This window comes from Hydra vulgaris, chromosome 10 (assembly GCF_038396675.1).
Source record: "Hydra vulgaris chromosome 10, alternate assembly HydraT2T_AEP".
NCBI classification, from domain to species: domain Eukaryota; kingdom Metazoa; phylum Cnidaria; class Hydrozoa; order Anthoathecata; family Hydridae; genus Hydra; species Hydra vulgaris.
The window spans coordinates 26,288,254-26,360,342 of record NC_088929.1 but is presented as its reverse complement, the minus strand read 5'-3'; the positions used below and the strand labels follow the sequence as shown (position 1 = coordinate 26,360,342).

At 27.4% G+C, this 72,089-nt stretch overlaps 1 protein-coding gene and 1 long non-coding RNA gene across 2 annotated transcripts; one reads left to right on the top strand and one right to left on the bottom strand.

The window, feature by feature from the left end:
* Nucleotides 1-2,568: 2,568 nt before the first annotated feature.
* Nucleotides 2,569-3,694, top strand: LOC136086537 (uncharacterized). The gene is made up of 2 exons (XR_010641403.1): nt 2,569-2,667; nt 2,782-3,694. It is a non-coding gene; the product is annotated as an uncharacterized LOC136086537 (long non-coding RNA).
* A 26,465-nt stretch (nt 3,695-30,159) lies between these two features.
* On the bottom strand, nt 30,160-61,862 carry LOC101235132 (polycystin-1-related protein). Its single transcript, XM_065807637.1, has 12 exons — nt 61,744-61,862; nt 61,497-61,592; nt 59,097-59,205; nt 54,344-54,578; nt 53,134-53,235; nt 52,856-52,999; nt 52,309-52,443; nt 45,666-45,896; nt 39,432-39,520; nt 36,074-36,197; nt 31,049-31,289; nt 30,160-30,956 (listed from the first exon to the last, which is right to left on the bottom strand). Exons 3-12 carry the CDS (start codon nt 59,120-59,122, stop codon nt 30,202-30,204), a joined length of 2,082 nt encoding a protein of 693 aa, XP_065663709.1. The 5' UTR covers nt 59,123-59,205; nt 61,497-61,592; nt 61,744-61,862; the 3' UTR covers nt 30,160-30,201.
* Nucleotides 61,863-72,089: the final 10,227 nt, after the last annotated feature.

The window sequence follows — 72,089 nt, the reverse complement described above, 5'->3', positions numbered from 1 at the left end:
TTTTTGTGACCCACCCAATTTTTAACTTTTTTAAACACTGAAATTAAAACGATTGATTTAAAAATTGAAAAAGTTAGAGTATTTTTAATGGTTTTTAACGACTAAATAGCATGGATTGAATTGTCGATTCATTTAAACAATTTTGTGGTCGAACCAGAAAATATCTTTGTTAAATTTTAACAAAGATATTTCTGGTTCGACCACAAAGTTGTTTAAATGAATTGGTTATTTAATTTATGTTGCCGTGGTTATTTCTGTGTATACTTGAATATATTATAAATAAGATAAACAATTTCTTTTTTGAAAAAAAAGAACAAACATTAATAATATTTTATGATTTGCTACTTTAATATTAATACTAATAATAAAGTAAAAAACATAAGGTTCTGGTAATATTAGTAATGAAGCAAATTATTATTAGAGGTTATTGAAACCGATTTGTAATATATTACAAATAAGTTTCAATTATCTCTCTTAACTCAATTATCATTTAATAACAAAAAACTGTTTTAGTTATCTCTCTTAACTCAATTATCTTATAGTAACAACTTGGCTTCATGTCTTAGTCGCATTTTTTTTTCTTTTGTTTTGTCACACTGCGTAATACAGTACATGATCATTTCAGAAATAAATAAATAAATAAAGAGAACTCTATCCGAGTATTGGAGTCTGCCAATATATATATTGGATCTTATACTAGATATAACCCTATTTGAAAAAGAGTTTTGAAAATCAGATTGACATATAACCCATCAAACACAAGACGTTTAAAAATCGTCATTCAGTCGTCTCTTTAAAAGTCATGCGTCAATTGAATTTGGTAATGAGCTAAAATAGAAAATTTAATAATAAAACTACTATAGTATATAGAGATGACAATTTGAATCTAAATATTTTTTCCTTTATTAATATATATTACACAGAACCAAGTGGTGTCTTTTATTGCAGTATCTGGACGTATATTTTATTATATGCATTAACTCAAACGCGCTTTCACACATGTACATGGCTACACTCGCGTACACTCAAGCATTAGTCACTCAAGTACACTCCCGCAAGTGTATGAGTGCGCCTTTGAGATTGAAATAAAGAATAATTAAGATTTTGTCCTTATTAACTGTGCATATGTACACCCGCCTATAAATGATGAACATACGCTCAAAACACGCGTAATCATGCACAATCACGCATACACTCATACATACGTGTGCATTGACGCGTAAACTCTCAAGAACTTCTTATGATATCCTTTATTTAGAAAATCAATAAAGTCACGCTAGTATTTTTCTTTAAAAATAATGTCAATTTTTAACGTAGGTTGTTTGTAGATTCGCTGTTGCTCAATAGAATATATTTTTAAAATAATGAGAAAAATACTGAAAGAAGAAATTGAATACTGATATATAATTGAAAAATGAATAGTTAAGAATTTTTCAACTTTAAAGTTAAATTGCAGTCAATTTTATTGGAGTTAAATAAAATAAAGATGAGATTAATGGAAAAGGTCTAATGCAAAGGATAAACATTATTTACAAACAACTTTTTTTTATTGGGTATGTGTTTTTAATTCTCTACAACTTTGACTTACAAGAATACAGAGTGTTATATAAGCAGCTATTATTTTAACAACAGTCATTATTTCTCGCTTTAAAATCAAAAATAATTTGAATATTTAAAAAAAAATTTGCTTAATGAACGAAAATATGTTTTACAAATAATATGCTTTTTCCGTACCATGGTACAGTAAAGCAACGAAATACAACGCAAAAATTACAACAGTACAAAGTATGGCAGGTTAAAAGAGTCGACTAATACCAGTTAAATTTAACGTCGTAACACCAGATAATGTGTGTAATCTATACATAATACCAGTTATTTTGTACTAGAGATGTCAATAACCCAGTTTTTACGAAGCGCTAAACTAATGCAAATTATAATAGAATTCTCCTGCGCAATAACTGGGACATAGTGTGAACGCAATACTACAATAACATATAGATTTACATAATGCTGGTCTTTGAAAATACCTTTTATAACTTTTTATTAATGAATCCAGTAATCTTTTTTATTCACAGAATTATAATTAAATTTTATTTTATACACAGTTGTGATAACATTCTTTTGAATATACTTACATATTATGTGACTTTGATGTCTGGAGAATGTTATTTTGTTGAAGGTTTTTTTCTATTTTGTTATTTATATAATTAAAAGTTCTGTTTTGTTATTTACCTTGAAACATAAATCGCTGAATCTCTTATTCAAAAATTGCGAAAATTCTTTTTTTGAGAATTTAAAGATAAAGTGTCTTGTTATTTATTAGTTAAATAATAACTATTGATATGCTATATTTAGCAGTTAGAATATTTTTTAAAAAGACTCTAAAGATTTTAATCTTTTTTTTTAACCTTATTATTTATTGGCAATTAATGAGCAATTTTTTATTGAGAAGTTTTCCGGTTTATTTTTAAAATCATTTTAAGCTTTTTCTACCATAGTTGACCAGTTACTTAAAAAAAATCTCTTCAACAAAGTTTTTTATTTTAAACTAATTTGTTTAGCAAAACGTTTTTTTTTCTGTTTTTTTAATTTTGTCGTTGCTTGGATTTAGTAGAAATTTTTTACTTATTTGTATTTATTAAAATAAAAATTAAAAGTGTTTAAAAAGTAAGTATAAAAGCAAATTTTACAATACAAAACTAATTATGAACAATTAAGAAAAAACTAATTATGAACAATTAAGGAAGTAAACGTAATTAATTAAATTTCACTTTTATTTAGAACCAGAACCAGCTATTACATGACTTTAGGCTAAATCAAATATGATTCTATGGAAGCGCTTTTATTTACTTTTGATAATCGAAGGGTTGCGAACAACTTGTAATAGGAATGCCTTTTTGCGGCAAAAAATAAACAAAATGCTGGATAAAATTATTGAAAATAAGTTGAATACAAGTACTACATTCATGAACTCAACAATCGCACGTTCTACCAGTTCTATCAAAATTTCAGATTTAAACGAAAATAAAAACAGCGAAGAAATACATAAAGAAATCAAAAACTTCAAAAAAGATTCACTTCAAGAAAAAATAAATAACAAAGTTCAAAATTTAAACTTCCAAACATTCTACTACGTCCCCTACCATTCAAGATGTAGATTTTCAAGACCGGTTATTAACTACTTATACAATTAGATTCAATTAGTATTAAAATAAAATGAATATTGAAAATGAAGTTGCATTTGCTTAAGTTATATCTTCATTCCATACAATAATATCAAATCATTATAAATAACGATTTGTGTATTTGACGAGTAATGAGCAATTATTTTATATTGGTGTTTGATGAGAATAAGTTTTTGATGATCAGTTATTTGATCAGAGATGCCGACAAAAAGAAGAATTAATTTGCCATGTAATTTAATTTGTTGCGCCATTATTAAAGAAAAAAATTGTTTAAGACCATACTGCGTGCTTTAAGACATTTGGATTATATATATTATTACGATATATTTATTTTTTACATAAACAAAGTAATGTTTGTTTAAATAAATGATTAAAACTATTTGACTTTTTTAATGAACTTTTTTAATCTATGTAGATATAAATGTTGGGCAAAAATATTATGATATTATGTAATTTATTCAAATATAGCAATTTTAATAGACTTGATAAGAGATATGTATTTTGTTTTATATGATTTTTTAAATATTTATGGATATTTTAACTCAGGACTGTCCCAAAAATGTCTCACAAGGATAAGAGGGGGGGGGGGGGAGGGAGGGAAGGAGGTACTTATGTATTTTTTACCGACTTTAAAAAAATAGGTACTGCTGTTTGACATTTACCGACTTAACATCTCTTTGCTATACTCAATATGCCATACTAAAATTGTATATACTCAATAGTTTACTATTTTAGTTCTTTTAACATGGGTTTTAAGAAAAAAAAATTTTATAAAATTAAAAATTACAAGTTGTAATTAAAATTTAAAGCCAGCATGGTATGTTTCTCTATGTTCTCTAAAGCTTTTTTGAATTTTTTCGAATGCAATACGATGTTTTCATGTAATGTTGTTTTATGGCCTGTAAATGAATTAATTTTCAGGTCAAAAAGTGGTATTGACACAAGTATTTTTACTCATATTTAATTTACAAAATGTGAGATGTAAATTGTTAAGAACAAATTATGAAAAACAAAGATATAAAACTTTGTTGTTCAAACTTCAATTTGTTATTTCAAAACTGTGTAAAATGTTAACTGTTAACGACTTGAAAAAAAGCCTAATGAAAAAAGAGGAAAATTTAAAATTAAATTATAAAAAAGAAGAACATTCAAAACGTGACGCATTTGTGTCATATTTATGTCATACATATGACACATATGTATGACATAAATATGACACATATGCATATGATATACATATCACATACATATACATATCTGTGATATGTATATGTATGTGATATGTATATCATATGCATGTGATATTATATGCATATGGCATCATATGTGATATCTGTGGTATGTATGTGATATCATAGGTGCATATTTTAAATCATAAATATGATAGGTGCATATTTTAAATCATACATACAAGTTGTCCATATCTATGTACATAGATATGGAACTGAGAAAAAGAAACATGATTTTAACCAATTTAAAAAACGTTTATAAGTTATAATAAAAATAAAGAATAAAACTAATTCTACTGAATAAAATTATTATTCTCTCCAAAAAAATGTTTTGGATTGAAAACACGATGTAATATCGCATTTAAATTGTATCTTATACATATTTCTTACAATGCTTTAAGTTTTAGGTTATTTAGTATTATGTTTAAACTAAAAAAGAAACATTAAAAATATACTTAATTTTAAAATAAAAATATACTTAATTTTAGTTTCACAATTAGATAAATTAGTACAACTTAAATGGCTTTTTTTATTTTTTCCTCTATTTTTTTAAATTTTTTTACCTTTGAAATATATTCTAATTTTATATGTTAAGAGCAGTCGTGAAAAGATTTTAAAGGAGGAGGAAGGCAGTGAGGGAGTGGTCAAAAAAAGGGGTTTTAATAGCTATGGTTAAAAGAAAATTTTTACAGACTGAAGCCTTTAAAGAAAACAAGGTCCTCTTTAGCTAATATTTGTCGACTGCCAACTAATGATTCAAATTTGCCAACTTCAGTGTCCCAATTAGTCGACTAATTTTTGAATAAAATTTTCCTAGAGTAGTTAGGCAACCTACGCCCCTTTCGGGATGGCCCTGAATACGTCCCACCTTAGTTACTTCTATAAAAAATCTCTTGAAAACTGGCATTCTCTTAGAACAAACTTTTATGAATTAATTAACTTTGTATAAATGCTCTGACAAGACAACTTTCTTGCTACATTTTGATTTAGGTCTATTTTGCTTAACTCTTCACTCAATAATAAATAAACCGACACGATCTTTAGCAAGTTTTTCCTGGAGTTACTTTTAGAAAAGAAAGTTGTTCGTTTTGAGGTTACAAAGGTGAATCGTGTCAAAACTACTAAGTCTTTAATACTTATTCTTTTTGGCAAAAAGTCTTTTTTCCACCAGAAATGCGTTTCTTACAACTACCACTCTTTCCCACATGCACATCTTCAATTATTTCACCCTTTCAGAGAACAAATTTAGAAAAAATCAATAACTAAATTTTTATACTTTAAAATATTCTTTTTATTAGTTTTTCTAAAGCAATTTGGGTTTTTTAAATCAATATTATTTAAATTAATTAGTAAAGACTTATTAGTAATGATATGAGGTGCACGATAAGTCATTTTGAATGGCTCAATCTTATTTTTGCATGAAGGCTCTAACAGGGTACTATTTGTATGCTATAAATATTTGTACTCTGGATTTTGTTTATAAAGACGATAGAAAAATGAAGGACTTTTTTGAATTTTGCTAGTATACATAAGAACATTATTTACATTTAGTTCAAACAATGTTAATAATGAAATTTGTTCAAGACGAGGTTTCAAGTGTCCTTTTTTATTTTTAAAATTATTCATACGCATTGCATGCTTCTGTTTACAATAAAGTGGTTCTAGTTTTGTTTTAAAAGTCCTACCCCATGCTATATTACCTTAGTTTAGGTAATTTTGAACAAAGCTATAATAGATTTGTTTGAGTATTGCTTTTTTTAACTTAATTGCAAGATAAAAATCTGCATCACATAACCCTGTCAACTTGCAATAGCAACTTGATAAGGAACTTGTTCATTAATTTAAAATGTGCTTAGTCAAATATTAAAATGGCGTCCAAATGTGTATGATTAGTTATTCGAATAAAATTTTTTATGACATTATCCTGACGTAGAACAGAATGCGCTTTGCTTTTAAAACCACTTGTTCAAATTACTTAGACAAAACAAAATTTTGTCTAATTTTTTTTTCTGCAAATTATGCATACCATAGAAAAGAAGATGTAAAAAATTCAAAACCATTTTTCTGTTGTTACAAATCACGATTATTAGCTTCTCAAATATAAAAGTTTTCTCTTTTACGACTTTAAAAACTTATTAAATCAAATAATATTTAGAAAAACCAATAAAAAAAAGTTTATGGAACAAAACACTAAAATTTTTTAAAAGTTCTACTCTCCTAATCTCGGCACAACAGCAGTCGGCTAAAGAAATAATCAAATATTTCAACCAAGAAATAATTTAAGCAATCATTTGATAAATTATTCCATTGAAAAACAAACTTGATTTTAATTTCCTAAATGTTAGAAGTTGGTGCGCTCAAATGGGACAGTAGTAAATATTAAATACAAACTGATTCTAGTTACAGATTCTGATTACAAACGTATGATAAAAACTTTTAAGAGTATACAACCAGCATAACTATCTCCTTTAAACTACAATGTACGAAGTATACCAATATTGCAGGGGCAAAAAGGGAAAGTGGGCAGATTAACCGCCACTCCTAAGATTTTTTCATTATAATTTTTTTTTGTATTTCTATATATTTACCAAAGCATGCTGTTTTGAGAAAGAATGAAGAAAGTCTAATAGGCAGGCTGTTTAAAAGCGAAATGAAAATGGAAATTTTAAATTGGGCTGCTGAAATATTAACTTATTACGTCATTTCATAGTTACATAAATTACGACAATAAAAGACAGATACTCAAAGAAAAATTTACTAAAATGTATTATGATTTGTGGGCAAGGCTCCCACAAATCATATAACCTAAAAATCTCCCTTCTTACTTGTGTTTATTTATTTATTTATTTTTTATTTTTTTTTTTGTGCATAAAATTTCTTAAGCATTCTTTATTTCAGCATTTTAATTTCAAATATTTCAAATAAATATCTAACTATCTATATATATGTATATATATATATATATATATATATATATATATATATATATATATATATATATATATATATACATACATATATATATATATACATACATATATATATATATATATATATATATATATATATATATATACATATATATACATATACATATATTTATGTATATATGTACATATATATATATATATATATATATATATATATATATGTACATGTATATATATATGTACATATATATATATATATATATATATATATATGTACATATATATGTATATATACATATATGCATGTATATATGTATATAGGTATACATAAATACATACATAATGTGTATATGTAAATATATATATGTATATATATATATTTATATATTTATACATATATACATATATATGTATATATATACATATACATATTTTATTTACACTTTTTTTTTGCCGATAAAAAAAAATTTACAGTCGTAACTTATAAAAAAATAATTACATGACCGGGGCTAGAAGAAGACAAATTTAGTCTTATCATTAAGCCCCAAAAAATGCGTCATTACTAGACAAAATATAGTTTGACAATAAAATATAGTTTCAATGTATATATCTCTGATATATATTATGAAAAGAAAATTTAAATATATTGCATATCGTTTAAAATTTATAGTTTTTCAAAAAATAAGATATAACAGTTGCCTTGTAAAATAAAAGAAACAAAATTTATTAAAATATTAAATGACAAAAATAACATTTAAGAATTGGTTTGAAAAATAAGAAGATATGATTTTATATAAAAACATTTTATTGGTAGAGCATTTTATAGTTTAACTTATTTAATTATATTTATAATACTTTTCATTGCCAATTAAGTAAAAGCAAATAAACAGTATAAAATAAAAGTAAAAGATTAATAAATAACGCAAAATAAAAAATAAATTTCTCAAAAAGAAGATTATCATTTAAAATGATAAAAATATATGTACAATTATTGATTAATTATGTATTAATAATCTAAAGTAATTAATTAATTAACTATTAATTATTGATTTCTAATATAAAGAAGTTTTATTAGTAAAAATTTAATTCATTTTCAGTTAACAAAAGTAATTGCTTAAGTTTTGTTTTGAATTGGTTTAGAGAATAATTAGTTTTCATTTCATTATTTAATATTATGTTCCACAACTTTGGTCCTCTGTTTACAATAGAGAATTTAGTAGCGGAATAATAAGTTTTGGATTGAATGTAGTTGTATTTTGAAAATCTGGTAGGGTATATGTGATTTATTTTTTCAAAAATTGAATAAAATAAGATTGGTAATATATTTCTATCAAGTTTGAACATGAAAATAAGAACTTGATAGAGGTTTAGTTTATATACATTTAGGATATTGAGTTCATTAAATAGTGTTTGTGTGTGTGAGAAGCGATCTACGTTTGAAATTATATTAACATATGCATATTATACTAACATATGCATATTGAAATTATACTAACATATGCATATTAGGGTGGAGTAAATTTTAGTTTTTTTTACAATTCGTTTAGCCTGGGTGTGCAAAAGTTGTCTATTCATTTCAGAAATACTCTGTAAAAATATCAACGCTCTTGGATATAATCTTGAAGTGCCTCAAGACCTTTAAAATTTTAATGGGTCCCTAATATTATGTAAAAAAAAGTTTTTCAAAAGTATGTCATGTTGGGTCTCAAAAGAAGCAAAATTTTAAAAAAATTTCAAAAATAATAATTATTTTAAAAAAAAATTGTTATTTTCTAGTTTATGGCAGAAAAAATGACCTTTTAAACTAAAAGTTAAAAAGTTTATTTTTTTTAATTATAATTTCAAAAAAATCTTAAATAATAATTTTTTTATAAATTATTGTTATTTTTGAAATTTTTATAAAATTTTGCTTCTTTTGAGACCCAACATGACATACTTTTGAAAAAAATTTTTTTACGTAATATTAGGGATCCATAAAAATTTTAAAGGTCTTGAGGCACCTCAAGATAATTTCCTAGAGCATTGATATTTTTCCAGAGTATTTCTGAAACGAATAGACAACTTTTGCACACCCAGGCTAAACGAATTGTAAAAAACACTAAAATTCACTCCACCCTAATGCATATATATGTGTATATATATATATATATATATATATATATATGTGTGTGTGTGTGTGTGTGTGTGTGTGTGTGTGTGTGTGTGTGTGTGTGTGTGTGTGTGTGTGTGTGTGTGTGTGTGTGTGTGTAAATTATGTTAGTGTATTTTACAAATAGAGTGCTCAATGTTCTTAAAGAACAGAGCAATAATAAATTAGTAAAAAACACTTACCTAACTTTTATCTTCTACTTTAAGTTTCCCATTACTGGATCATCAGGAAGAGTTCACACTTCCTGTTGATCCAGCAATGGTGAAACTTAAAGTAGTAGATAAAAGTTAGATAAGTTTTTTTTACTAATTTATATATATATATATATATATATATATATATATATATATATATATATATATATATATATATATATATATATATATATATATATATATATGTACATATATATACATATATATATATATATATATATATATATATGTATATATATATACATATATATATATATATATATATATATATATATATATATATATATATATATATATATATATATATATATATATATATATATATATATATATATACATATTCATTAGGGTTATGACTTTTTTCAACCCCATGCTTCCTGTACTGTAGTTTGATGAACTTTTACCTAAAAAGCACCAAATGAACTATTATTTACATATCTTTTGAAAAAAGTTCACCTCGCCATTGAAAAATTGATTTTGGCATAAATAATACTATGTATTTAAATGTATTTAGAATGTCACAGTCATGTGATACAATAAACTTGCAATCCAACAATGACTCAATCTTGCTCTTGCTTGTTGCATAGAAGGAATAGAAGGTGCATTTTGTCTCTATTTTTGTATGACGAATACACTTCCTTCATTACTTTGATTGAGCGCTCTGCGCATTTATTATTTCTGTGCATCTGTAGTATAGATGGGTCTCGCTTCAAGTAATTTTTCAAATAGCTTAAACCCTTTTTGCATGGATTCAGTTCTTCAGCTAAGTTATTAAAGTCGTTTTCCTTATACAGTTGGTCTGTAAACTAATGTTCTGCCCAGCCATACGATATAAATCGACTCTCTGCAGAACTGTTCTTGTTGAAGGAGTTAAAATGAAGGCCAGAATCGCTAGTAGAGCTCTGGAGTTCGGCTTTGCATTGCTGATGTTGGGTAATTTCTGAAACCTGATCAATGGAAAATATCCCTTTTCATCAAAAAATTGGAATACTTGACTAAAATGAAATAAAAATTTTATGTCATCGCTACAGCCTGATGTTTCGAGAATAACTTCTATTCCGTTATCAAACTGTGTTTTCAGTTGTTCGTACTCCTTCAACAGTTGAGATACAAATGAATACTCGATGTTCGGCAATTGTATTTTACTTCCAAGTTTTTCATCCATCACCAATGGGAGAATTCTGTCTAATACATGGTATTGAGAACTGATAAACTGAGGTTTATTGATGCATTTCTCCGTGAACATTCGTTGCGTTATTACAACAACACCATTCTTTTTTCCAGTGTTAATGCTGGTGGTATCTACAACAATCATCTGTATTGAATTCCATAGGTGAAATTCATCAACTTTAGAAATTTCTTGAGCAATAGTTTTCCTCCTGCCATCTACCAAGCCCAGGACATCCAATTTGATTTCTCTTCTTTCATTTTTAAGGAAGACCTTATATTGACATAAACAATTCCATTTAATTGACATAATCAATTTCATTGATGTGCTTGCCATCAAAGTGTAAGAAACAACTTTCCATATGCAACTTTTCAATCATTTATTTTTTCAGCTTGATTGCCTCTTTGATTGTTGACTTGTAAATAGCTGATTGACATGGAGTTAGGATGCCAATACCTTCCCAAGCCAATTGCTTGCATATGTTAGCAGCTTTGTTTGTTGATACTCTTTTGCAGGCCACCAAGTTGACTGCAATTTTGTTTTTATGATGTTTCTGCTTGGAGAAGTAGCCTCATTTTGAACTTTATCGTTTTCATATTCATTGTAGTCAGCCTCAGTCAGAATCACTAAAACCAGGATAGTAAGATGATGAGTTGGATGACCTATTAGAAAGTTTTTGTCTTTTTGAGGGATGGATCGTTTCTTTACTGACCGCTTGGCCTGTAGAGTATTCCACTGTTCCTTTGCTTTCCAGGTGGAGATGGTACAACTGCTTGTCCTTGGAAGATAAACATGTACCATCCACTTAGTAATATCCAAAATTTCATCATTTTTGGTCCAAGGAAATGGGTGCATCTGATAATTTGCTTTTGGAGAGGCATTCTGCACTTTTCTTCCAGTGAATATTCTTCCAAACGGACCATTCTTCTTCTTTTATGAGAGTCTTCAAACTTTACCAGATTATTGGTCCAGACATCCTTGTTCTTCTGAATGCTACTATCGCTAGGCTTTTAAGTCGCTTTGTGTTGCTTCTGTAAAACTATAAAATTAGATAAGCAGCTATATATATACACAGTATAAATTGTTTTAAATTATTTTAAGTTGTTCCAGAATGTTCTAAATTGTTCTAGAATATTCTAAATTGTAATAGAATACTCTTAGTTGTTTCAGAATGTTCTGAAGTCGTCTAAAATTTTCTGGAATTTTCCGAAATGTTCTAAAGTTTTAAACACTTCTAATCTATACAATTTTAAAGGATTTTCAGCAAAGTCACAGCTATTAGTAGTAGCAGTAATAAAATTAAATAAATGACGATTTGTAATTTTAATTGCGGTTGACCTTTTTTACAACCTAGAGGAATTGAACATGTTTTCAATGTTTTTTAACAAAAGTTCGGTTTAAGTCACAGGAATTTTTTTTTCTTCAAATGTCAAAAAGTCATAACCTTAATATATATATATAATATATATATATATATATATATATATATATATATATATATATATATATATATATATATATATATATATACATATATATATATATATATATATATATATATATATATATATATATATATATATATATATATATATATATATATATATATATATATATATATCTATATATATATATATATATATATATAGGTATATATATATATATTGGTTTGAGGAATAATTCATGAGCGTTTTTTTCAAATTTAAAAATGCACGCAGAAATAAAATGCATTGGCAAAATGTTTTATGTTGTTTGAAAGAGAATGTTTTGCTCTACAAGATAGTGTGTTTTGATTTGTTAGTTTTTTTTATTTTTGTGTATTTTCAGATCATTCAAATGGAATGTCAAGTGGACAAAACTGAGCATTTTCGAAACAATTTGCTTTTTGCATTTAATCGAGGTGTTAAGGCCGCCGAAGCTGCTCGTGAGATTTGTGCTGTGTATGGAGAAGGAGCAATGCCTGAAAGTACCGCCCGCCGTTGGTTTTCGCGCTTCAAAAATGGGAATTTTGACCTCAAGGACGGATCACACACCGGTTGACCAATTGAGTTCGACGAAGAGCGATTGAATCAACTTCTTCACGAAAATCCACGTCAAGCGACAAGAGAATTGGCGGAGCAGATGGATTGTGATCAAAAAACTGTGGTGAACCACCTTCACTCAATGGGCAAGGTTCAGAAACTCGGCGTTTGGATGCCACACACTTTGAGCGAAAATAACAAAAATCAACGTTTTACAATTGCCGCCGGTTTGCTCGCTCGACATCGCTCAACACATGGTCACAAACACCGTTTTCTTTACCGCATTGTCACTAGCGATGAAAAATGGTGCCTTTACGTCAATATGAAGCAGCGAAAAGAATGGCTCAGCCCCAAAAAACAAGCGACTCCGCGAGCAAAAAAAGACCTTCATCCTCGAAAGATCATGTTGTGTGTATAGTGGGATTGGGAAGGCATAATTCATTACGAACTGCTTGAGCGCAACCAAACAGTCAATGCGGAGCTCTACGTTCAACAACTGCACCGACTCAACGAAGCAATTCAGCAAAAAAGACCAAATAGGCGAAATGGCGTTCTTCTGCAACACGACAACGCCCGTCCTCACATCTCCAATATGACCAAAGCCGCGATTCAAGAACTCGAATGGGAAGTGCTGCCTCATCCTTCATACTCTCCAGACTTGGCGCTGTTAGATTTTCATCTGTTTCGATCGCTTTCGAACGCTTTGCGCGGTGTATCGTTTAATAATGACGTGGAATTGAGGGCTTGATTGGACGAATTCTTTGAGTCAAGACCGGGAGATTTCTATCGCCGAGGCATCGAAAAACTTATTGAACGATGGGAGGAAGTCGTAAACAACAACGGAGAGTATATTATTGATTAAATCGTTGTAGTTTTTTTGTATAAAATAAATTTGAAAAAAACGCTCATGAATTATTCCTCAACCCAATATATATATATATAATATATATATATATATATATATATATATATATATATATATATATATATATATATATATATATATATATATATATATATATATATATATATATATATATATATATATATATATAAGTTTTGAATAGATTGTTTTGATGAAAAATAATATTTCTTGCGATGATTAAATCGCTTCAAAGAAAAAAGTTTTTACTGATGATTTTTTTATCTTTGTTTACAGTAATAATCAACTGCTTTTACTATTTCTTATATAAAATTCAACGAACTTCTTATTAATTCTCTTAATATTATGTATCTTGGAATGCTTTTCAAAAAAGGTTTTTGCACTTCAATCGTAGCACCAAGTTTGTTCTAAATAAACAGCACTCTTATTTATTTTAGTAACCTTAGGATATTACAAGGTTCTATACAATTTCATCTGTATTGTTTCTGATTTACATTCAAACAATCTTACAACTAAAGTGGCTATATTTGCTGATATAGCTACCCCACTAACTTCGTGGGGCCCTGCGAAGTTAGGGACTCCTTTTGAAAATTTAGGTATGTAATGTAATTTAATTTTTTTTTTGACCAATTGGGGCCTTAATAATAGGTTTTATGGAGAAGGGGGCCTTTAACACACTAGCCACGGCACTGCATACATATATACACATATGTAATATATATACACATATGCATATATATATATATATATATTCATATATATATATATATATATATATATATATATATATATATATATATATATATATATGTATATATATATATATATATATATATATATATATATATATATATATATATATATATATATTATATATAAAAATTCATTTTTTGAAATTACTTCACAAATTGTTTTTAAGGATTACCGTAAAATCACCTATGTTCAGTGACTATGTAACTTTGGTCAATTACAAAATAACGAAAAAATTATTAAAATTAACGAAAGTCCTTACGTATTTCAATTTTTATAAACTTTTTTTTCCAATAACATTTGTTGTCACTTCGTGCATAAAAATCATTAAAATATGATCACATTTATATGAAATATGCGCATATATTTCGTTTGCAAAGCAAACTTTGAAATTATGCATTCGGTTGAAATCTAAAATAAGCTAAGTATTGAACAAAATGATCATATTTTGCACTAAAATTATTAAAAGACACCGAGTTAACAATATTTAAAAACTTTATATCTGATTTTTAGATATTAAATACTCTTTTTTTCAAATTCAGTGAAATTTTAGAATACTATAACTTCGGTCACTTACGTAACAACGCGTCGCTAAACGATAAAAACAACTTTTTGCAGAAATGTCGTAAAGCGTTAGTTGCAAAAATTGTAAGTGAACTTATTACAAAAAAAAATTAGTTTAACTGCACAGCGCTGATAAAATTCGTTTGCGCTTAAAAAACTTCAAAATCGTGAAACTTTAAATAAGCAAACTCTGAAAGTAATATAGTTAAAGCTAAAATTTAGCATCAGTATATTTAAGAGTCATATAAATAAATTTGTTTGCAAAAATTAATGCTGACTTTTTAATAAATTTTTATTATCAAAAATTTAATAAATTTTTAAGTAAAAAACTATTTTTCATAACTTTTGATGTTAAACTTGTGATATTACTTCATGTTATTGCAATGTATTATTTAGATGTTAAGTTTGTGATATTGTGATGTGTTATTGGGATGTTAAATTTGTAATACTGCGACGTGTTGATAAGAATGTATAAAGTGACCGAACTTTTTTTTTCATTTATTTTCTAATTTTTTTTTTTTTAGGTGCTCCCAAAAGTCCATAAGATCTTATCACGGAGCAAAGCGGGAGAGCATTCAACTAAAAGTTCACGCCTCCTTCATTACCAATGTCGCTTATTGAGCTAGAATCGACGTCGAACCCAGGACCTCTGGGTTCTGAGCCAGAACTCTAACCACTGCGCCACGGCTGCTCAGCTCATCTTACGATATGGTATTTAAAGTTCGGTGAAACTACCTGTTCTCATTTGAAACGAAATATCAAATGTCAGTTTTTATTTATATCATTTTATTTTTGCAATATAAATTTACGTTACAGTTGTCTGTATTTTACGTTTATTTATACCTAAGATATAAATGTTCTGAACTTAAGTCACCGAACTCAGGCAAATTTACGGTATACTTTTTGATATATTACCGTCTGTAATCTAAATACGTTAATATATATATATATATATATATATATATATATATATATATATATATAACTAACAATTAAAGATTTTTTAGAAAAAAAAAGCATGATAATTTTAAATCTTTAGGAAATATTATGCTTATTAATTATGAAATTCATTGGGTATGGACAAAGGACTGCAATTATATTTCTTTATAGTTTTTAACCCTTTCGTGACGAGTGACCCGTATGGCGGTTCATAAAATTTATTTCTAAATGACGAGTGACCCGGATGGCGGCTCATAAACAATTTTGAATATTTCAAATCATCTATAGCAATTGGGGAAAACTTCAAAATTATCTTTGAAAAGTGAATAATTTCTTAAATTAATACTTCAAACCGTTTGTTAATTGCATTTATAGATCGTTCAAAAATCAATTTTAAAAAATGACAAAAATAGATAAAAAATGTAGTGTCATAAATGAGATCCTTGATATTTTTTTCAATGATAGTGGTGAAGCTTTTTTTTGTTTGATCACCACTATAAATGTCTCATTTATTTAATATCAAAAACGATATGTGTATGTATTTTTTCTTTATTTAACGTTACATAAAGAAACTATATATTTTTGTTAGTTTCAACATGATATATTTTGATCACGTTACTAAGATAATAAAAAAATTTTTTAAGTTTTTTAATTTTCTGAAAGCCAATTCTTTGACAAAAAAAACAAGGTCTTATTTGTAAAATTCTGACTAGTAGTTTTTATTTTATACTCTTTTAAATAATCATGATCCTAGATCCTTATTTTACGCGCAGTCATTTAGCTGTTTTTTACTCAGTCGCGAAAGGGTTAAAATAAATATGATCAGTTATTTGTTATAATATATTTAAAGATCAGTTTAAAAAACTTTAATAAGTAACATTTTACTCACATGCTTCGTAACATTTAGGATTTGTTTAAAGTTTTGAAAAACTTTTATAATAAATATTTTTTATATGTGTTAATAATATATTTTTTGTATGTGCGACATTAAAGATGGTAGACATATTTTTGTGTAAATAAAACAAAACAGTATTATTACGCTGCATAGAAATTATATTACGTTGTTATATCAAATAAACTAAACACAAATTACTTAAAATTTTATTTCTGTGTAAAGACTGTAAAATGGTTACCCAAAAGCAGTTAGAAGAATTAACAAACAGATTAGTTGATTTTTTTAGAGGAAGGATACTGATCACTTGGACAGAAAAAAAAAACTGGAAAACGAAAATGAATTGTTATCGGAAAGAATTAGAACATTTGGAAAACCAGAAAAATAGTAAAAGTTTGGATCGGAGCAAGTCATTTGATAAAAAAAATGTACTAAATCAAGTGATGAAATCAATATCATCAACTCTGTAACAAATGAAACAAAAGAGAGAGATAATGTTATTACTTTTGGGCTAACTGCAGCCACAAAAGCAGATCCTAAAATGGAAAAATAAGAAAATTAAGTTAATAATAAGGTAATAAACAAACTTAATGTGAATGTTACCATACAAAATGTTGAAGCCTAACAATGGTAACAATGCTCCATTTGTAGTAGGATAAAGCTGAAAGAAATACAATATTAAAATCTAAAAAACTAAGAGACTCAAAACATACAATAAAGAATATGAAAAAGTATACATCAACCCTGATCAAACCCAAACTGAAAGATTTAGTTCAAAACAATTCATCAATCGATGCAAGGTGTTCACAAATGGCAGATGTGTCTGTCTAACGATTGATAAAAGGAAAAAAAAAAAAAAAGAAAGAAAGAAAAGAAGAAAGAAATTATTTGAATAAAAAGAATAACATTTATCAATAAAAAGCAAATTATGTAAAAAAGTCAATAAGTCAACTTCTTGTTGTTTGTTTAAAAAAAAATCACTCAACTTATAAATTATTCAATAAATTATTCGATTCAATAAATAAGTAACTAATTAAAAAAAGTGTTTGAATTAAATGCGGCAGAAAATACCTGCTTACAGTTTAAAAAAGAAAAGAAAAAAAGAAAAAACGTCAAAGAAATTCGATTTTAAAAAAATAAATTTTGACCATTTGCCATTAATCAGCAAGTAAGAAGAATAGTAAGCAAAGAAGTTTAATCATTTACCGTTATATTTGAAGTTGTCTTAACTTTTTTACTGTTTTTTTCTTTCCTTTTTTTATATCATTCAATTTCTTTTCTCTTTTACAAATCTATTTTATTATATTATCAATTTAATATCGTATTACTATTAGCAATATAATTGCATATTTTATTATTAAGCGTTAGCCATATTTATAGTATTTATATTTTTATTAAATATTACTACTACTACTTTTATTATTACTGTAACCATTGTTATTATTATTTTTGTGATATTATTATTATTGCTGTTGTTACTATTATTTGTTATTATTGTTATTTTGTTAATATTTTTATCATAAACTTCATCTTTGTTATATTATCATATAGTTTCTACTATTTTTACATTGTTTCTGTTCTAATAATCTTATTAATACCAATATCTTTATTTCTAAACAAATTTATATTTATTATGTCTAAACTATGCAAAATTTGTGTTAAGATATTCGTGCTAATCATCCAACAACTTAATGGGACCATTGTCTAAGTTCAATCCACAAGAAATGTAGTTCTTTAAATAATAATGACTTTAGTTTATTAAAAAACTCTTCCATGAGTTATTGGCTCTGTATTACATACTGCAATATACTTTTTCTTTTAGTTCTATATCAGATAATAAACTACATCTTCAAACTTTAATTGACATCTCAATGATCTACCAAATAACCTTTCCCTCTTTCCTTGCTCCCAAGAATCTAATAACTTTCAACTTAATAGTTACTTTACTTATCAGCTAAATAACAACGACAATGATGATACGAACATAGTTAAAAACACAATCAATTGTAAATACATAGGCATTGAAAAATTTAACTCATCAAGCATCAATATTAATTGTTTTTTCTCTATTTTATTTAAATATCGCTTCATTAGTTAAACATTTTGACGAATAATTTCTCTTTTATCTCTAATAAATAATGAATTTAGTTTAATCAGAATTACAGAAACTAAACTGAAACCTGATTTACTCCCAACAACTCCAATAAATCTTAGTGGATATATTTATAAACATACTCCAACAAAAACCGTATTTGGAGGTGCACTACTTTATATTTCTAATAAATAATTCATAAATCTAGAAATGATTTACTTATGTATAAGCCCAAATTCTTGAAGTTTGTGTTTGTTGAAATCATTTTCCTTAAAATTATTAATATCATAGTTGGCTGTGTTTATCGCCATCCTAACATGGATGTTAATGAATTTCATGTTTCATACCTAGCTTTTTCTATTTGAAAAACTTGCTGTTGAAAAAAATAAAACTATCTTTATAATGGGTGGTTTTAATATAGATCTTATAAAAGCAAACTCAGATAGTTCAATCTCGGAGAATTTGAGCATCATTGCTTCAAACAACTTTCTTTCTTTGATATCTTTACCGACAAGAATTACCAATCAATCACTCAAGTACTTTAATTGATAATATATTTTCTAATTCAACTTTTAAAGATATTTTTTCCTAACTATTAGAATATCAGATTATTTGCCACAGTTTCTAATTTATTTATCTTTTAAATAAAGAAATATTAATTCTCGTAGAAGCAATATTTTCCTTCGAAACTTCAAAAAATTCAATAGTGAAGAATTCAGGAATCATTAATTTTGCACGAAGTGCTTTATTATCTTTTCTTTCCTTTTTTTATCTCTTTATTTTATTTTAAATTCTTTCTACGTTTTATTTAGAGTTTTTTTTTGTTTTGTTTGTTTGTTTGTTTGTTTGTTTTTTAGGTGTCACTCCACTTACTAGTTTTTAACTATATGAGTGACACCTAACTACAATTATAGGAGTTTATAATATATTGCTGTAAACTTTTCATATTTTATAAATAAATGAATAAAAAAAAAATTAAGAGAACAAAGAGAAAAACAATACTTATTCAGATGGAGATTTTTACTATTAGATATTAGGTATTAGAAATAATAAGTTAAACTCAAGAAATAGCAACTACCACTTCAGTTAACAATCGGTATCCACCAAATTAACTTTAACAGCAACACGAATTGTTTACCAACCATATTACAAAACTAACATTCTAAAACCAACAAATGTGCCTACTTCAATGCTAGATATCAATAAACAATAAACTACAGAATACTACCTACACAATCTTCTTGAAAACAGCAATTTTGACATCATACTCACTAAACTTGGCTAAATAAAAAAACACCTGATTCATTATTGTTAAATGGAAATAATTTTAAAATATTTTGATATGATCAGTAAAGGCGGTGGTTCATTTATACTAGTTAACAATAATATCCACTTAGTTCAATATAATCTTGAAATACCAGAAGAACTACAAAATACTAAAATTATGCCTTAACATTTTTATCTCATCTATTGACCAAAAAATTCGACCTTCATGTGTTTATCACTCTCCATGTGCTGCCACCAGTATTTTAAGTGCAAGTTAATTCATAAAATTACTTCTAAGTGCAACTCTACATGTATCATTGCAGGTGACTTTAACCTACCACTCACTAACTGATCATTTCCAATTAGTTTCGGAGATCTGTACCATGACCTATTTGTAGAAACGTATTTGGAAAATGCTATAGACCAGCTTGAATTTGATAATACTTAACATAATAACCTCCTAGATCTAATACTAACCAACTATTCAAAAAATGTTTTTAATGAAGAAGCTGTTACCCCATTGACAAGCACTAGCGACCACTGTTTGATCGTTTTCGATTGTAATTTGGAGAAATCTAAATCGACTAAAAACAATATTCACAAAGGTGATTACAACGCTATACAATCAGATTTACAAAGTATAAACTGGTATAGGCTTGCCAAGCAAAAACAAGATTTTGAAGTATTCTGGCAAATTATTTGTAAATATTTAAACTCACCTATTTCCGCACATGTGCATTGCAATAGAAAAAATAACTTCCAACCTCTAGCCATTCGGAAATTAGCCTCTAAAAAAAGCATTATCTGTTGAGAGTATCAATTAACTGGTAATACATCCATTCATATCAAATATAAGTTTTGTTTTTGTTTATACGATGCAGAAATAAACAAATATTGTATTTTTAGAGAGAAAGATTTAGTCGATGAAGCTAATATTGCCCAGTTTTATTCTTTTGTAAAGGCAAAAACCAAATGATGTAGCACTGCTGTACCACTATTACGACTAGATGGTTCTCTTAACACAGATGGTAGTGAAAAATCACATCTTTTAAACAATTTTTTCAGTTCTGTTTTTATTACAGCTAATGGTATTGCACATGTCTTAGATTTGCCAACATTCTAAAACTTTTTAAATAATGTAATGTTTCCATACAGCGCTGTAGTTTCATTCCTAAAAAACCTTAAATCAAAGTCCTCTAAATCACCTGATGGATAATTAGCAATACTTCTAAAATTAATCGCAAATGCCGCTGCTATTCCTCTTTCCACACTGTTCAAATTGTCAATCTCAAAAAATGCCATACCTTTAATCTGGAAAACCACTTTAGTGTGCTCCATCTATAAGAAAGGAAACCCGTCATTGGCCACAAACTATAAACCTATTTCTATGAAGTGCATTATTTGTAAATTTATGAAGTCAATCATTGCAGAATGCATTACAAACTATTTACTAATCAATAGCTTTATTACCGCTCATCAATTTGGCTTTTTAAAGCGTAGGTTTAAAAAGCCAAATTGATTGAAGCGTAGTTGCCAACATCTGTGTGTACGCTACACACAGATGTTGGCAACCTTAAGTGAGTGGACCACTGCTGCTGATAACAAAAAGATAGTTGATGTTGTATATATAGACTTTGTGAAAGCCGTTGATTCTGTGACTTATTCTAAGTTACTGTTCAAACCGCACTGTTATAGTATCTAATATGAATCGCTAAACTGAGTTACCACTTTTTTAACAAATTGTTCTCAATGTGTCTATGTTAGAAACTCGTATTAAAACAAAATTCTTGTAAAGAGCGGAATACCTCAAGGAATTGTTTTGGGACCGATCTTATTTTTAGTTTTTATAAACTATGTAACTTCATGTATTGATGGTAGTTGCAGCATTAATTTTTTTGCTGATGACAGCAAGTTATTTTAAGCAAGCAATGATGGAAACAACATACACCTCACCAAGACCTTAAAAATTATTTCGGAATGGTCAAAAGTTTGGCAACTTAATATAGCAACCAAAAAATGTTTTCATCTACGCAATAGAAACAGTCTTTTACATTAAATTTATACTCAATGAATATTGATACACCTATTGAATTTATTAATTCAATTCAAGACATCGGTATAGTCGTATCTTCAGATATGAAGTTTTCTATTCACTGTTCTATCATTGCAAGCAATGCACATTCTCGTTCCTACTTACTTTTAAAATCCTTCATCAGTAACAATTTCAAGCTTCTGATCAAAGCCTATAAAGTTTATAATCAACCTATCATAGAATCTTGTACCTCTGTGTGGAATCCCCATCTTTTAAAAGCTATACGATCTACCTTTTTCTGAGTTTTTACATTTGCTCCTTCTTACTATCCTACAAGATGTCATGCAAGAAAAACTTTATTCACGTATTAAACATAAAAATGATTTATGAAGATTTTCCTACTGTGAAAGAATTTTCAAGATACGGAATTCTGTACCTGATTATATTGTTTACTCGTCCTTTGCCTTTGTTCAAATCAAATTTAAAAAAGTACAATGTTCATCACTATTGCACACTATTTTAAATAGTTTTTTTTTTTTTTTCGGTGTTAGTTACGAGTTATTTTGATGTTACCTGTTTTGATGTTACCTGTCACATTTTTGTATTTCTTATTTTTAAATGCAAATAATCAGAAAATAATAATATTATACTAAAAATGTATTATTACAACATATCCTATCTATTTATCAATATATCATATCATATTTTATTACAACATATCTCCAACAAAATAAAATCAAGCTGTGCACTATTTGCCGACGATATGAAAATCCTTAGGGCAATAAAAAACGCTAATGATATTATTGAACTACAACAAGATATTGACTTATTAATGGAATAGTCGAATGAGTGGTTGATGAAATTCAACCAGCAAAAATGTAAGGTTATGATAATTGGAAATAACCCGCACAAATTTTTAATTAATAATACAGCTTTAGCCTACACAAGCATGGAAAAGGATTTAGGAGTGTAGATATCAGATGATTTGGAATGGAAACACCATGCAAATAAAGCAGTAAATAAAGCAAACCAAAATGTCAGATCAAACACACTTTTAAATTTTTAGATAAAAAAATGTTAAAACTCTTGTTTATAGCCTTAGTACGCCCACATTTGGAGTACGCAGCTCCCATCTAGAATTCTTATCGGCAGTATGATAGAGATAAGTTAGAGAGTGTCCAACAAAGAGCTTCTGGAATTAAAAGTTTGAAAGGATACAGTTATGAAGAGAAAATAAAAAAATTGGATTTACTATTGTTGGAGAACAAAAGAAGAAGGGGTAATTTGATACAAATGTTCAAATATTTGAAAGGGTACGATATCATAAATTTTTACACAAAACCCGAAATGCTAGATAATGGATATAAAACTAGAGGTCACAATTGTAAACTGAGAAGGCAATATACAGGAAATATAAAACGACATAATTTTTTCATTAATAGAGTAGTAAATGACTGGAACAATCTTAAACAAGAAACAATAGACGCAGTCAGTATCAACCAATTAAAAAACAAATTGGATGAACATTTTAAATACTAACTTTTATTATGCTTGTGTGTTTGTGTGTTACAGCTGTTACAGTTACAAACTCTACGTAGTTTGGACTCATCACTCTTCAAGTGCACTATTATATTATATATCCATGCAATCTTATGACTTAATTTTAACAAGGCAAAGTATTTAACGTTTTCTTGAGAGGGGGAAGGACTACCTTGAAATAAAATTTTTCAGAAAATTTTTTCAAACTCAGCGATTGAGCTACATTAAAATTTGGTAAACTAATTTTAATGTACAAGAATGAATGAATGAATAAACAATTACGAACACCTAAAACCTATTTCAGTTGGTGCGCGTAATTCTGTGCCACGAGTTTAACTTTTAGTTAATGTTGTACTAGTGTGTTTTGTAGTTTTATTAAAAAAAATTTTATTTCAACTTAAATATTGTAAGGTGGGGAAATTTAACTTCTATTCTATATATATTCTATATATATCTGTTCTGTTCTTTTTTGTAGTTATTAACTTTATTGACTTGCACGTTTTTAAAAACTTTATTGTTGATTTAGCCTCACGTTTTAAACCAAGAAATATCGGTTCATTTTTTAAAGTTTCTTACAATTGTTTATTAAACTATTTTCTTATCCTCAGCTATATTTTGTTTGAAAATATGAATCCTTGAATACCTATTACGTTCAAAACAAGCTAAAATTATACTAAGCGAATGTAAATTAGAAAAAAAAAAAATATTAAGAGAAAAATGTTGTTTAAAAAAATATAATTATATTTTAAAAAGCGCAATATTTTATGTAAATGTTATTTATTTCCATCGATTTTTTAAACAACATTTTTCTCTTAATATTAATATTATAACTCTTTATACTATCTGGATTTTAAAAGTTGTTTGAATAAAATTGGTAACTAATTAATATATTTGCAGCAACTTTAAATACGCTTATTATGTTTTATCTTATCTTATTTTTTCTTATATTTAACAAAATATTTTTTTTATTGCTACATCTTGCTTTTATACTTGGATATTTTGAAGTTTATATATGTTTTCTTTAATAATTTCATAAATCTGGTTGCCATATATATATATATATATATATATATATATATATATATATATATATATATATATATATATATATATATATATATATATATATATATATATATATATATATATATATATATATATATATATATATATATATGTGTGTGTATATATATCGTAATTCAAATTTAGTTCTTATTAATTTAGCGCTTGTCAAACCAAATGGATTTAATAATCTATTTTAATTGGTTTGGTTGGGGTTACTCATTTTAGATGTTGAACTGCTGTTTTTATTTAGGCTTAATGAGTGTCACAAGAAACGAAATTCACCTGTTTATTAGTTTCAAAAGTCTGTCAATACATAAAAAAGAAGACAGTATACTTGTATACAACTTTATTAAAGAACAAGATTTGGAGTTTCAAAGCGAAAAGTTTGAGAGTAAATTTCGTTTATTTATTTTGATTATGGTAAGAGATGAATTTAAAGTAAACTAACCGGTGCAAAGTTTATTAGGGAAGAATTCAGCTTGGCTTAAAAATGATTCTAATACCACATTAATGAAGGAGAGTAAAAATAAACAACTCGGCCTACATTAACATTTGGAGATTCATCTTCAAAAACAAAGAAAAGAAAAGTTGCAACTTTGTCAGCTTCAAATTCTTGTGAGCTGCTGTTTGGCTCACATGTGGATATAAGGTAGAATAAAAGATGCCTAGATAGAAATAAAGTTGGCTAATAACAAAGATACTAAACTAGATCATTTTGATAATACATCTGAAGAAGCGTCGGCTCTTTAGTTAGATAATGAGATGAGCAAATCTTAATATCAGTGCTTAAGAAACAACGCAAAAAGCAAAAAAAGTAACTTATTTCCACCATGCAATGTTGTACGTGAGGCAAAAGAGAGGTGTTTGCCTAGTCGTGAATCATGGACAGCAACAGGTTACTCTGCAGGCATCAATTTCCAAGCATTGGTAGATCATACTGTGCTGCAGCTGTTGGAAGTACAACATGATTTAAGTTATAAATTCGTTTGTTTTTGATAGGCTAATTCTGCGCTCAGAGGTAGGTTTTAATGGGTCAACTGGGTAAAACATTTATACACAAGTTACTGACGAAATGGAAAACATAAGCTTTGTCCAAATAGCAAGTTTTCTTTTTATCTGCTTTGTACCACTTGTATTGACAGGATTCTCTGGTCGATTAGAGAAGATTGTTTGGAGAAATCCACATCCATTATCAACATTGTACTTCCGAATTGTGCGGTTTAGGTTTGTAAATGAGACAACTGATGTAATGAATGCAAAGCATCAATTTCTTGAAAATGCTATTGGAAATTTGACTACAACTGATGTACCTAAGTATAATAACTTAACTGTTCTTCACATAGTTGATGTTACAATGATAAATAGAAAAGTAGCCACTGCGTTATCTACAGCTACTAATCTAATTCAGTGCTGCTCAGTTTGTGGTTCAATATCAAGTCAATTGAACCCACTTAATATCGTTTTCAGTTTGCCATTAACTCCAACCGAATTAAAGTACGGCTTGTCAACACTTCAAGCATGGATTCGTAGCATGGAGTGTTTGTTAAAAGTTAGCTACAAAACTGAAGTGAAGAAATGGGCATTAAGGTCAGATGCAGACAAAGAAAAAGTTAAAGCTGTAAAGAATTTAATTCAATCTAGGTTCAGAAATGAAGTTGGGCTAGTGATTGATATCCCTAGGTCTAGTGGTTCTGGATCATCAAATAATGGCAGTACTGCCAGAAATTTCTTCAGAAATGCTGAACAAACAGCAGCAATTATCAATATTGATGTGCGTTAATTTAAAAGGATATATGTTGTGCTGATAAATTAAAGGACTATTGCTTAGAAACAGCACAGCTATTTATACAACTTTATCCCTGGTACTACATGCCACAGAGTTTGCACAAAATCTTGATACATGGGTGGCAGGTTGTTGATCAGATGGTGTTGCCAATCGGGATGATGAGTGAAGAGGCCTTAGAAGCACAAATTAAAGACATTAAAAAATTTCGCGAAATTTTTTTAAGGAAGTGTTCGCGTTCAAAGACAAACGAAGACCTTTCACGGCGTTTTATGTGCTCGTCCTATCCAGTAATCAGTGCTTTACGATCACCTAAGCACCCTCAAAAAGAAAACTTTCCAGATGGTTTTGTGCAGCTCTTAAAAGAAAGACCTTCTTTTATTTTGTAATTTTGCCTGAATTATATTCTACATAAGTATTTTATAATCCTAAATATATAGACCTACAACTTACTAAGCTTGTACTACTTGAAAAATATATTGTCAAAGATTTTTGGTGATTGTGAATGCATGGGAACAATAACACCCATACATAAATAAAATGATCTGTAGACGCTTGTAAAATCTGCTAATTAGAAAAACTAATTAACTAAGCTAGAATATTTTTTTTTTTTTACAGGAAACCAAGTTTATCTAGCATCGTGTAAAAGCGGGTATAATACCACTAGTTAATCACGTTAAACTGAAAAGAGTTTTGCTTTACGTGAGCGAGAATCTAAGCGAGGATTCCATAATAAAACACGCAACTAAATAAACAATATATTTACTTTTTTAAAAAGCGCGACCTCATATTTGCACTTATATAAAATTTGGTGAACATAGCACTCGTAAAAACATCTGCAAAAAAAAAACTAGGTTTTTGCTACCCAAAATTAGGTATCCATAGCAACGAATTAAAAAAATAACACCATCATAAGAAACGCTGACATCATATTATTAATCATACTAGTTTTAGTCAATAAAGCCCTAATGTTAAATTAGTTATGAATTTTATCCAGTAAAAATGAATTCTGGCCCATTGTATTCTCATCTCTCCGTTAAGCTTAACGGAGCGTTAGTCAAAAATTTCTTTTAAATTACATTAATAAAAAATTTATTTAAAATTATAATTTTTTAAACCTAAATGTTTTATTTTAATATAAGTTTTATTTTAACGAATTTATATAAATTTTCGTCATTTCTTCACTTAGAAATATTGTAATGAAATTTCAGACAAAAGCTACGTTAAGCTTAACGGAGAGATGAGAATACGGCCCCTGGTTATCCATAAATTGTCACGTTTAAGGAGGGGGGGGGGGGGTGAGGAGGCGATTACGTGACGATTTGTTACAAGGGGGAGGGGGTCTCCAAATTTGTGAATGCAATATTTTTTTGTTTAGTTTTAAATCTTAAAGATTTTTTTTTAATTGAAAGAGTAGACAGGGCGAATAAAATCTAGAAGATTTTCTTTTAATTAAAAGAGTAGGCCGGGTGAATAAAAAAAGCAATTGGTCGGCTTTACGTGAAAATAAAGTATCAGCAATTTTAGTTCAATTTTTATACATGTAAAGCTGAGCAATTACTCAGGGTTTTTGGAGTAAATTGCATAACTTTACGTGAATAAAATTTGATGGATTTTGCTTAAATTTTTATTCACGTAAAGCTGAACAATTAATCTAAAAACGCTGAGTAAAAGCAAATGCTTTTTTTTATTCACCAGGCCTGGTATCGGACCAATTTATCATGTTGATTAGAAATTCAACTGCGCCTAAATCTTACTTAGTCGATGTATTCACTCTGTTAACGGAGTAGTTACAGCCTGTTACAGCCGTAATCGCAACGCGTTGCGCCTACGGCTGTAACAGCCTATGTGAAGTGCACGTTCTGCGCTTTGACTTTATATGGTCCAAGTGCAGAACTTTATTTAGTTGGTGCACAAAAGCGTGCAGCAACAAAAAAACAACCTATGTGCACTAACTAAAAAAATTTCGATACCGAGAGGCAAACCTCGAATCCTTGCTATACTACCCTGAAACGGAATCAACTCGGCGACGCTGACGGTTGTGGAAAACGTAAAGTGTAAACTTCTGAGAAAATTATATTTATAAAATAATGTTTTTGCATGTATATATCGAAAGAATAGCAAATAAAATGTCTAAAATTGCGTGTCGCAATTCATGAACTTATTGCGTGTCGTCATGAACGACCCCTTATTAAAGAAAACTTTCAAATTAAATAAAATGTTTTCAAATACATGAGACATTCTTAATTACATAAAATACATGAGACATTCTTAATTACATAAAATACATGAGACATTCTTAATTACATAAAATACATGAGACATTCTTAATTACATGAAATACATGAGACATTCTTAATTACATAAAATGCATTTATATTTCAAAAAAATAGTGTTTTACGAGTAATAATACATTAACTGAAAAATATTAGCAAATAAAAAATGTCGGTTTAGGGTCGGTTTATTTTGTAAAAAATATTTCAAAAAGTGACGCTAAAAATCACAACCGCATGGAATTTCAATAATTGGCGGCGCCTTAGATCTATAACAATGCGCTAAACATCCATCTATTTATACGTCCTTGATTCGACCAATAAGTATCTTTATTCCGCTTTCAAAGTCAAATTGGTCAAAGGTACAACACGTACGTTGTACCTTTGAAAGATGCGTGTTGTTCTTTTGACCAAAATATCATTATTAAAAAATCATGCACCTTTTTAATATTTTAATTTGCTATAAATTATAAAAAAAACTTTTGGCCTGCTTCATGTCAATAACAAAAGCATATCTGTTTTGTAAGCAATCCTAATTGTCTAAAAAAATCAGTATTACTAATAGTATTACTGTTTTTTTAATGAAATCAGTTATTATAACTAATTTGCTATAGTCATTTATTTTCTTTAGTTAAATGCCACGTGTGATGATAATACGGGTTAATGTTCAAAACTTTTAATGCTATTTGAGCCCCTGAGATGCATAGTGGTATAAGTCACTCATATCTAGTTTTGAGAAGTCTGACTAATACCACTATGGCTGTGAACAAAAACAGCTGTTTAGTGAGGAGCATAACAAAAAACAGTTCCAGCATCATTATCAATATCATTAGACTTATACCACTCTGCCATGTAATAGAATAAACAAAAAGCTAACCATTAGTGGCAATAACTCAAAATATTGAAAAAAGTGACTTATACCACTATGCATCTCATGGGCTCATTTAATTGTACAAAATATGTTTTCTAAAATATATAGAACACTGTAAAAATCTTTATCTTTAAAAGTTTGGCATTGTATTCCCCAACGTAAAAGCCGGACCATAAACCATAAAAATAAAATAGTTTTTTGAGAAAAATTGAAAATTTGAAAATTGGTTGAGAGTGATTTTTAAAAATTTTTATAACTAGTTTTACAACACAGGTCACATGACCTGTGTTGTAAAACATAAAAAAATAATAAATTATAACTATGATTATATATTATAAGTATAAATTATAACAAATTATACTGATCCTAAACCACTGTCTAAATTTCCGCAGTGTCTTTTTTTACCTAACAACAAGCTAGATAAAGACATCCACTTATCTAAATATTCTTGTGGTCTTTTTTCAACGTTTGTTTGAATAATATCTTTTTCTAAATCTTTCAACCTTAATAACGATTCCTCTTTAGATAATGATTTCATCGTATTGCTAAAACAATTTAAAGCAAAGCGAATATCATCTAAAGTCATTTGATTGTTGGTATCGCTTTGCATTGAATGTAACAAAAAACGATTAAAATTTGATTCTTCGTTTGTTCCATTATTAGCAGGGTTTTGTGTTTGCGTCATATTTCTCCTGAACTTTTGACTTTCAAGGTCGCCTTTACTAGACCACATAAATTTACTTAAATATATTTCGGACTTCATAGTGGCTTTTGTGTGATCTTCTTCAATAAAAGTACAGTCTGCTTTTGGATATGTCATTTCTGGCACAATTTTTTTAAAACCAGTTAACGAATCTTTTAACCCATCGACTTGACAATACGAATCAAATTCTTTACTATCCTTAATCAAAAAACGATTAAATTTTTCTCTCGTCTTACTTTTATCTGTAACACATGTTTGTTCAACTTTACTATCATTTTTCACTTCGCTGTCCAAAAGAAAGCGTTTAAATAGGCTATTAAAATTCTCAACAACTTCACGAAAGTTTGAAGATTCTCTTAAATTCATTAAACCATCGCTTGAGATTTCTTTCTGGAACTGAGGAATTTCTAAATCAAAACAAAACAGTTCATTGATATTTTATAAAAAGAGTTTTTGAAAATATTTTTTAAAATTATTTTAGCAGGGATTAAAACCTCACCATAACAATCGTCAAACATCGAATTGCAGTAAGTGCCATTATTTAGAGTATCAATTGAATGTTTTTCTGATGCAACCTTTTTTGTAAAAGACTCATAGACACACTTATGTTCAAAAACGTGTTCGGATTCTATTGAACTTTCAATTGTTTCTTGGGAAAGTTCGATTTCGCTTTCAGTAAAAAGACTAATTCGATAAATGATTTCTTCAAGTTGATAGTTTATCTCTTGATAGATGCATTCCTAAAAAATGCATATATATATATATATATATATATATATATATATATATATATATATATATATATATATATATGTACTAAATAAATTTTACAAATATTACTTAAAGTAAAATATTCTTTAGATAATTATGAGATATTCTTTAATATCATAATAATAATAACACTACAATTATAAAATAATCTTGTCATAAAACAAATTAAACTTTTTAATAACGTTTGTATTATTAGGGGAATTCAAAAAATAAAACTTTGAATACTCGAGTACACAAAAGGCCAAATTTGAGATAAATATAAAAAAAGATAAGACTATACGAAAATTTTTTCAAATATATTGAAATTTACCTTGCGTTCAAGCGTCAAGGTAGGTAGCAGATAACTTTGACATTATAAATGCTAAAGTCATGATACTTTAGCGTTTCTAATGCTAAAGTAGCTTGACTTTTCATTTTTTTTTTTATTGCAGCATCATTATCCAGCTTGTTTCTGAGTTTTGAACCGCACTTTTCTTTACAGAAGTACGTGGTTCTGAACTCAGAAACATGATGCCTGCAAGCTAAGGGAATTAGATACTTATCTGAAACAGTAGATATTCTAATCTTACTTTTATGAGTTTTTTTTGTATGACCGTATTGAAGTTGCATGAAAACAAAGTAATCTATTCTTTGAATCAACTCTATAAGGAATACTCTTTTGGGCGTTTGATTACTTCATTTTACTGATGAAAACATGTAACGGCATAACACTATGTATATATCTCTTGGAATTTCATTTTTTATTATACTATCAGACTCCATAGAACGCCAACTTCCTGGATCAAAACTTCAATCAAAAGATAATAAATTCCGACTTTGAATCCAATGAGTTTGCAGAATGTTTTTAAATGGATTCCTTTTTCTTGTTATCTCCGAAATCTAAACACAGGCTTTGCATAATACTGACTCCAACATTATTAATTATCTCTTTTAATTTCTTGATATAATGTTTATCTTAATATAATGTTTGATAAAAAATAATAGTGTAAAAAATAAGATAGCAAAAATGAAAGCCAAAAATGAAGAGGTGAGAAAAGTGACAATGGTTTTTAAATCCAGAAAAAATAAATTATCATCTAAATTACCTTCTCGCTGTATTTCTCTTGTGTTTTTGATCGTATATAAATTCTTGGTGCTTGTTCCTATCTAGGTATAAAAAAAGACAAACTAAATCATAGTTTGTCTTTTTTTATTCAGTTTTGTAAGTCAGCTATACCTGCTCAAAAGATGTTTTTCCAATTCTTTTCCAAAGTGATTTTGTTTATTTCTGACGACGGCATTTTTAGCTAATTTTAAAAAGATAAATGTATTTTTTTTTTAATAAATTAATTTTTGTTTAATTAAATTAGCTTTTGAATCAAGCTATTATTTCATTGAGATAATTAATTGTTTTGAGCTTAACACCATAAACCATTAATTTTCTAAGAATTCACTTGAAATGACATTTATTTCACCTTTAATACTTGCTGCATTTTTTAATTAAACAAGTATTAAATATTTTTTTGGATGTTATGAGCATGATTTGATGTTTGATTTTCTCAATAATAAAGTTCTTTTTATTTTCTATTCTATTTATAATACTTGCTAATATAGCTTTTATTTAACACTTCTATAAAAAAATAAATGCTATCACATGTGTGTTTTATATTCTATTTATAATACTTGCTAATATAGCTTTTAATTAACACTTCTAAAAAAAAAAAAAATGCTATCACATTTATAATACTTGCTAACTTGTTTTTATTTAACACTTCTATAAAAAAATGGAACTAAAATGTTTATTTCAGAGTTTTGCTATATACATTGATGTTAATTTACAGTCATCAATATATATTCTACTAAAAGTTAAAATAAAACGTGTTTATGATATGAGAAAAATAAAAACTATAGAAAAATGCAAAAAAGCAAACAAAACAAATAAAACTATGTAAAATGAAAGTGTTTTTTAACATTAAATGAAAATTTGTTGTTAAATTAAAATTTGCTTTGTTTTGTTAAATGAGCATTAACTTTTTTTGTTTGCTTTAAACTTTAGCCTTTTTAAACTTAAAGCCTTTTTAAACTTAAACAACATTTATGAAAAAACCAGGTTACACAACAAGAAAGAAAAAAATTCAAACTTTTATGAGCACAATTTTTTTTGTTGTTGTTGCAAATTATTTATATTGCACTCAAAGTCATATTACTCGAAAACTATTCATGGTAATTTTTTTTTGGTATTTTGACGCTTAAGCACAAAGTAAATCCTTATGTATTTGGAAAATTTTCTTGTAATCCTAGTTTTTAAATTGGCACTAAATTTGACCTTCTGCCTATTTTCATTTTAATATTTGCACTAGAGATAATAAATAAAAACAAATCTTTTTTTATTTATCAACCTTGTCCATGTCACCATAAGTTGAGAAATTATATGTTTAAACAAAAAGTGTTAAATAAAAAAGGTAATCCTCACGATAAAAACTGTTAACTGATTTTGTTATAGATTTGCTTTATCTAATTAAGCGTAAGTTTAGATGTTATTTGTTTTTAATATCTCGCTATGCTTTTTATAAAATAATTCATACTACACAATATATTTGCGATTACCACCTAACCTTTTTGACTTTTTCATATAAAAACGATTTGATTTTTATATGTTGCAATGATGATGGAAGCACTTTTAAATCAAATTATAATATAATAGCCAATATGTCTTTTATCAGAGTTAAATGGAAATGGGAGCAATGAGAATTTAAAGAATTTTGAAATAGCAAAAAATGTAAAAAAGGATACAAAGGTTGTTGGAAGTCTTGATCAAAAAACCAAAATACCAACAGAACAGTGTACCGTAGATATGATAAACTATAACAAACCTAATTGCTGAACACCTACCCAATGCCAAGGGGTCACTACTATGGAGTACAGCTATGTACTATGGAGTACAGCATTTATTTTTACTGTATTATTATTTTTTTAGTAATTCAATGTAATTATCATATATATAACAAATTATCATAAACTTTTTAGCGTAAATCTGTAATTTTAATGTTATTTATATATGGTTTTTTTATTTTGAATAATTAATTTTGCTTTAGATAGTTTTTCACATTTTTTATTTTTGTTTATTCTTTTCTTTAAATTGTATAACTTTGATCAGTTTGTAAATCAATAATTATACAAAAGGATGCAATTATAAAAGCTTAATTGATCAAAAATATTTTTTTATTTAAACAGTTGTAAAGTTACATTTTCTCTTTTTTCAAATTTTAACATAAAAATTATCTATATTGTATAAAGTTATGTTTATTTGAAACCAAAACTGATTACAAGTAAATCGAACATTAAAAACTGCTAGTATCAAAAAAATTTGGTATTATATTTTGTAATTCAGTGATTTTGTTATTCGGTAATTTTGCAACTCCGGTAATTTTGTAATTCCAAAATATAAAAAATTACATTAAAACAATAGTAACAATAAATAAGTATTATATACAAACTATTATCACTAAAAAGATGGATCTAGCGTTGTGTTCTAGTTGTTTGACTAGAAGCACATAGTTTATTAAGTATTGGGTACTTAAACAAGAAATAGTAAATATAACCAAACCAAAATGAACTACTAATCTATGGTTTGCAAGCTAACATATATAAAAAATGATATATATATATATATATATATATATATATATATATATATATATATATATATATATATATATATATATATATATAAAAGATATATAAACCAATGGGCAAAACCTGCAGAAATGTTGCAAAAATTAAAAACAATTACTGACCATGAAATTAAAATAAAATTGTTTTTTCTTTCTTATAATATCGCTTACAATATAAAAAATATTTGAATAGAACATTTTGACATTAAAGTTGGGTGACTTCAAGATAAGTTTTAAACTCCTAACTTTTGGATTTATGTCATATAAGTATGTACTGCTGATAATTGCGCTGATAATAGCCTAGGAACATAAATAACTAAAAAATTTGGCACCACTAGCTAAAGTGTGAAGGGATTGTTTCTTTCCGAATATAGTTATTATTTCCTTAAATGAAACTAGTATTTACACATTTATTTAAAAGTTCATAAAAAAATCAACTAAGATTCAAAAAATGTTAAACTTATAATATATAGATTTAAAACATATTAATATATTTTAATAAAATTTTAAATCCTTCTATTTGAAATTTTAAATCCTTGCAAAAACTTCCAAATAGTCTTAGATGTATTAATATTTCATTTTAAAAGAGTGATCAGATATACACACACATACATATTATGCAGTAAAATCTTAAAAAAATGAATACTTTAATAATGCATCAGCATCATGCAACTGTAATACAGATTGAAATAATGCATCAGCATCTTGTAACTGCAATATGGATTAAAAAAAATAAAGATTTGTAGTAATGATTAAATTAGAGTAAAAAAAACTTTTAAATATAATTATATATAAATTTAAATTTAAAGTATATTTAAATTTACTGAATGTTAAAACTCTGAGTAACATTCTAGTACTCATTAACATTATTTATGCATATTTATGCATAATTATGCATAATTTTGTTAAAAAAAATTTAATAATATTAACTACATGTCAATTTATTTGAGTCTTCGAAAGAATTTACTTTATATACAAAATAGTTTATAAATTTACCAGTTTATCTAAAACTTATTTTCATATATATTACTTAGATTATTCATAACATGAATATAAACAACCTTTCCTTAAAAAAAAGAAGATATTTGGGGTTTTCATACCTGAGGTGCATAAACTGTCCAATCATTATTATCTTCTACTTTTTTGATAAATAATTTTTGAAACCTATCTTTAAAGCATGCCCAACTGAATAAACTTTGCAATTGTCTATTGTAATAGATCCAACTAAATAAAAATTAAAATAAATAATAAAATTATTATTTTTATACAAACAGAAAAATATCAATGGCAGAAACATGATACAAGCAAAAAGAATAAATGCTATAGGTATGCAACTAACACATTTTTTACATTAAAAAATTACATTTGAAATTTCAACACATATAAGTGAATCTACAAAAACAAAGTTATTAAAAATTAAGAAATTTTACATTTTCATCTAGGACTAAATGCTTTGAACTTTTATACACTTGAGGCAAAATTACTTTAACTCTTCTTGACACTCTTGAACAACCTCTCTTTTATAATGTCATTTAAATAAAAAAACATTTTTTATAGAAACAATAGAAATGGTATCTGGTTGTGAAAAAATGCTTCAACTCTTCTCGTCACTCTTCAATCATTTCTTTTCCATTATGTCATTTAAATGAAAAAACAATTTCTATAGAAATGCTAGAAATGGTATCTGGTTGTCAAAATGTTAATGGTATTATAAAAACCTGCCACTATTTCTAATCATATAAAAATAAGAACATTAAACTTAAAAAAAAATTTCAGAAGTGTATCGAAAAACCAAAAAAACTTTTTGTCTTATTACAAATGCGTTTTTTTTAGATTAACATCTGCCCTGTAGACATTGCACAAGTTTTGACAGATATTTTTTTCTTTTTGCATCTAGTACTATCCTTGACATATCCTGGAGTGACTAGAACTACATCTAGTCACTCCAGGATATGTCAAGGATATTGCAACCTATATTTTAAATAATTATTGTTTAAACACCTTTTTTAGATTTCTTTTTTAAAACTAGTGATACATTTAATTTAGAATAAATGTTTAAAATTTTTATAGGCGTGTCACAAAACATGTGTGTCACATAACACTGACACACAGGTATTTGTAACACACCTATAAAAAGGTGTAACATGTGTGTAACATAAACATGTATGTCAAATAACAGGAATGTCACATGACATGCAAATCACATAATTTTATGTAACATGCATGTAACAAGATTTTTTAGTGCATTACATTAATTTAACACATTTTTTTCAAAAATGGAACAATGATGTTTTTACTTTAAATGCATTATTTTAATACAACATAATTAGTGATGCATTGTAGTGATGCATAAGTGATTTCATTCCTAGATTTAAAAATATTTCAGTCAAAATTATTCTTATGAACATTTTTTAAATATCTAATTATATTAAACTAAAAATATCTTTAATGTTTGTTTTTAATTGAAAAATGAAGAAACAATAAACCAAAAAAGTTATTAAAAACAAAAAAAGTAATAAAATAGAATAAAACTGAAATAAAATGTTAGTGAAAATAAACTTGAATTTTAGTTTATACTTTGATGATACCCTAAATGCTATTTTTTTATTTTTTTATTTTTTGTTATTGCAACCCTCCTTCAACCCTTTAACTCCAAACATGACAAACTGCACATTAGGTCAGAATAGCCAATTTTGAAAGAAAATAAATAACTTAATTTTAGTGCTATATACACTAATTTGGCATGAGCAGAAATATGAGGTCTGCACTTCTTATGAAGGTGTTACTTTTTTCATTTAGTTGCTATGAACACCCAATTTTGCATTGCAGTGCAGTTTTTATGTGTGCCATATAAACTAAATTTAGCACATGTACCAATAAATGGTCAAAATATAAACATAGGTTGACTTTTTATTTTTAGAATAAATTGTAATATAACACTCTCTTGGCTGGTCCTCTACAATAACAACAACAACAACAACAACAACAACAATAACAACAACAACAACAACAACAACAACAACAATAAAAAGCTGTTTATTTTAATCATTTTTACAAAAGTTTTAATAATAACAAAAATAATAATTATAACAATAATATATAATAATAATATAAGATAACAAAATTAATACAAATTATAGTAATAGTAATAACAAGTATGTTTACATTACATACAATGAAAATATAATAATAATAAATATTATAATGGTAGTTATAAGCATAAAATTATTTATAATAATAAGTTAATAATTTATTAGGATGGTGTCACTCATACAAAAATCTGATGGTGTCACTCATACAAAAATCTGAAGGAGTGACACCAATTTTTATTTTTAATATAAGTAATAATAAGTAAAGACATACATTGAAACACATGGATCATAAACACATAGATTAAAGCACATAGAACATACATTAAAAATAAACATGCAGAAAACATAATTTTCTGGTTATAATAATAAAAAAAAGAAAGAAAAAAAAAAGATGATAATTGTAGCAATAATGAAAAGAAAATTAAAAGAATATGTTAATAATAAGGATAATAATGTATAAAAGTTAGAATAAGGATAATAATGTATAAAAGTTAGAATAAAGATAATAATGTATAAAAGTTAGAATAAAATGTTTTTCAGAATTTTTTTGAAAATGATTTTGTTTAAGACGAAGTGAAGGTATTTTAGAATGTAGTTTTTTGAACTCGTTCAAAATGCATACAAGGCTTCTATTCCATTCACAGATGCACTGATAAACAATAGAGTGTTTGCCATATTTCTGGGTGTTAAAAAAAATGATTAAAAAAAGGGTTGTTTATTTAAAATAGTAATTTTTAATTATTTTATGTTCTGATTAATTAGTCAAGTTATTCAGAATTTAAAGTAACTTGAAAAATTATGTTTCAAAAGATTTTTAGAAAGACATGGAAAATTAGTTTCAAAAGCTTAAATTTATCATAAAAAGTACATAAAAAATTTTTATATATAACTTTATTAGTTAGTTTACACAAAATTTATCTTAAATTATCACTAAAATTATTTTTTTATTTTATTAAAAGCCTTCCCGTAAAATAAAAAATTTAAAAAAGATTAATGATAAAAAGTTATTCATAATGTAACATCTGACCCATTGTGCGCTGTATGGCATTGGCTCATGTTTTGGAAAATTAGCAGAATTTATTTTTGTACAAACTTAACTCTTTTTTTTAAACAACTTATTTTACAAATTATTAGTCTCAAAATAAAAAAGAAAACATTTAGCATAAAAATTTTAAATAAATTGTTTATATCCAAATAAATTTTACTTTAAAAAGTTTACAGTTCATTTTTTAATAGTTTTTTAACTGTTTACTATTTTTTATAAAACATTTATACACAATGTTTAATACTCATAGTATCTTTAATAATTATATATAAAAAATAAATTTATAGGGTATAAATATCAAACAAAAATGATTAAACAAACCTGTCATATAATAAGCATAGAGAAGAAAAATTATTTGGCATTTGTTTAAGTTTTTTGTTCTTTATTTTACCAATAAAGAAAATGCAACTCTAAATACAAAATAAATCATTCACTAAGTGACAATAAAATGATAATAAATATAAATTATTATACAATTCAAATAAAAAAACAAAATAAAAGAAAATTAGTTATAATAATCCATTAAGAATTTATAAATTACAAAGCATCTTTCTACACATCTTTCAAAAAAAAATCGTTTAGACATTGTGGATAATGAGAAATAAAAACTTAAGATCTTAAGAAAATGTCTTTCCCTTTTTTTCCAGATTTTATGGTAATACTATCTCTTTTATTATGACATCATACATGCATTTGTAGAGATTGCTGTATTTATTGCTGTCTCAATACCATCATATTAATAAGTTGAGTTGTGTATGTATTAATATGGTTGGTATGGTATATGCTATAGCTGCTAGTTGCTTTAAAGTTAGTTGCTTTGGTATGGTTGCTATGGTTGCTACAGCTGCTAGTTGCTTTAGTCCAGAAACCAAAACATTATTATTAGGGTGGGGGAAATCTGAAAGTTTTTTCTATAGTGAGCTGTTTTTAAGGCAAAATGTGACGCAAGTCTGGAAGAATTTTTGGCCTGCAACAGCTATTTCATTCAGAAATTTGCTTTTTTTTCTTCAAAATAACTGCCAAAATTTAGGTAAAAATATTTTTCTGCAAATAAGGGATAAGCAGCATGTTCATTTTGCTATAAAAGCCCATTTTAGCACTAATTTTTCATTCAAGGTCTCAACGCCCATCAATACTGTTACTTGCAAAATCACAGGGGTAGTATACTGAAAAGAACCAGCACTTATTGGTTAATCCAAGTTGCAAAGTGGTGCATATTTATTTGGATAAATGATACACTTGTGCTTAGTGAGACCTGGTTCTAAAGTTGTTTCATGTAATGACACAAGCAAAATAGTGGCTCAGGAACTATTTGACAATTGGATATCGAAGAATGTCAACAAAACATAGCCAAGAAGATATATACCAAAAATTTATTTAAACAGCATAAAAATTCAAGTTACAAGAAAACAAGTCAATAGATACAGAAAACTGAAGATTTCAACATGCGTATGACAAGCAGAGCCTACGACATTAGAACAAATAATGTGGCATACCAATGGAAATTGGAAAAATGGTTTAGTATTAAAATGACAGATAAAGATGAGCCATTCTATTATGATAATTGCTACAGGTTTTACTTGGCAATTTGTAAAATGGTATACAACAGGTGAAGAAAAACAAGGAAAGAAATCAGTCAAATGAGAAAAAGTGGCACGCTTTGGAGGAAACCAGTAAGCAGGAATATGCTCATACCAACTATGTCGCAGTGACATAGTTGGTATGATTGTAAAATCAGTTAACATCATTTTTGGTCAGAAATGGACAACCTATTCAAATTGGCTAGATGAAGAATTGAGTGATTCTGAGTCAGACTCAGGTGAACCAGAAAAGAGCACAGTCACAACTTTTTCTTACATTTTCTCCCCAGTATGGACTATAGATAGATATTTGGAAGAAGGACGAAAATTTTTTTAAATGAAGTGCACATTTAACACTGGGCATCAATCATGCTATCGATAAGTTATTTTGCAACACCAAGCAGAGAATTAGAGTTCAGAAACTGCTGGACATATCAGATGAACAGAAAGCATTCATATCTCTGTCAACTTCAATACACACTTCTGGACAAATTGCCATATCCAAGTTAATCTTGCCAAGTTATGCTAGTCACTTTATATACTTAAAAACAAAAAAAAAAGGTTGGATCTTCAAAATATTGAACATTTCGGATTCAGAGGTTTTGTTTCTAATTGCTTTGGGTGCATTACTGAAATAGCGAAAGAGTTTAACCAGGGAACAAACTAAGATGTTCCATTTGTAACCTAATAAAACAAGAAAATGAACTCTCAAACAACATTGATACACTACTCAGCTCAGTCCTGTGAAGAGTGATGATATGTGAATGTTTGTTCATGTTATTGATGATATTGATTGTAAAAGTGGTTCAAGTTTATGATTTATAAACAACTTGCAGAGTTCTTAGAATTCTCAATTCATTTAGTTGATCAGTGAGTCGGGTTAAAAACTGTTGATTGAATATTGTATTGGTGCCTCATTGTTTTAACAGTAAAAAGTCCATTACAATATTGGGCTTGTGATACTTTGTATGCAAGAAAAAACTGAAGAATTGAATTCAGCAACCTCGAAATATTATAAAAGAGATATTGGAGGCCTCGAAATTATATAAAAGAGATATTGGTTGTGGCTTCAAACATTTGATGTTTGAGGCAGTAGCTATTTTTGGCTGCCATCTTAAAAAATACCCTTTTCTAACCTAAATTGTCATGCTAGCTGCAATTTCTTTCCAAAATTGAGTTCTGCATCAAATTGTGCCTCAGAAAACACTTATTAACTTTTTGAAAAAAGGTTATTATTTTTAAGGTATGATAAAATAAATGATGGCTACCTAAAAAACCCAAAAAATTGTTTGCAAGTATAAAAAGTTGATTTTTGATTAGTCAATATACAAAACCTGCAGTTTAACCTGAAGTGAAAAGAAATATTTTTTTAGTTTCTATATAAAGTAGGCTTCTAAATTTTTAGAAATTTACTGATAAGATACAATTCAGTAAAAAATTATAGACCTCTAAAAATGGCTGCAGCTAAAACTTAGGCAAATGTGCCTTTACTTCAAACCAACCATAACCTAGGATAGATACATCACATGGAAAGAGTGCTTGCCATGGTGTTGGGGGCTTTGTCAAAAGACTTGTAGCTAAGGCTAGTTTACAATCACTTACAGATCCTATCAATTCACCTAAGAAAATGTATGATCGGTGTAGGCAAAATATCAAAAGAATATATTTTCAATACATTTCAAATGAATTGTATTGAAAATTTATTCTTTCGATATTTTGACAATATGTATACTAATGTTAATGTACCTAAAATACAGCATATAGTTCCACTTGCTTCTCTTTTACCAGGATTTAATATACCATGTGTTTATGATGCAAAATGATTTTTAGGCATTATTGTGGAAATATCTAAAGGAAATCAAGATGTTTTTATCAAGTTCATGAAGCAGTCTATTTCCTCAAACACTTTTACTTGGCCACACAAGGAAGATATTTGCTGCGTTCCAATAACACATGTTTTGTGCAAAACTTCATCTTTAAAAGTTTAATCAACTATATCATGTTTTTTGTTGGCTTTTTGCCACTGATTAAAGGTGACATTCAAGATTTCAATGTCAAAGTTATATCAAAAAAAGTCCAGAGTTGTATACAATAAAAAAAACTAGAAGGTTTTCTGAAATTTTGTTTTTAAAATAAAGAGCTTCAAAATACAAACAAATCATATTTCTGCTACAGAAATTCTAAATGACCATATCTCATGAACCACAAAAAATTTTATGCTGAAATTTTCAGGAATTGCCTTTCTCATTGATATCAACAAACCCACTAAGTTTCATCAAAATCTGATGGGGTCCATGTTAAACCTTGGTCCAGTTGGCATGGAATGACCCAAATAAGTGTTGAAAAGAATTTAATTGCTACAGTTATGAAGTGCTCTCATGCTATAGAAAAGTTTTACAGTTACAAAAAAGTTCTTTTTTTAAATGGAAAGAAATATGAACTTGAAAACTCAGTATTGAAAGATGTTGTATACATTGAAGATCTCACCAGACTTGTTTAAAAAATATGCTCTCTGTGTGGATCTGATTAGATCCTATAAAAGCCATTCTTAAAAATTGAAAAAAGAATTGGAATTGATGGAGGATAGGGTTTACTGAAGGTTTGGTAACTTAACCTACTTTGTATTATGCATATAAAAGAAATAAAATTAGAATTATTATTCAACTGTTAATAATTTTCAGGTAACAATTGATATTTTTGATGAAACAAAGTTATAGGAACAAAGTAGAAATGAGAAAGACTCAGTAGTGAACAAGGTGATAATTTTTGCTTTAGCATGTAATGTCAATTACATGCTTATTAAATTAATTAATCTAAATCAGCTTAAGTTTTTAGTGGCTTCTGACCTAAAGCTCGTGAACGTACTTCTTGGCATATCAGTAAGAGATTTTGCCAAGTTTATATTTTATTTATTTATAGTTTTAATTATTTTTTACAAGTATCTATTAAAACATTGAATCTCATAATAAATTTCTCAAAAAATTTCTCAGTTTGCTCATTTTTAAGATAGATAGCTCTTTTAATTTTTTAATTTTCAATCATATTGTGTGTTTCGATTCCTTTACACCATATTTTTTTTAGTCGATTTAATGTTTGTGTATTTTATTTAAGACCATAAATAAAGACATAATGTGTGAAAACTGTTTAAAAATTGTATAATTACACATCAACAATGTTTTTGAAATCCATAAACGAAATGAAGCAGAAACTTTGTGCGGGCTTGTTAATTTAAGTGGAATCATTTGCGTATTGAAAAAAAGTTTGAATGAAAATTTATGTATAAAAGGAGCCAATTTGCTAGCAAAAGAAAAAATTTGCGAAGAATTCTTTTAACTTTATTGGAAAGATTGTTTCATCACCAAGATATTTAAAATTATTTAAGATCATCAAATATACAGGTGCACTTGTAGGAAGCACTCATTATCCATTTTTATATTAAAATGTTATCAAAAATTCCCCGAAAAAGAATCTGACGCCAATAATAAAAGTTTATTATTACACACAATTAGAATATTGTGAGAAAATAGATTTTTTTTTCTGATGAGTGTTGACCAAAACTGATTAAAATTTTATAATATTTAAAACTATAAACATAATGTGATGTGTAAAATTCAACACTAGCAGTTTAATCTAACATTTTTTACAACTCATATCAAAACAACATAATAGTTCCATCAAGAGGTGCTCATCAATCACTAGGTATCAATCACGAGTTGCTCATTAATCACTAGATATCAATAAAGAGGTGCTCATCAATCACTAGGTATCAATTAAGAGGTGCTCTTTAATCACTAGGTATCAATCACGAGTTGCTCAAAGAAGTAGTTTTAATAACGATTTAAAAGCTTTTAATTTGCAACCGTGAAAACAAACAATACATGATTGAAAATTTTTTGTTAAGTATTCCAATAAAAAAGTAATTTTAATGGTAAATTATATAATTTATCTTTTATATGTTGGATAATTTAAAAGTAGTTTTGCAATATTTGCATTGGTTCTTGTACGTAACTTAACTGAGCAAAGTGGGAGAACACTGATTTGCTGATGACAACGACAATGATGGTGCTAATTAATATGACAAATGCAAAGTATACTTAATAGAAGACTTGTATTACAATAAATTAAATTCTATTAGCAAATAGTTTTTAACTCTTATGCTTAAAAATAATTTAAAATGCATTTTATTAGAGACTCAGATTGTAAAATGTTATTTTACTGTCTCAATAAAGTCGTTATTTTTTACCTGATAACAACATGTGAGTACGACACTTTTGTTTAATACTTAAAAAAAAACTTTTTGTCTTCAAACCGTTTGAGATTTAAAACCCAATTACATTATGGAAAAAATTTTTTTTTTTACATAGTAAACACAAAAAATTGTAAAAAATTTATAGATTAAAACAAGACAAAAATGAGCTTTTTGATGAAATCTAAGATAAAATGATGACAAGCATTACTTTGCTTAAAATTGAATCTTTTTTTTATTTTTATTCTGATTCACTGATTCACTCCCAACAAAGCTGCAAGCAACCACTATTAAGTTAGGAGTTACTAGAAAAAAAGAATAGAGTTAGGTTATAGTAGCAAGAAAACGGTTGACAGAAAACTTAAAAAGTTAAATGTTGTATGATTCAGGAAAACATGAAGGTGGGAGAGAATTCCAAAGGGTTAAAGTGCAGGGAAAAAAACTAGACAAATACAAGTTTTTAGAGCATGCAGAGATGGATATAGTAAAGAAATGAGATTATCTAATGATAGCTCAAGATTGCTTGGAATTAAAAACACAATTTTAAAAATAGTTTTAAACTAATGAGATTATTAAAGTTAAAAAAGATTAAAGCTATCTTTTTTTTAAAAAAGTTTTTAGTACAAATAAAAACTGTAACAAATTTTGAACAAAATAATAGAAATAAAAATGGTTTTAATCCTTTAAAAACTTTTTAAACCACAATAAAAGAAATTTTAAAACAATTACCATTTTTAAAAAGAGCAAAATGATAACACCAAATAAAGTACCAACACAAGCATAATGAAGCTCATTGTGGTGAAACATTATGTAGTTAAGCTTGTTGTCGTGAAGTTTGTTATGGTTTCTTTTATTAACTTGTAATACAAATGCAATTAACTTCATAGTATAAACCATTCGTGTTTGGTAAATTATAAAAAAGACATGTGAAAACATGGCAACACAGACTGCAAAAAATATCTAAAAATTAAACTTTTTAATATATAAATATTTTTGATATACTTTGTAAACATTTAGGATAAAGAAAATTATGTAAAATTTAGGTTGCATAAATTTATCAAATACATCATATAAATAAAACATTTATATATTTAAATACACGTGTGTTAATGAATTAAGTTTACAAAGAAATCCACCAAGCAGCTTTAGAAGGTAGACTACCTTCTATTGCCAAAATGTTTTTGCTTGAAGGTCATGATAGGCGTTGATACAATCTTCCTTCTCATGAGGAGGTTGCTATTGTGTTTGTGAGAGATGACGATGCTCCATCTGCATCCAAAGAAATTTTTATATATCCTCAAGGTCAGCCTATGAGAACAGTTTTGTCTATGTCTGCAAATTTAGATCCTATGGTATATCCATATTTTTCCTGAGAGGTGATGCTGGATAGCACAACCCTCACAGTGTAACTTGTGTTAGAAACCATGTTACTTTGTCTCAGTATTATAATTATAGACTTGGCGTTAGACAAACTTTTATTCCTACATTCTTTGGTTAGAAACTTTTTCAGCGATATGTCATTGATGCATATGTCAAAATCGAGGGACAGCGCCTTGCTTTTATTAGAAATAACCAAAACAAACTTAGAAGTGAACAATACGATGCATTGAATGAACATGTAATTAACTATACTAATGATCTTAATGTAAGACCAGGCTAAGTGGTTATATTGCCTTCTTCATAAGTAGGTAGTCCAAGAGCACTAAAAGAAAACTTTGAAGATGCGATGGCAGTCATAAAGAAATATAGTAAACCAGATCTATTCATTACTTTTGCATGCAATCCAAAATGGAGAAAAATAGTACAAAATTTAAACCCATGCTAATCTACTAATGACAGACCTGATTTAGTTTGTCAGGTATTTAAAATGATGCTTAAATATTTCTTAGAGGATATTTTTAAACATGGAGTCTTAGGCAAAGTTATAAGTCATGTGCAAGTTATTGAGTTTCAAAAACGTGGTTTGCCACATCCTCATACTTTATTGCACTTAGTAAATGCTAACAAGCTAGAAACAGCAGAAGATATTGATAATTTGATATCAGCAGAAATTCCAGACCCAACTGTTGATCCTGAACTTCATGAAATTATGTAATCATGCATAATTCATGGACTATGTAGACCTTTAAATCCCAATTCTCCTTGCATGAGAGGTGGGAAATGCACAAAAAAATTTCCTAAGGAATTTAATCCCAACACTGTTGCAGTTTTTAATTGTTATCCACGCTATAGACGTGTTGATAACAAAAGAATTGTCAATATAAAAGGTAATCAAGTTGATAACTGTTGGGTTTTACCTTATAAACCATAGCTAAAAAATATTGAGTGCACATAAATGTTGAAGCCTGCATGACTATAAAGTCAGTTAAGTGTTTATATAAGTACATTTACATTGAGCATGACTGTGCCAATTTGTTGATAAATGAGCAAGTTAACCATAATAAAATAAACACATTTTTAAATTGTCGCTATGTCTCAGCTCCAAAAACATTGTGGTAAATATTTAAGTATTCCTTAAGTGATATGTCACATAACATCATTTGACTTCAGGTTCATCAACCAGATAATCAGATGATATATTTTACAAAAAATGAAGAACAGGCAGCATAAGACCACGCAGCACAGCATGACACTCATCTAACTGCATGGCTTAAATTAAATGCTAAAAATGAACAAACCCTTTATTATATGTATGTTGAAATTCCTTGCGCACTATTAATGGTACAGTTTTTAATACACTCCTTGAAGCATGTTCTCAATTAGGTCTGTTTCAAGATGACGCTGAATAGACAAATACGTTAACTGAGGCTGTTGCCTCAACAAATTAGACAATTGGTTTCCATTGTTTTGACCTTTTGTGAACCTGATGATCCTTTAAATCTTTGGAATGCCTAAAAAAATTTTATGATGGAGGATTACATTCACCATTCAATGCCACCAGTACTTGCTGAGCAGGCAGCACTGTGTCAAATTGAATCTATAATTACTCAGAATAGTAAAACTTTAGCTGATTATAATCTGCCTACTTTGGATAAGTTTTTTTATTTTGCCCCACAAAATGAAGAGGAAGATATTCAGGTTTTTATTAATGTAGCAAATCGAGTTGGACCGTTATTAAATGATAAACAGTGTCAAATTGCTGATGCTATCCTTTCTGCTCTAAGTGAGCAACCATATAATGAAAATAAACAGTCTAGATTGTTTTTTATGGATGGACAATTACTTAACCACTGAAACCAGCAGTAGATATATTATAACTGCAACAGCTGCATGGACAAGAATAGCTGTAACTCTTTTAAAAATAGGAAGTACCTTTCATGGTTTATTCAAACTTCCTGTGCCAATTTTTTAATTAGAGTTATATTGCATTTTTTCAAAAACATGCAATATAACTCCAAATTCTATACACGACCAATTCCTAAGGTAAGTTAGCCTGTATCTACTCGATGAGGCATCCATGATACCTAGACATGCTTTAAATGCCATTGATAAGTTACTTCAAGATGTTTGCAATAACAAGTTTCCTTTGGTGGTAAAGATATTCTTATGGGTGGGGACTTTAGGTAAATACTTCTGGTTGTAAAGAGAGGGCAACCAGCTAATATTGTTGAAGCCTGTATAAAATGCTCTCAATATTGGCAATGTTCAGCGATTTTCATTAACAAAAAATATGAGGATTCAGGCCAAAGAAGAGGAATTCTCTCAATGGCTTTTAAAACTTGGTAGTGGAACATTACCTTTAAAAGCAGATGGTTCCGCGGGTGCATTGAAATTCCTGAGCAGTGCTTGCTTTGGAAAAAAGAATCCATAGTAGACAAGATTTTTGGAGTTGCAGAAGAAGATGATTATGCAAAATGTGCCATTTTGACAAACACTAATGTAAATTCATTTGAAATAAATGAAAAAGTCTTGGATCATTTACCAGGTGATGTTAAAATTTATTTAAGTGCTGATACTATTGAGACAGATAATCTTAATAAAATCAATAATTTTCCTGTTGAGTTTTCAAATAGTCTTACTCCATTGGGAATGCCTGCTCATTGCCTAAAACTGAAAATTGGTGATGTTATAATGTTACTTAGAAATTTAGATCTTAAAGCTGGACTTTGCAATGGGACCCAATTGATGGTACATGCTCTACAAAATAATTACATTGATGGGCAAAGTTCTAACAGGTGTTTCAGTTGGCAAGAAAGTATTTGTTCCTTAGGTACAGTTAACACAATCAGATTCAAATTTACTTTTTACTCTCAAACGTTGTCAATTACCTGTAAAATTAGCATGCTCAAAGACCATAAATAAAAGTCAAGGTCAAACTTTTGATAAAGTTGACATTTATCTCAAAAACCCTTTGCTTCTCACATGGTTAACTCTATATTGCATGTTCAAGAAAAAGATCATTTAATACCTTATTTTTTAAAACTGATGAACATTCATTACAAGGTATGTCATTTAATAAATGCTATGCTAACAATGTTGTATTTACCAATTTACTAAATCTATAAATAATTATTGTTTTACTATTAAATACCTCATTTTTTATAAATAATTTAACTGTAATTTATAGTTTTTGGTAAGTATTTTTATGTGTCACTTGATGCGGTAATGTGTGTTATTTATTATATGTTTATATATGTGTTAAGGTTATATTTTGTAATATATTTTGTAAGTGTGTAACAAATGTGTAAATGACTGTTATATATGGAGTGTTTCTATGTAAATTATGTGTTATAATGTCATGTCTTTATTGTTTGTAAGTGTTGTTCCATGTTGTTTCCATGATTTCAAGGTGGTGTAATTTGGCTTTGCTTATAACAAGAGCATTGTCCTTGCTAGCCAAGCGGTGTACTTTGAATAATATGACTTGTCTTTGTTTATGGCAAGAGTGTTGTCCTTGCTAGCCAAGCAGTGTACTGACATGAAACACATATTAAAGTTTGTTTGTAATCAAAAAATGTGTATTTACAAGTATGTTATGCTGTTAGTAAATAAAATATTTAAAATAAATTCTAAATAACGTAATAACCCTTAATAACTCAAACTAATTTTAAAATTCCAGTTGAGTCTTTGTTTATGGATTATACTCCCAATAACTCAAACATTTTCTAATTAGCTAATTTCTTGGTCCCTTGGTGGTTTAGTTATTGAGTGTTAACTGTAACACTTGGTGCTAATTGTTAGTTTTGTGATGTTATTGTTGTAATGTTTTGTGTTGATAGACAACTTGGCTTACCTTCACGTCAGTGTCTACCATTAAAAATGAATATTGGGTTGTTTCATTACTGAAACTGACTATATTTAATCATTTAATAAAAGCCAAGGATTCAATTTTTATATTAAACCATAAAGGTTTATCTTTTTTTGATTCTTTTTAGTGTTGCTTTTTTTAAAAAAAGAGTTTATAATCCAAACTTGCAACAACAAATCTTGAAGCTTTCACAAAAACACACACAAAAAAAATATCTGTCAGAGTAAGTTTCTTATTTGTTATTTTTGAGTTTTCAAATAAATTAACACAGTACATATACATTAATGTGTAACAAGTGTTTTCAATAATTTTGTTTTATTTTTAGGTCGAATCCCTTCTCTTACTGTTGATTGTTTTCTAAAAAAGGGAAGTTTTGGTAATTTTTATACTATTTACTAAAAGCTATATAATAAAGAAACAATTCAAATTGATTTTATAAAGTACGACTGGTACTTTTTAATGTTAAATATAATATATTTTTGTAATTTTTTAATATTATCTTAAGAAAAATGTTCTTTGTTCCTCACACAAATGTGTATGTTTTTTCTCTTTATAATTATTGTGTTGTATGGATTGCTCATTTTGCTTAGTTTTTTTTATATTTCAGTTATATCTTTACATATGAATGGAAACTGTTTATACTTTTATTACCTTGGTAATTACGGATCTAGTTCCATTCCCATTAAGTATTTTACCAATTTTTGGTACAAATAATAGCTATAGTAGTTTAATAATTTGCTAAAGCCAAAAAAAATGGTGTTGAAAACAGCTTGAAAGAATTTGTTGAGAGTTTATTGAGGAAAAGTTTCTTTAAGAAATGTCAAACAAATAGAGCTAACTTTTTATTTGACATAACTAGGATTCGTGACCCGTTTTCTGTGTCCTACTCTCCTTTTTAAATAGGAAAGGTTAAATTTTTATTATAGGCTCAAGTTTATAAAAGTTAAATTTGTAATATATCTTCGTGTCTGAAAAAACTGGGAGAAATGTCACGTAATTGTCAACTATGTTAAAGATATCAGATTCGGTACAAATAATAGCTATAATAATTTAATAATTCAGAAAACCCGTTAATAATAACAGCTTAATTGAAAGAATATGTAATGAGCAGAAAAGTTTCTATAAGAAATGTCAAACAAACTAGCTTATATGACATAACTAGGATCCGTGACTCGTTTCTGCGTCTTCCTTTGCTTTCTAAAGAAATCTTAATGAGAGGGCTAAAAAATATTATTCAATGAAAAATTTTATTACAGCCTTAAACCTTAAAAAATTTAATCACAGCCTTCAAAAACACTGGAAGAAAAGTTAGGCAAATGTAATCTCTGTTAAAAATACTTTAGTTATGTTAACAATATTAAAGTAAATTAGTATAGTTAATTGTTAACCAAAAGTCAAGCATTTTATATCAATTTATTATCTCCCATAAACAAAAATTTAATGAAGTAAAAAGAGCAAATTAAGTATAGATATAGTTGGTTGTGAAACATAGTTATCATTGTACTGGTTTTGACAGCGCTTTGTAAAGTATAATAATTTTGTGTGATTTTATTTTTGAAAAAGTGTACCAGTATTTTTATTTTATCTCAAGAAAAATATGTTTTCTGTTTCTCAAGTCAAATTTTATAATTTTTCTCTTTGAAATTATTACTTAGTATAAAATTATTCTTTACATAAGAGTTTCTATAGAATAAAATCAAACCGGTAGAGCTAACTTATTTGACATAACTAAGACCCGGTACCTGTTTTTTGAGTCCTCTTTTGCTTTTTAAATAAATTTTAATGATAGGGTTAATAAAAATTAATTTATAAATATTTTTGTTAAAACCTTAAGTTTCTTAAAACACTGGGAGAAATGTTATATAACTGTCATCTATGTTAAAAATTATTGAATTAAATAAGTATATTTTTAAAGTGTAGTAAATTAATCGTTAACCAAAATGTATAAATATATATATATCAAGAAGTATGTCTTGTTAAGGTATAATGTTATTTAAAACATTACTATTTTTAAATTAGAAAAAAAAGTTGAAACATGGATGCAAAAATAATGTAACATTGTTTCAGTTGAAATTTGGCTTAAATTTGCTTCATAAGTATTTATTTTTAAATAAAAGTTCTTACAAAATACGACACAATCTTCTTCACACTGCCCTTTAGTATACTAAATAGTCCAAACAACTTCCTTGGTATACCAATGGAGAAAATTAAATTAAAACTTGCAAGGCACAACAGCAAGCCTTTGGAAATGTATTCGATCTATAGAAATTAAAAAAAAACCTTTGTATAATTGATAGTAAAACTTGTGTTGTTTAACTTGCCATTTATCATTAAAATCTACAACATAAATTGTCAGTATAATTAATTTACTTGTAATAATATTCCATTTGAAATTTGAAATTATCTTATAACATCATTTATTATATTTATTATAATATTACACTATCACAAGCTTATCAAATTATTAAGTGTAGCATTAAAAAACTGTTGCACTAAAATGCATTTGCTTATACTAGATTTTAATCCACAAATAAGTTTCATAAAAAGATTTATTAAAATACATAATTATTTAAAAATATCAATCATAGCATTTGAAGAGAAGGTTAATTATGTTTTTATTCTCATTTTTATTTTAAGCATTTATTTCCAAAGCTAATGCTTTAATACAAACCTTTTCAAAATTCGAATATAATGTCAGATCTAGAAAATCAGATGAATAGTCAGCCATGTCTAACAAGACATTTAGAGCATACACTAACACCCATTTTACTAGGCTAACTCCACATACAAATGAGCCACAAAATGTCAAGCAAAGCTAAAATATGTAATTAGTTTAAGAACTTTTAATTAAATGAAAGAAATAAAATAAAAAAAGTAAGGTAAAAAAATCTTTTGAATCAAAGAAAGGTATTTTAATAAATCAAAAACCATTTTAAAAAAATCACTTACTTTAAAAATATTGAAAGCATCAAAAAAAGCAACAGCTCCTTTTTGAATAAACTTTAAATACAGTTTTACAAAAAACCAAAATGTTAATAAACTCAACAGAATCTAAACAAAAGTTACAAATTATCATTAAACCCTTCTTTAGTACCAAATCCACCCTTTAGTACCAAATTACTTATAAGGTGTTAATTTAGTTTTTTTAGATTTTTTAGTTTTTTTTTGACTAATTATATCATAATTTTTTTAATGCTATTATACTGTTCATTTATCTTTTTTCACAAATACAAAATAATTTTTACACAACAATGTTTTAGATGTTTTCTTTATGAAAATAGGTTGTACCATGGAACCATTTTTTAACAATTATTATATCCTTTACAACTTTACATACAAACTTTTGAAAATAGATAATTAAAAACTGAAGTATATTAACATAATGTAGTATAACGATAAATTTGCTGAAAAAATTTGTATAGGATAAAACAACTATTAAAGGATGATGCTTTTGCAAACCAAAACAAATGTTACAATAAAACTAAAGTTTATGTATGTAATTTCTTACATATGGTGAATCATAGTGAGCAATGCATACTTATAGATGCAAAGGAAATGTCAAGATCACGCAAGTAATTGCAAATGTAAACATATGTAATTACTTGCATGCAAGTAATTGTGAACAAAGCTAATGGAATATTGAGAACCTTTAACATTTTAAGTTTAAACAATAGTATAACAAAACCTTTGCAAAACAAAAAAATGCTGTATTAAAATAATGTTGCTTTAAAATAAATGGTAATTGCTTAATTGGTTAATTTTATTAGTAATATCATTATATACATGCTTTGGCTAATTTCTCTACTTTTTTCAAAATTCATGGCTATAATCTGCTTATCAACACCCTAAAAACCCTTAAAAGAACCCCAACAATTTTAACTGAATTTTTTTTTTACCAAGTAAATTTCTTAGCTTCTTCTTAGCAAATAAATTTCCAATAAAAAAATTTGTGAAGTAAACTGTTGATAAAAAATTTTTCTTGTCCTCTCTTTTACAAAACAAAATTAGTAATAATTAATTTTATAACGTGATTATTATTTATAACTACACGATTAAAATACATGCAATGTGATATGATATGCAATCATTTGATAACACACGCAATCATGTGATAATACATGCAACCATATAATACACACATATTTATAAACATTTTTACCAGTGCAAAAAAATGCATTAATGATGATTCTAACAGTGATTTAAAAGTAAAACTTTCCACATTTAACTTGCATAAAAATTTTTTATTAGGAAGCTTCATGAACTGAATTTCAACCATGCTCAATACAAAACAGTCTGGTAAGTTACTTTGCAAATTAAAATTGATTGATATAAAGGTAGACGAATTAAAGAACCCATTGCTCTGTAAACTGTTTAGCATTGATAATATTTGATGCCTACAACAACAAAAATAAGTCAAGCAAAAATACAGTAAGAATAAAACAAACAATACCTGAAAAAAATGAGAAAAAAGGTGTGCTTGCTGCCATATTAATATTTTCCAGGACAAATTTTTTATTATATCAAATATTTGTTATTTTCTTGTTTTAATTGTTGAGTTTAAGAGTTGAGAGAGGTTGTAACCACAACTAAAAAAGCCTCCTTGACTGTCTGTATTTTAAGTACATAATTTTTTTTTCTGTAAATTTATTAGTTTTAAAATTTAAAATATAAAGTTATAATTTTAAAAATTAAAACTTTAAATTGAAGCAAAAAAAATAAACTGCAAGCTTTATTATAATTATAACAAGATTAAGGCTTTTAAAAACAAAATTAAGTATCTCAACAAATGTTAAGTAACTTATTTTTAAATTTAAAAGCTCAGAGTTGAGATAATGAGAATCTATAATCAGATTTTAACAATCTTATGCAACTCTGACATTAGCAGTTCGACCAGATTAAGTGACATAAACAGTAAGATCAGATTAGGTGACATACGCAGTAAGATCAGATAAGCAGTAGACTAGATTCTGGAAGTTTTAAAATCAAAAGCTCTTGGGAATCAAAATATCTTCTCCAAAAAATTTAAGCCTGTTTATTCTACAAAGATTATGTTAAGATAGATAAAATAATTTTTTTTAATTAATAATGGCAGTAATAAAATAAAAAGTAGTAAGAATGACTCTGTTAAAAGATATATTGGCACTCAAAAAGTTTATTTTGAAACAAGCAAATCATTAAAATACATATATGTTATCAAAAAATTATCAAAAAACCAGGTTCGATTTAACTTTATTTGAATTATTTGTTATCTCCTTATTATTATTGATCCCTATCAAGATCTTGCTAGTTCTTCCAAAGAATTTGCTTGATCTTAAAAAAGAATCTTTTTAGGTATTTTTATATTTTATATAACCAATAAAACAAATATAAGGAGCAGCCAAAATAAATTAACCAACTGCTGAAAAATTGCCTGGTTTTTTAAATGTGTAATTTTTATTAAATTATTAGAGTATCATATAAAATTTAAAAAAGTAGGGAAAAGATATTCTTAACTATATTATTCATTACTATTTATGCCATACACTCAGTTACATGATAAAAATTCTTTGAATAAATATTCTTTAAAGTTTTATAAATACCTTTGACCAGTATATGAAGAATTTTTGTTAGAAAACTTAGCTACTCCAATAAGGGATGCAAGCATCAAACACTTGAATTAAAAATACAAGGGTTTATTAATGTATGCACATAAACTTACATTAGGGTACATCATACTTTCATTTTTCAATTATCAATTTTTAATTGGGAAGATCATTTTTTCGTGATTCTATATGTGAATTATAACTGAAGAAAAAAAATTTTTTTTACCTTTGTGGGATTTTACTTTTTGGGATGATAAAATTGTTGATTTAAGCATAAACAAAGGGGCAAATACTTTTTAAATTATTGAAATCTAGAACTATGTAAAGTTATTTTTATGTATTACCTTATTTTATAAAACATGAACTTTTGAATTTTTTTTGAAAAATAGATAGTTTTACTCAAAGTTCTTTGATTTGGTGGCTATCAGTGGCTTTTATTTGAGGAGTTTTCTAAATAGATCAACACAAATAGATGAACACAAATAACAAATCAAAATATATAAACTGTCTTATGTAGAGCAATGTAATGGAGAAAACATATACTTTTTAAAAAAAACAATTTATTATTTGAAATGTATTTATCTTTAATTATTTTTTTGCTTATATTTTATTATCAAAAGAGAACTGAAATTTTTATCGAAAGACAACTGAAAAAGTTTTTATATTATTCATTCTTGCTCTCACAAAATTGCCTCTCTTTTCAAACCACAAACGGAAACTGCTGCTTCAGTAACCTCTTTTACAGCTCTTTCACAAGATTGCATGTGAAAAGGAAAGTACAGAGCTTCAAAACCAGATATTTATCAAGAACATATGTAGGGATTTGACTTTTACATCCCAATATATATCAGCTCCTTGATAGATAAAGCTTCTGTATTGAGCAAAACATTCTTTTGTAATCTTACAGCTATGTGTCTGAACTGTAAGGTTTTTCTATATCTTTAATTGTCTTAATAGCAAAATGTTTTCCATTCTGCACCTGAGCTTGATAAAAGAGTTAAAATCAGGATTTCAGAGTAGGAAAAATAAGCTCTGTTTTGATTGTATTGTGTGGCAATATTTTGAACTTCATTATTTTGTCTTTTCAGCAATCACAACAGTGTTTGTATGTGACCTGGGCCATCTACAATATTGTGTATCACTTTGACTTCATACCACATGTGGAAATATACTTAAGCTACCCATTCAATAATTAAAATAAACTTTCAAAGAACGTCACGAGTAAACATGTGATCATTTATATAGGCAAAAATGATAGCATCTGCTGTGGTAAGCCATCTGCTGTAGCAAATATCTCCACACTCTGCTTTATAAAAAGTCTGTCTTGCCTGTGGACAAACATTTTAGCAACTTATAACAGAGAACTGTATCTATCAACATTGTTTTAAAAACATTTTGGGAATTTCAATAAAAGGTTTCAGCTGTTCAATAGGTTCTTTCTGGGTTATTAGGGCTTTTTAAGTCATTAACTTTAGATAGAACCTAACCAATAGGGTCAGTAAAACCATCTTTTGAATTTGTTGGGCCATCCAGTTCAATAATTATATGCCTCAATTGTAATTCATTACAACACAGCATAAAAATGGACCGAAATAATTTACTTCTAACTAATTTCTTGAGCCTGTTAAAAAGTTTGTAGAATTCCCTGCTACAACTTTTATAGATTCTCCTTGAAACTATCCAATTGCAAAAAGCAAATGTTGCTTCTTTGGCTGGTTTGCTTGGTGAGTTTGGTGGTTGGCTTTAGCAAGAGTGTAATGAGTATAGTTTCTTCCATCAGGCTCACAAGTCACAGTTATATGTTCTTCCTTAATAATCCTCAGGTGAAACTTATTTGTTAGAGAGATCTGTTTCTAAACTAAAGTTGAGTCTTTCTTTCATTAATAAACAAATCCTTAATAGGTTCTTCATCATTTATTCTTTCTTCAGACATTCTTTCTATTTCCATTATTGCTTCACTTACCCTTCTTACTTTCATAGGACCAACAGCTAAATTAAACTATCAGGTGTCAAGACTTCCTCTTCATTTCCTTTTCCTCTAGTGAAACCTGTCTGGCGGTCTTTTTAATATTATTTAAACTCATCTGGTACTTTGAAATAGATCCTTTTTTTTGCTTTGGACAATAAGTTCAACCTTAAAAATTTTTTCTCTTCAATACAAGTACACTCAATATGTGCTTGATCACCACACAAATAATTTTTCAAACAATGCTTGTTACATAATACTGCTTCACACGTGCAACTTGTGATATCTAATAACTGATCCAGTTTTAATTTAATTTCATCCAAGAAGAAATGTGTATCTTTGTGTTTAAAAATTCAAATTTCTCCATCAAAGTTTTCTTTTTAACAATCACTCAGGGTTTTGAAAGAGCATTCACTTTCATTCAATGTTGAAGAACAAGGTCAGCTAGCAGCCAAGAGAGGTCTCTTACTGATATATTCCCTCTATGAACAAAAATAACTAATACGAAAAAATCATGTATCATTTTTAAAAAAAATCAAGAAGCTGTTTCAATGTTTATTTTATTACATAATAAATTTAAATGTCTTGAGATAACACCTGTTAATGTTTTCAATACTTTGATAAATTTGAATGTCTTGAGATAATACCTGTTAATGTCTTCAATATTTTGATAAATTTGTTTCCATAGATAGTCTTGTGTTTTTTAAAGCAGTCATTGCTAATTTGTTATCTTTATTATTATTTATTTATTATCTTTAAACTTTAATATAATTACAAATAAAAAGTTAAACCCTTTTTACATAGTTTGCAAACCATAAAAAACTCATTAAGCCATAATTACAAACACTTAATAGGCTAAAACTAAATTAAATTTCACCCAAAAGCTATAATTATGACATCATTATTACAAAATATGTTTTTATTTAGTTATTTTGTCTGAACATTAAAAAATGTCATTCAAACAATGAAAGTATAGCAATTATATTATATTTTTATGTTGTATTTTAACACTTTATATTTAGCACATTGTCCGACTAAAAGTAAATAAAATTTTTTTCAAAAAAAACAAAAAAAAAAAACGTTACATAAAATAAGGTAATACATAAAAAGAACTTTATACAGTTTTAGATTTCAATAATTTAAATGTACAAACCCCCTTGTGTTTATACCTAAATCAAAAATTTTATCTTCCCAAACAGTGCAATCTTGCATAGGTAAAAACTAGTTTTTCCCCAACTTTTTCCCCCCAAATTTATTCTGATCCACCAAATTGAAAATCGAAAATTTTAAAAGTATGATGTACCCTAACATAAATGTATGCACATACAAACATAAATATATACATAAATAATGCATTTCCATACCTTATTATCTTGGAGACTTTCAACATTATTTAAAACAGGCAATAAACACTTAAGGGACCAATTCCACAAGTCATTAACAGTAGAGATGTTCCAATTGTTTAAAATATTTCTTAAAAGAAAAAAAAATTGAGAAAGTCAGTGCAAGAAGAATTTTGCTCAACTTTTTTGCAGCTTAATTTAATGTTACTTAATTTAATGTTTGTAAACAGTCAACACATGTTTGTAAACAGTAAAAGTCAACACATGTTTAAAATGATAGAATAGTGAAAGAAGATATTTACTTATAAAAATAATTAATTTTTCTGAAGAAAAAAAATGTACATTATACACTTTTTTTAAAAAAACTTATATGTCAATAATTGCAAATACAAGTATAATATTAATTTTGAAGAAAAATCTTTTTTAAAGAAATATTTGAAAATCCAATTTGGAATCTTTGAAATTCTAAAAAATGATAATCAAAATGATGATCAAATGACAATCAAAACTTAAATCAATATGAAGTGTATTTGGCAAGGAAAATAGTTACAAAGCTTAAACACCTAAAAATCCTCAAGTTTTCAGAAATTATCAACAATTTACACAGGATTGTTGTCACACACTAAACACCTTTATCGCCATGTTAATCACACACTAAACACCTTTATCGCTGAGGGTGTTGGTTAAATCTTTAAGAATAAAAAATATTATAATTTTGAAAAATAAACATTAATTAGGATTTTTTTCTTTTTATTGCACATATATACTTTTATATCATAATTCTCCTAACTCCTACCCCCATATATTTAATTATTACACTATTTTCAGACTTTTCCCCTCGCCTTACGAGCAAACTATCTTTATTGACTACCCTCGAAAACTTGTTTATTATGGTTAATTTAAAAGCCAAACATAAAGTTATCTTTCTAAACGTAAATGCAAGCACTTTTAATTAATGACATCCTTGATATTATCAAAAAATAGTTCATCAAAGGTCAACTAACAAAGCCCCTAATATAATCAATGTCTTCATAATGTTTTTAATACAAAATAATTATTACTTTTAGAATTTCTCTTCTTTTGAAAATGCTGAAAAATGAGTCATGTAAGATTAATTGAGTTTTGATAGAAAAGTGAGCTTGCTTGCTTGCTACCATGTTTGCTTGCTTGAGCAGCAAACATGGTAGAGTTTGTAGAGAAGAAAGAAAGATGCAACTTTACATAACCTGTTAAGACCGTAATATATAGATGTGTCATAAGCAAATAGAGCTGCTTTAAATGTAAGATTATCAGATATAAAATATGAAATCAAGAACTTTGTGGTACCCCATAGTTTCTTGAAATGTTGTCTTTCAAGGACAAATTTAATACTGCAGTTAGAAAAGAATGATTTAAAAACCTTTTTCAAATACATCATTTGAAAAAAGCTTATGGACTAAGCCAGCATACCATGCTTTATTGAATCATTGATATCTCAAAATCAATAGCCCTTGCCTCACCATTTCCATCTAATGCAAAATAAAATCTTTTTATTATAAGTGTTACCAAGTCAACAATAGAAAAAGAAGACCCAAATTCTAGTCAGAAGTTTAGTAGCTAGTTTTGACATATTAGAAGTTTGTTAATCAAAAACTTAAAAACCAAATAATAGTAAGAAGATTGGGTATTAATTAGAGAGTTGTCAGAACAAACAATTCAAAACAATATTTACATAAGGATATAAAAATTATGATTTATTTTTGAATTTTAAAGCTAATTTTTTAAAGTCTAGTTTTTTGAAAACATTTTTGTTTTTAATTTTTTGTGATTAGAAAAATGCACAAAGAATAAAAAGCATATATAAAAACTTGATTGTCTGCAATGATTCAAACAATCCATGAAACCAGGTTACAAGATAAAAACTTGATTGTCTGCAATGATTCAAACCATGAAACCATGTTACAAGATAAAATAAACTTTGAACAAATTTTAAGTTTTAATAAATAACTTTGAACAAAATACACAACTTTGAAAAAACAACTTTAGGTAAATTTTTTTTTTTTTTTTTTAAGATAGTAAAAATTAGTGATCATATATGTAAAACCAAATTTTAAAACCTAAAACCTAAAAAGATATTTAGGAAATATAATCAACTGGTTTTTTTTATTGAATATTTCCTTTCACAATTTTATGTTTTTATATCAGTATTGAAACATAATTTTCTTATCTTAAAAATAAAAAACTTGAGTTTTTTATTTTAATTTATACTATACTTTTTTATTTAGGCAAAAGCGCCCGCAACCCAGTTTTTAATTCTAAAAATGAACTGTTCTAATGATTTGTCACTAAATTCACTAACAACAAATCATATCATATACACTAGATAATTATGCTAGACACTGCTACTATTGTTTATAACAGTAAAAAATTTAAACAAAATACCGAATGTTTTCATTGGTATTATAGGATTGTTTGACATCATTGAAAGTAGCTATAGCAGTAACCACAAATAAAAGAACGATGGATGCAGTAGCCTTCCTGATGTAATCATTGTTATTATTAATTATATAATTATTTAATTATTAATTATGATATAAAATAAAGTTATTTTTAAGATATAGTTTAAGTAAAACCACAAACTTAATAAATAAATAATTTTTTCAAAAATGAACAAAACAAAAACTTAAACCTCAGATAACTTTTCATAACTTTTTCTTTGACTCTTTTGAAAGTTAAAAGCTTCATCTTATTTGATTTATCAGGTGCAGCATATCGTAAAAAACGTGCACGATGCCTTACAGATAGCAACTATAAATAACTCCTATATTATTTTCTTGTAACACAAATACAAAATAAAATGAAATAAATATTAAACTTTAATATAAAACTAATTTAAAAAAGAAAACATCTAAGTATATATTTTTTTAAATTTTAATTTCATCTTAAACATACTAACATCAAAGGGTTGAAAATTTTTTGTGCTTTCTGAATAATAGCTGAAGTTAAATAGTTCTTCATAGTAGTTCTTTAAACTTGATGATGATACAACAAGTGATTTTATCAAACTCTAAAATGTAAATATACACATATATAATATATAAAATACATATAAATACATATAACACACACACAAATATATGTATATACATATATATATACATATGTATATATATATATATATATATATATATATGTATATATATATATACATATGTATATATATATATATATATATATATATATATATATATATATATATATATATATATATATATATATGAATACATATATATATATATATATATATATATATATATATATATATATATATATATATATATATATATATGACTTTTGTCAAAATAATGACACAGTCATCAAACTTGTAATTAAACAAATAGCCGATATTGATGAGTGCTAGACAACTTTGCACCATTGCTATTCTGCACCCCACATTCTGATGAACCAGCAGAAGAAGCCAATAATATTTAAGAAAAGATAATGGCAATGACATTATGGACAGCAAAACAAAAAAATTTGTACATGGTGATAGTGAACATTGATGTCATGATACAAAAACCTTAACACCAATCACTTTTATACCTTGTTAAAAAACTGTGACTTTTTTTGTTTAACACAAAGTACTATTAGTATCTACTGATGCAATTTAAATTTTAAAAAGCTTCACCTTATCAATATAGTGCTTTTTACTGTAGATACCTTTTAAAATTTTTCAAGTACTTTTAAGAATTGATATATCTATTGATATATTGAATTGCTTCAACAAAACATCAGAAATTCTTATGATTAATATGTTAAAAATAATGACATTATTTGAATTTTTATGAATTTGCTGAAACTTAATGTAAACATAAATATCAAAATAACACTTTAGAAAAAGGCAAAACTATTGCTTCGCCAAACTCAATAAGAAATTCCTTTTTAAGTCAAGAATGCAAGGAATTATTTAAGCATATTCTTAAAATTTTGTTTACAGGTGTTACCAATAAAATTAAACTCTAAGTTTCTGTGTCAAATACATGTTTTATGTGCAAAAGTATATACTATGGCTGGTAAGTATATACTAAGTATATATTATGGCTAGTTTTACACTTTTACTCTTTATATTGGTTTATAAAGCCATATAAAGAATAACACTATATGAAGCCATATAAAGAATAACATTTTATGAGGCCATATAAAGAATAACAGCATCATCTGGGACCCTCTTTTTGTTCAAGTTAATTGGAAGATCACCAAGCAAAACCACTAAGTATGGTTGCCTAAACTAGAAAAAACTTAAGGCTAGTTAAAAGTTACTAAATTTGATACTAAGGTACAATTAAACTACCTTGTTTTAGTATGGAGATTTGTTGACCAGTGCAAGAACCAATTTTATAAAAAAACTGCAGTGAGTAACTCATTATATCTATTGAAACTCAAAAAAGACTTACATCTTATATATATATATATATATATATATATATATATATATATATATATATATATATATCTATATATAAGATGTAATTTTTTTTACTAAACATAATAAAAATAATCCTTCAGGATTGAAACTGCACATGCATGTGACAACAAACTGCATGTGCTCTGAAATAAGACTAGAATGTTTTAATTTTAACTGCAAAAAATAAAAGATTAAACATTACTTATGATACATATTCAGGTTAGTTCTAAAAAAAGAAGTCTGTGTATCATAAATAAAATCAAAACATGTAAACTAGTTTAATTAGAGATCTATGATCAAGTGCAAAATAGTAAAACATTTTTTTTTTAGTAATGGCTTCCATAGGGCAAAAATATTTTAACTTCATTTAAAATTTTTTACTCTAAAATTTGCCTAAAAATCTTTTACAAACTTAAAAATTGTCAAAACCATCATTTTCTTCACACTTAAGTCAATAAAACCATACAACTGAAAAGTATTAAATTGCTTTGTCAGGTAGAATTAATTAACTAGCTAAACATAATTTAATTAGTATCCAACCTGTCCAAGTTTGGCAAAAGTTGCTTTTTTTAAGTCTGTTTCAGTTTCAAGTATTTTGAGTTACGAGTTACTCTGATCATATAAACTTATAAATTTCTGAAATTAAAAAAAAACTTAAAAAGTTAAAATCCAAAAAAGTTAAAAGCCCAAAAAAGTTAAATAATGACTGACAAAAAAAAAAAAAAAAAAAAGGATTCAAACCATGACAATAAAAAGCAATTATGAACAGCAGACAACTTGGTTACATGGTTTTCTTGGTTGTAGTACTCAAAATTAGGCCCTTATGCAATGAGCAAAGTAAAAAAATTTTTAAGGAAAAAATATTTATGTTAAAAAACTGATTTAAAGAAAAAGTAAAAGAATTGATAAAAGAAAATGAAAGAATTGACTGAATTTATGTTTGTATATTTGTTGTTTTTATGCTTGGTTTGTTGTTGTTATGATCTGTGACAATTGTTGGTAAAAACATTTTGAAGCAAACAAATTAAAAGCTAGTTATAACCTTTTCCTTGTTTAACTAAAATAGAATCCATTTGATTGGACAAAAGCATAGTCAACTTTTGTATCAGGTGTGAGAAAGATTGGAAACTTTTAAACTTATTTTATGGCCTAGCAATATAAAGAAACAAAGACCTATTGAAAAATGGTGTCATAAGTTAACTGTTGCAAGTCTGAACTTCTTTAACAGAAGAAAAAAAACAATTAAAAGAAGTTTTTATAAGCATTTATAAAGTTTTAGTATAAGAAAAACAGATTTGAATTTCCTTGTCTTGTAGGAACCATCTATATATACAATACATTAGTATGAAAAAACAAAGGACCTATGATAACATAAGTTCATCTTTTAGTTAGAAATCTTTTAGTGAGAAAAAAAAAATCATGAAAATCAAAGTTGAATAAAACATTGATACACCAAGTAATGATGATCAACTATTCTTTGAAGTTTTGCAAATTATGATTGGAATAACTATTGACAGAACAAGTGTGATGAGTAAACATGCAGGTGTACAAATATGGAAAGCTTTACTATAAACTATGATAGGCTTGTCACACTTGCTATGGAGAACAGCAGCAAAGGTTCACCAGAACTGATTGCTATATTTTGCAGCTTTTTGCATTTCATTGTATATCCACTGTAATTTCAGCAGTTTATTGAAATTCAATAACTTAAGAAACTTTTGGTGTAAAATATAAAAATATGTTATTTACTTTGTAAATTCTTTTGATAAAAAATGTTTTAATAATACTATTATTATTGAAATAGTTATTAACATCTTTACACTTATAAATAATTAACATTTTCACATTTATAAATAACATATTAAAAAAGAAAGATGTGTACAGTGTTGCTTACTTCACTTTTTCTGTTGAGAATAATTATAATGCAAAAACATTATACTTCTTGAAGAAACTTGAAGATATGACCTTTTTGTCAACAGCAGTTTACCTCTCTAATTTATGTCAAGATGTATTTTTGAAGTAAGTACTTTAAGTAAGTTTCAAAAGCTCCTTATTGAAGTTGCTTTATCAGTACATAAGTTTTCTTTGTTTGATAACATTATATTGCAGCTTTTATCTCTTGCTTTTATATTCATAAGTACATGTGTTGTCTTGTTTGATAAATTAAAGTTTCAGGTTTTATTTCTTGCATTATCATTTACTTTGAATGTTATATACAGTTTTCTTTAATGCATACATAAAAGACAAGCATTGCAAACCAAAAAATATTAAATACTTTATTTACATTCATTAGGTTTATATGAGAAGTGTTCAGGCCTTTATAAAATTTTAAATTGTTTTTAAGGTTATACTGAAAAATGTGACTTTAAAGTCTTTGTTAAAACAACCAATAGTCTTTGTTAAAACAACCAATAGTCTTTGTTATTTTTTAATTTGCAACTCTCTTAACCTCAAACTGTAAAACATTAAGATTGTTAAACAAAATGGCTGCTGCACAGAGAAACAAGTTAGTCGAGGTACTTTCAGAGGTGTAGTGTGGATTTGAACCTTGAAAATCTTTTGTTGTGAGCCAATTATTGCATCACATGTTTACTACCACACAAGTAGTCTAATTGGAAAGCTTTAGAAAATGACACAGAATCTGCCATAGATTACATTAATAAGTGGAAAACAGAATAGTTCTTCTAAATTTATAATAAAAAAACACACCCAGAGATTTTTTATACAAAAATATTAATGACTCTGGCTAGTTATAAATGATTTCAACAAGAAACTATTTTACAAAGATATAGACCCTATTTTACCAAGTTGAATGTTTTTGAAATGAAAACATGATCATACCAAAGTTCTGGGAATAAAGCCAGTTATTGAAAGTGATTAGTAAAATTTTTAAAACCAAATATTTTTTGTAAATACAATAGCCCCAGTTGTGCAGATATGAAACATGGTTTTATTGCTTTAAATTCACTATTAAAGAGTAATCATATTAAATATAAAGAGATATCAAGTTCTTATATCTCTTATATATTTTTTCAAGAAAAGTATTCACAAAGAGTTGACATAACTTTGATTAAAAGTAGAAAAATAAGTAAAGTCAGTTTCAAATAATTTATTGAGTTGTGGAAAAAGTACAAAAATGTGCAAACAAAAATCTATGATGACACCGAGCTAACAACAATCATAACAAAAAACTTGGGTAAAACATAAGTATTGTTTTATTTGTCTAAAATATATAAATCTAGATTACATCTCTAAATATATATGTGTACCTAGGTGTGTGCCTAAGTATATATACTTAGGCACACACCTAGGTACACATATATATACAGTGGCTGGTAAAGTTTCTGGCCAGTAACATTTTTTACTAATCTATTTTTAAAAAAATAAAAGCTTTTAATCACTATGAGTTATTATGAAATATTTATTATGAAATATTAATTATGAAATATTAATTATGAAATATTAATTATGAAATATTAATTATGAAATATTAATTATGAAATATTAATTATGAAATATTTATTATGAAACATTAATTATGAAATATTAATTATGAAATAAAAGAGTAAAAGGATTATTATTATTATTATTGGTGATTTTAGTTATTATAATAATTGTTAAACTTACATGTGAAACATTTTGGGCTTCATAATATGCATTGAAGCAGTAAGATGTTCAACTAAGAATTTACTAATAATAATGCTTGAATGTTTTTGTTCGTAGAATGCTTGAATGTTTTTGTTCGTAGAATGCTTAAATGTTTTTGTTCGTGGTTTCATTTTACACCTTCATATTCAAGCTGACTTTAATTCAGTCAGCATTTATATTCAAATAAAGTCACATTTTTCATTTAATTGAAGGGGCTGAGGGATAAAAATCCACTGCTTGTATATTGGACAGGATATTGTTTTATGATTGAAGGAAACTTCACAATGAATTGTATTAATTTTTAACTTATCTTAATTTATCTTACTATTTTCTTAATTTTTTTCTTAGTAAAAAAGAGTAAGGTCAGGTTATCCTGCTACTGGTAACATGTAACCCAGTACAACCTGCTTTATGTCCTGCTGCCTTGTAGGATATGCTTTTTTAGGCAAAGGCTAGGAGAAGCCAACTCTGGCTTAAAATACCCCCTGCCTTGGGGCTCTTGGTTGAGTAAATGCTAGAGATGGTGTCTCATTAAAAATACTTATCTTGGGCAGTTGTTAAAGTTTAGGATGTTGAATGCTGGATCTTCTTGACACGATACATGGATTTTACTTGTGTCTTTGTTTTTATGAATAGACAACTCATTCTATTATCTCCTGCTGATGGTACAGCTCTAAAACTAAGTTTTATGGTTCTGAGGCCGGCTGGTAGTCAAGTTTCTTGAACTCTGTTGTAGCTCTCAGAGCGGCTGATTCCATTAACAGCTGGAAAATATCAAAGTACTAACAGTGCCATGTTGAGCGTGGATGGTGTCCCTGTCCATACTTTTAGTGTGCATTGTCGAGGCCACATTTGGAGCCCTTTTTATGGCTTATTAATAGTAATGAAGCAATTGCTTGGTCTATTAGATAGTGTACTAAGTACTATCTATGCTTTGAGTTTTTTAACAAATTTAAAAATGACTAAAGTATCAAAAACTACAAAACACAAAAAACCATTGTCATCTCCAAGTTCTCTAAACCTATCATTCACTAATATTTATCGTCTTTAAAGTTTTGAACTTTTCTTCTGTTGAGTCTTATCTCTTGGAAAATTCACCAGACCTTTGTGCTCTTTGTGAGACTAATTTGAGTTTGGCTCATCTTGTGACCTTAGTGTTGATGGTTATGTTCCTATATTCATAAAGACTCCAATAGTCACATGCTTGGCCTGGGCATGTACGTTTGTAAAAATATACCCATTTGTCAGGAAACTAGGTTTGATTCTACAGACTATTCTTTTATGTGCTTTCGTTTAGCACCACTTCACTCTACCACCTTTCTCTTTGTTCTATAACGCTCTCCTTCGTCTGATGACTGCGCTATTTTTGATGTTATTTCTGATCAAATTGACCAAACCCTATTTTTGATGTTATTTTGATGCTATTTTTGATGTTATTTCTGATTAAATTGACCAAACCCTCTCTCTTTATCCATCAGCCAATACCATTGTAGTTGGTGATTTTAAGGCTCATCACAATGAATGGCTTGGCTCTAGTGTCAGTGACTCTGCAGGCATAAAGACCCATAAATTTTGCCTTAAAAAGTCTCAATCTATTACTCAAATAATCAATTTTCCAACTTGCTTTCCAAACAACCCGAATCATTTACCTTCTCTACTCAATTTATCTCTTGTTTCTGATCCTAGTCAGTGTTCAGTTTCTCCACATTCACCCTTAGGTGTTTCTGATGACAATTTATTATTTCTCTATTATTATCTAAAACTATTATCTCATTCTTCTTCATCATCAGAATCCCCCCATCATTGTACCTCCTACAACTACCTAAAATCTGACTGGAACTTTTTCCGTGATTTTCTTCATGCTGGTCCTTGGGTAGAAATTTTTCATCTTACTGCTGACAAATGTGCTTTTTACATAACTTCTTGGATTCAGGCTGGAATGAAATCTTTTATTCCCTCTTGACAACATGGTTTTCCTCACATTGCTTCAATTTCCAATCAAAACCATTACTTCCATATCTACCAGCCAAACCATTCTCCTGAAAAGACATGTCTGTTTACTATTGCTAGAAACTATTGTAAAAAGGTTTTGTCTAACGCCAAAGCCTGCTACTCTAAGGTCATGAAACCTCGTATTTTATCTCAAAAAATAGACTCCCATGACTTCTGGAGAATCTTTAACAGTACCAATAATAAGGGCAAATCTGTTATTCCACCTCTCTTGTATAGTTCAGATTTTGTCACCTCATCTTAAGACAAATCTGAATTGTTTGCTAAGAACTTTTTATCCATCTCAACTGTTGATTCCATTAAGCACATTCTACACAATATAGCCAACAAACAAGTTGATCCATCAGCCTTCTTACTATTATAAGCAAAATTTTTGAGCCTTTAATTAACAAACACTTAATCTCTAATCTTGAATCTAATAACTTACTTCCTGATCACCAATAGGGCTTTCGATCTTCTTGTTATATTGCTGATTTGTTAACGGTAATAACCAATAGGTTTTAGCATGCATTATATTGATGTGGAGAGATTTACGCTATCACATTTCTACAGCGTTTGCTAAAGTTTGGCATGACGGTCTTCTCCATAAGCTTTCTACTAATGGTATTTTAGGTAACATCTTTAAGATTATTGAATCCTTCTGTTCCAATCATAGCATAAAAGTTGTCCTTGATGGACAGCACTCTTTTTTATTTCTTGTAATTTCAGGGGTTCCTTAAGGTTTTATCATTTGCCCTATACTTTTATTAATTTAATTTAAAAATCTACCAGAAATTCTTACATCTAAGATGGCATTGTTTGCTGATGATACTATCATTTATTCTTGTCTTGATAAGAAGCCAACACTCTCCGATTACTAGGAAGAACATTTAAGCTAGAAAAGGATCTTACTTTTGCTACAGCATGGGCTCTCAGCGGCTAGTGAACTTAACCTCAGAAAAAACTCAATTTCTTTCAGTTAACCGCTATTGCAACAACCTAGACCTTCCTATATTAACTCTACCTGATTTATCCATCAAACAGGTTATTCCATTGCTTGACATTTGTATCACTCCAGCTTCTGTATCTAAAGTGATTTTCTGTTTAGACTCTTCTACAGCTTGTGGTCCGGACAACATATCTGTTATAGTCTTGCAGAAGTGTTCTCTGGAGATGCTATCTATACTTTCAAAACTATTTAACAAGTGCTTATCAGAGTCTTGTTTTCCAGCCTGCTGGAAAGCAGCACTTGTTCTCCTTATTTTCAAAAATTCTGGAGAGCAATCTGACTTGTCTAACCATCATCTCATTAGTCTTCTTTCTATCATAAGCAAGGTTTTTGAATCTTTTATTAACAAACACTTAATCTTTCATCTTGAAATTAATAACTTACTTTCTGATCATCAATAAGGATTTCGATCTTCTTGTTCTATAGCTGATTTGCAAACAGTAATAACCGATTGGTTTTATTGTGCATTATATAAAGGTGGAGAGGTTAAAGCTATCTCTTTTGATATTTCTAAAGCTTTTGATAAAGTTTGGCATGCTGGTCTTCTCCGTAAGCTTTCTTCTTACAATGTATCGGGTAACATCTTTAAGATTATTGAATCCTTTCTTTCCAATTGTTGTGTAAAAGTTGTCCATGATGGACAACACTCTTATTCATATTCTGTATCTTCAGGGGTTCCTCAAGGTTCTATCCTTGCCCCAATACTCTTTTTAATTTACATTAACGATCTTCCAGATACTCTCACATCTAAGGTGGCATTGTTCGCTGATTATTCTGCAATTTATTCTTATCTTGATAAGAAGCCAACACTCTCTGATTGCTTGGAGGAGGCATTTGAATTTGAAAAAGATCTCACTTCTGCTTCACCATGGGGCTCACAGTGGCTGGTGAACTTTAATTCAGATAAAATCAATTTTTTAAGCCAATTGTTATTGCAATAATTTAGATCTTTCTATATTTATGAATGATAATGTACTTGATAAGTCATCTACCCTTCATCTTTTAGGATCAACTCTTATTTCCAATCTTTCTTGGAAACCATATATCCAATCTATTCCAAAATTATCATCTGCTAAGGTTGCTTCTCTCTATCATGTTTGACACTTTCTTACTCTGGATTCTATTCTTTATCTCTATAAATCTCAAATTCGTCTTTGTATGCAATACAGTTGCCATAGCTGGGGCAGATCTTCCAACAATGCCCTTTCTCTTTTAGAGAAGGTGCAAAAACGCATTGTAAACAGAGTTGGACCTGCTCTTGCAGCCAACCTCCAACCATTATCACATCACCATAATGTTGCTTTTCTTTCTTTTTTTTAGAAATACTAATCATTCAAAAACTCTTAATCATCTAGTTTTTTTTCTTGAACATCAGTTCTTTAGAATTCACTCTCTTCATCTTGCTTTCCTGATTCATATAATTTGCAATATTTTAAGCTGCCTGTTCTCTTCCAGTAACTTCAAAGTCTAATAGTGGCGCTTGCAGCCTTGCTGGAAGCAAAGATGTTTAAAAAAAAAAAAAACTTAAAATATACTTATATACTATATTTAGTTTTAGCAGTACATAAATGGTTATCCAGCATTTAAGTTTACACATTGTTCTCATATCTTATTTTTTTTTTAAATTTTATTAAAAATAATAACAGTTAAAAAAAAAAAGATTTAAAAACTAATTTAAAAATTGGAACTTTTAATTATTAATTTTTTTACTTACTAGAGAAGGAGTGATCACTAGAAGATCCCACAATACTGAGAGTATAGTAAACTGCATCCATGACAGTTCAAGACTGTTGGTTTCTTCCCTATGAAAAAAGAATTATTTTCTGTTTTAATAGATAAGTTTTATTATAAAAAAATTAAACAGGAATAAAAAATAGAGACCTTTTTTGATAAATTATTTTACAAAAAGTCAGGTCTACCATTT

Bases quoted from the DNA above. Each gene is read 5' to 3' on its own strand.
- LOC101235132 (XM_065807637.1), bottom strand. From the start codon at position 59,122: ATGTTGAAAGTCTCCAAGATAATAAG. The intron at 53,236-54,343 runs GTAAAAATGTTT...ACTTTTGTTTAG, and splicing joins TAATGCATTTTTTTGCACTG to ATTCTGTTGAGTTTATTAAC. The intron at 31,290-36,073 runs GTATGAAAACCC...TGCATTTTTTAG, and splicing joins GGACAGTTTATGCACCTCAG to GAATGCATCTATCAAGAGAT.